The 72,089-nt window shown below is 38.2% G+C and overlaps 2 protein-coding genes and 2 long non-coding RNA genes across 6 annotated transcripts; 2 read left to right on the top strand and 2 right to left on the bottom strand.

Moving 5' to 3' along the window:
- Positions 1 to 42,769: 42,769 nt before the first annotated feature.
- Positions 42,770 to 43,729, bottom strand: LOC139197264 (uncharacterized). The gene is made up of 2 exons (XR_011582503.1): positions 43,551 to 43,729; positions 42,770 to 43,021 (listed from the first exon to the last, which is right to left on the bottom strand). It is a non-coding gene; the product is annotated as an uncharacterized lncRNA (long non-coding RNA).
- A 721-nt stretch (positions 43,730 to 44,450) lies between these two features.
- Positions 44,451 to 48,980, top strand: LOC139197005 (proline--tRNA ligase, chloroplastic/mitochondrial-like). The gene is made up of 11 exons (XM_070823456.1): positions 44,451 to 44,873; positions 44,956 to 45,012; positions 45,114 to 45,224; positions 45,343 to 45,429; positions 45,524 to 45,637; positions 45,721 to 45,927; positions 46,103 to 46,240; positions 47,372 to 47,533; positions 47,882 to 48,081; positions 48,468 to 48,551; positions 48,664 to 48,980. Exons 1-11 carry the CDS (start codon positions 44,532 to 44,534, stop codon positions 48,803 to 48,805), a joined length of 1,644 nt encoding a protein of 547 aa, XP_070679557.1. The 5' UTR covers positions 44,451 to 44,531; the 3' UTR covers positions 48,806 to 48,980.
- A 184-nt stretch (positions 48,981 to 49,164) lies between these two features.
- On the top strand, positions 49,165 to 49,476 carry LOC139197006 (uncharacterized). Its single transcript, XR_011581965.1, has 2 exons — positions 49,165 to 49,288; positions 49,406 to 49,476. It is a non-coding gene; the product is annotated as an uncharacterized lncRNA (long non-coding RNA).
- Positions 49,477 to 60,750: 11,274 nt separating this feature from the next.
- On the bottom strand, positions 60,751 to 63,567 carry LOC103437141 (thylakoid lumenal protein TL20.3, chloroplastic). 3 transcript variants are annotated; one of them, XM_008375592.3, is made up of 7 exons: positions 63,263 to 63,567; positions 62,826 to 63,027; positions 62,697 to 62,726; positions 62,462 to 62,568; positions 61,496 to 61,530; positions 61,226 to 61,354; positions 60,751 to 61,090 (listed from the first exon to the last, which is right to left on the bottom strand). In XM_008375592.3, exons 1-7 carry the CDS (start codon positions 63,414 to 63,416, stop codon positions 60,899 to 60,901), a joined length of 849 nt encoding a protein of 282 aa, XP_008373814.1. In that variant the 5' UTR covers positions 63,417 to 63,567; the 3' UTR covers positions 60,751 to 60,898. The 3 variants fall into 3 exon arrangements, with proteins under 3 accessions (XP_008373814.1, XP_008373815.1, XP_028960417.2); XM_008375593.3 differs by having other exon boundaries at positions 62,826 to 63,031; positions 63,263 to 63,559; XM_029104584.2 differs by having other exon boundaries at positions 62,826 to 63,147; positions 63,263 to 63,547.
- Positions 63,568 to 72,089: the final 8,522 nt, after the last annotated feature.

The following is a 72,089-nucleotide window of genomic DNA, read 5'->3' as shown; positions in this document are numbered from 1 at the left end:
AAGGCCTAAAAACGCTAAAGGACAAATTGTTTTGCTCCTTTAATGAAGTTTTGAGTTTATTTAAATTTTGGGTTCTAGTTGTATTTACATGAAGTAGTGACTTTTGTGTTTTTACAAAGTGACCCCAAAAGTTTATGTTTTCGCAATATGGCCCAAAAAGTTGTGGTTATTGCATGATGGCCCAAATAGGATGAGAACAAAATTGTTTTGTCTCTTTAAATGAGAATTGGATTTTCATTTTGTTTAGCTCCACTTAAATCAATTTTATGGATACAAAATCCAAATGAAAATGTTGCATTCAATTTAATTAGTTAAAATGTTAATTAATTAAAGGATGATTATGAACCTAAGCCTATAATAATTGAGCTATGTGAAAGGCCGTTTCAAATTTGTTTGAACCATGGGAATGTGTAGATTAGATTTTGGTTGTAATTTGATTTGATCAAATGTTGTAAAAGGGCTTAAGCTCTTCTTTACTTTAAAGTAATTTGTTATATGCAAATGTTGTAATGAGCATAAGCTCACCTTTACTTTGAAGTACTTCTTTCTTGCTTTATATGATATGCATGAAAATGAAGTAATTGGGTCCAACGCCCCTATGACAACACGCCTTAATGTGATTAAACGCGTAATTAAAATCAATCTCCATCCCTAGACCGAGATTCAACACAAGGCTCGTGTTGAATCTAAACAAAGGTTCATAGTCATCCTAAGGCCCTAAGGCAACTATATAGTCCATCAAATGAATGCAAACCTTATGTTAGTAGTAACATATACTCTTGCTTTAAAAACCGTTTTAAAAGCATAGTGGGAGTATTATGTACAACTAAAACAATCATATGGACCAATAGTTGTAATAGGACCAAAATTGTTTTAATAGAGATTAAAATGTATATTGATATGTGATGAGACCTAAAACCCTCAACCAAACCATTATTAAGTTGATAAGCGTGAGAGTGCTTAGAACACTCTTTCGTGGCCTTCCACCGTGGTGGGCTTCAATCGTTTGTGACTCGTACAATGTATTCGTCCAGTTCTGGGGTTGCAAAGTATGTGCTTACATTCAGGAGAAGCCTATAAACATATGATGAAGTGAAAGGTAGGCAACGAGTGTGGCCAATATGGAGTTCTTCTGAAACCATTCTTGAACCCCTACTTGAACTAGCATGGTGGGAATGACTTAACTAAGTGCAATGGTGCCAATATGGAGTTCTTCTGAGGCATCATTCTCTAGAGGCCAAACGAGATGGGTACTTGCATTAGTTGCAAATGAGTAAGCGTACTCTCTCATTATTATTGTTGCTAGCCAATATGGAGTTCTTCTGAGGTGGGCTTGGTAATAGTGAGTCTCCCATAACCTACTAAGAGTTTCATCCAAAACTCTCGAATTCCGATGAGGGATATGGAATTTGCCAAAAATAGTGGGTGGTGCTATTTTGATTTAAAGACCCGAATCAAATGGCTTAAAATCAATCAATTTATATTCGTTATGTATTTGATTACCAATATATTTGCAAACGCTATCCAACACTTGACAAAACCGAACGTTTAGTTTACGGACTTGGTACTACAAAACCATAGATTGTCTTTAATGGCTTGTAAAAGTACCAAAGTAGTCTCATCCTCACAATCTTCCTATTGATAATGTATCATTAGAAGAATATGTTAGAAAAGGTCTATCATAAAGAGGACAACACTTTTAATGTCATAATTCTTCAATTACAAATTGTTGTATGAAGAAATAGGAGTTGCTTTGAACAACCCTTAGTCAATGCAAACACTTAGTGCTTGTTTCTTTGTTACATGAACAAGGAACTTGAGAAGAAAGCACAAAGGCATGGACACTTTATGTGCCATGATTCTTCACTTACAATTTGTTGTGTGAAGAAATAAGAGTTGCCTTGTACAACTCTTTAAAGTTTGTAATTATGTTTAGAACATAATGGTTGGTTGACAAAAATAGTCCATTAACATGGATTTATAATGATTTTGAATCATTAAGTGTTGAAGTGATAAAACCACTTAATGAGACGGAAACTAGGCAAGGACTTCACCTTTGTTTCCCTATCCTAATCGTTCACTAAGTTTATTGTAAACTATGTAGTGAAAAATAACCACATGCTCTCCAAAATGTTTGATGTGTATAACACAATTGAAAAAGGTTTCAAGAGAGATAGTGGGAGTTTAGGGACCATGACTATTGTAGTCAAAAGGAGACGTCAGATAAAGAAGATAAATAACTCCAAGGGAACAAACTTTCTTTATGAAAGGATGGATATTGGAAGGGGTATTTGCAAGAAATGTCTTGCAAGTGTCAAGGACACACCTTTCGAAGGTGTTGTAAATTGTTCTTGAATAGTTCAAAACAGTTGGTTCTTCTACTTGAATGCTTGATTCTGTATTAGTAACTATGTTTTACAAATCGTTGTAAAAGTGTGACTAATAAGAAGTAGAAGATATATGAGAGAAGAGAAAGTACTTCACATTCGGAAACGTGAATCAAATATAGATCTCTGCGAAAGCAGATGGTACTTACTTCCTCATATGAACTACCAAAGAAATTGGAAAAACATAGATTGTCTTTATATTCCAATTTTAAGGAACTAAATTCCGTCACTATGTGAAATGGATAAATGTTTTGTTTGACAAAACAATGTTCTTTATTAATCAATGATTGGATTATGGTAATCTAATTAATTGTCTCTATAGTAGAGATAATATGGTAGTGTTAACTGTTTAGAAAATAATGATGCTTAAAACCCAAAAGGTTGCAAGGTAGTGACTAATCTCAACTAAAGTTGTGATACCTCTAAAACATAAATTACGAGTTGGTCATAAATGGACGCTTTGGATCGTTAGATCCGGATCCAATACCTTCTTGTTAAAATTGTATAGAGGCGAAATGTTCAAATCTTTATTCTTTTGGAAAGAAGAAAGAATCACAAAGTTGTTGAGGTTAATTCACTTAAATGTTAGTGGCACTTGTCCGCAAACATAATATTACTCATGTTGAATAACATTCACCGAAGATCACTCTCGGTTGGACTATAGTTTATTTTGAATAAACACAAGTCCGAATACTTTGCAAACTGTTTCAAAGAATTCAAGTAATGTAAGTTGATGAGTAAGACATCTAAAGTATTTACCTCCTTAGATTTGATCCAAGAAAGGTAACACTTTAGATAAGTTTCCTTGAAAGATATCAAGGAAAATAGCATCATAAGATAATATATTTCTCCATTAGGAGAAGAACGAACTCGAATAAGATTTAGTTCGTTAGATGTTATCTATTATCCATATATAGGATATATACTTCTAAAACAATATGATTGTCAATGAGAAGATCTTCCAATATTTTCATGACTCCATAAGATGTAGTTGGAAAGAAAGACAAATCTTAAGCATGTTAAGATTTGGGGTTGTGTGCTAATAAGCAATATTTGTTAGATAACAATCTTGTAGGATATCCTTAAAATAACTTTTGGATATCGCTTCTATAAACCAACTAACAAATGTTGTTTTGTTGGGTAGTTCATTGTAATTCTACAATGTGATTTGCCTAAAAGCAAATGAACGAGAGATAGAACTCAAAGAATGGGTTCTTTGAGAGACAAGAAAGTAATCAACAAATATAACAACCTAGTTCCTATACCACAAGCTCCAAGGTAGTCGATAAGGATTTATAAACCGTCTCAGTTGAATGGTTTTGAACTTTATGACTACATTGAGTGCATATACGATATATACTCAAGAAAATGGTAAAGTACCATTTGACTCGAAATAATGAAACCTTCATAGCTAATTGGTAGCTTAAGGTGACTACAATCAAAGAGAATGGTTGACTTTAAAGGAACCATTTTTGACGTAGTCTTAGTTTCAATTAATTCGAAGATTGCTAGCTACAACTAAATGGTGATTCAATGTTTTGACATAATATGGGTTTCCGAAACCATTATTGAGATAGTCTTGATAATATATGTCTAAAACTATAAATCACAAGACATGTAAGTTGTAGAGATCCATCCATCATGGATCGTAGCAAGTTAGTGGGAGCTATTTGCATTTTATGAGAAAAATGATCAAATCGTTTGATTTCTCATAAAGATGTAAATGAATCTTTTGTTTACTAGTTTTACAAAAGATTAGTGGGAGTTAATCATGTTCCTAAAATTTAAATATATATGATATATTAATTTTGGAAATGAAAAGAATACTTCTTCGTTAAAGTTATGACTTTAATACATTATATGAAGATAGAATGTATATGGGAGATATAGTCTATATACATGGGATGGAAATCTATAATGATATATTTCATGATATAATTGGATTATATCAATCCCTAATAATAGACAATGGATGCTAGGAAGTTTCTCATATGATGATAAACTTCAATAAGAAGGACGATTCTAGTGAGACTAGCAAGTTGCCCTTCTCAAAGGGAATGTACCCTTTGACTCCCAAAGAAATAATGCGTAAATTGAATCCTTTATGCATACGCAGAAAGGTTATTTATGTATTTCATATTGTATGAAAAACATTGATATGAGTTGTACCTAGAACGGTACAAGACGATATCAGTGCAAGCCCAGGATCAGAACCATGGCAACTGTCAAGTGAGTCCTTAAGTATTTAAGAAATACTAAAGGATAAATTCCTCAAAGATCGAGGAAGAATCAAAGTAATGTAATGGAAGCGTAAATGTATTAGATTATGAATCTAATCCATCATTGGATGTTTCTTCATTATGAATGAAGAGATAAACGAATATCTCTTTATTATGACTAAAGAGATATTTGGATGGAAACATTAAAGTAATGACTTTAGTGTGTTCCATTATGAATGCAAGATATATTGCCATATAGAAGTTTACAACAATGTTGTTTGGATGGGAAAGTTCATTTATGAACTCTCTATTCGATTCCAACCAGAAAGTGTATGACACTAATGGGGCGATAGCTCAAGCCTGGGAATCAAGGTCTCATCAAGATCCGAACTCAAATGAGAGACTGAACCACATGATTGAGAATCATGTATAATGGTGAAGTCGTTATACTCAAGGTTGCTTCTATGGATAACACATATAGATATCCACTGTCTAGGCCTACTACTCAGCCATTTATGAAATGACTACAGAAGAGGTATCATACTGATGACCAAGCTGATTGGCTCTAGTGCAAGTGGGAGATTGTTGGAAATGTGCCCTAAAGCCAATCATGTGATGATACTTTACGGACATTTCACATGTTAAACTAATCTAGTTTTACATATAAAGGGCAAAGATTATTGTTTGAGCCGTCTCATATAAATGTTATATGCTTAAACGATAAAGTCCAAGGAATATGTGATTGGGAGAATGTAATATAATGAAGTTAGATTCATGAGACCATTCTTTCGTAGACACATCCTAAATGTTCCTGATCATAGGATTGTCAATTGGGCATTGACAGTCCGTTAAGATCGGTACGTACTATGTCTTCTCTCAGGGAGAGTGATTAGTCTCGAGTCATTGGTGTGTGTGACATCAAGACAAGTACGTAGGTGCTCAATAGAGAATGAGTACACTGAACGTGATCAACGAAGAGTTCTCACATTCCATGTCACATAAGAACTCATGGTTGGGATAATGCAAAGTAGTCATTTGACCTGAGGCATCACAGTTGTCTTGTGGTTAAGTCCTTGATCTTTGATTATGTCAAAGTCACCCCATCGGGGTGTCCACGACATCGTTGGGGTCAAGTGACTTAGCTATGGAGACAAGTGAATGCGCAACAAGGGATCTCTAACCTTCAAACAGTTGAGGGAGAATACTCTATGATATGATTTAGAATCTCTGGCCAGAGTATGAATGAGATTAGGGAATGCGTTCCAAATCACATTCAAGTAAATCATATAAGCACAAGATTCACATTGGATAGTAGACATGAACAAATAAACTATCAAACCAAACAATGTGGTCAAGAGTATTAGATTAGAGAAAGACCGTATTGCATTTGTAATCCCGAACTGAATAGGTTCTCTAACCTCTTCTGATTAGCTTGGGTAACCATGACATGCTGCTAGGCGTCAACCATGGTTTGTGGAAGCCCTAAACGTGTGTAATCACTAAAGGGAGAATTGAAAATAGTTTCAATTCACAATCGATGTAAAATGGTTTTAATCGCCCACTACCTCGCTAAAAGGAACCTAATGGATCGCACACCATAAAAGGTAGAGATTGGAGATTAAACGGAAATGAGTAAGAATGATTAAATGGTTTAATCATTTATTTATGGCAAGGATTAATTAATATGTTAATTAATCAAACGAATAAGTTCGTTAAAGACTTCGGGATAGTTTTGGACCTTAAGGCCCAATGGGCTTCGAATGTCAAGCCCATTAACTTAAGTTGTATGACAATTTAATGAATAAAGATTCATTAAAGCCCAAAAGCCCAAAATCCCCTAAATGGCCGGCCATGATGAAATGAATTAGGGTTTTGGTTGTTTAGGTCACTTAAAGAAGTGACTATAAAAATGACTTTATAGCCAAATATTCATTAAGGATTAAAAGGATTTTTTTTTGGGGAAAATTGGTGAGAATTGTCTCTCCATTTTCTCTCTAAAGAGGCCAACACCTTGGAGGGTACATCTAGCAATCCTACTACTCCAAGGTCACTCATTTCTTCTACAATCTAACCTTGGTGAAGAGACTTAGAGGTTCTCAATTTTGGGAACTTGGAGAACCTATTCTTCCATCCAAATCCATGGATCTAAGAAGCAAGGAATGAATGCCCTATCTCTTTGGGTGATTAGCCTTTGCTTATGCAAAGAGGAATCCACAAAGGTAAAAATTTCAACTCACTTTGTTTTGAGTTGATTATTGGTTCACCAATCTACTAGGCTTTGAATTTCATGGTAATGTTTTGTTTTTGGGTGCATACAAGCATGATTCCGCCTTTAATTGTTAATTGCATGCTATATGATGTTGCTCAAATGAACATGTTTTTCAAAATAATTCCTTCACCTTGTACATCAAGGCACTGAGACATGTATTTTGATTATGTCTCTATATGTGTATGACATCATCTATATTGAAAGCTCAAGTGAGTTAATGTATGAATTTAAAACTGAGATGATGAAGCAATATGAGATGACAGACATGGGGTTGTTACATCATTTCCTTGGGTTTAGGTGTGATTCAAACTGAAGCAAAGACCTTACTTGAACATTTTGGGCTCAGAGATTGCAAGTCTGTTGCAACTTCTCTTTCATTGAATGAGAAGTAAACTGAAATTGATGGAAGTGAGACCGCTGATGAGTATCTTTATCGAAAGATAGTTGGAAGCTTATTATATTTAACTGCTACTAGGCCAAATATCATGTTTGCAGCAAGCCTGCTTACTAGATTCATGCACAATCTTACTAAAAAGCACATGGGAACTGCCAAAAGGATGTTGAGATATATACAAGGCACATTAAAGTATGAGATTACTTGTAAGAAAGGAAAAGAAGCTATGACAATTGGTTATTATGGCAATGACTGGGTAAGTAGCGAGGATGATATGAAAAACACTTATGGATATGCTTTTAGCCTTGGTTTTGGAGTGTTTTCTTGGGCATCTATAAAGTCTAGTCTTAAGTGTTTAGCTTTCCTTACCAAATATTGTGTTTGTGTACCACTTACTCAATTTAGCTTTAGACTACATTCTTTGGTTATAGGCTACTGCTCTTGGGATTAAACGTTCAAGTATGTGGCTCACTTCACTTCAAAAAGTTTGGTCATGCATATGCATTTTGCATCTACATTCTTGGTGCATTCTGTTTAGTGTTGTTGTCTAGTCAGAATTGCTCGTTGATTTCCAGCTGGCTGGGCACACAAATTAAGAGTTGCCTACATGGGCTTCCTGACAGCTTTCTACTGATGGTCAGATCTCATCCCTTAATCTTTTCTAATCATTTTGTAGTACGACAAGTGTCCTTAGCTGGTGAGAAAAACTAACTGATGCTTTTGGGGTTAAATCCCTAGCTAGGGTTTCTTTTCATTTAGGGGTTTCCAGGTACATTTCTGTTTAGAGAGAAGTTAGAGAGAGAAAGAGCATTTATGCTTTTACCTTCTTCCTCTTCCTCATTTATGAAACCCTAGTTGCAAAACTAAGTTCATGCATTAAACACCCAATGATTGTATATTAGGATTGCATTGTTTTAAGGTTTTGCATTAAGTTCTTCATCTGGTTTTATACTTTAAATCCATTTTTGAACCAAGTTTTTGGATTCAAGTTAGATTATTCCTTCAATTGTTTGACTGGAGAATCAGACTGGTTGTTTGAATCTAGATTTTACATGCATATCATAACATCATATCATTTTGTGAATTGAGTTCTCGATGCCACAAGGTGAAGAGCTCAAAAAGAGCCGTCACTTCTTGAAGACCGAAGGAATTGATCTCATGTAAGACAAGGTTGCACAAAGGTAAAGTTGCTCCATAGATAGGGATCTAGGAATTGAGCTTGTGTGGTCTTTGTATGAATCTTGTTTAGACTAGTGGATTGGACTCAGTGGATAGTCATCAGTTTTTTAACCCAGAGGTGGGTTTTTCAGGCCAAAAACATCTTGTGTTCAAGGTTATTTAGATTGTGTCACACAACTCACATACACATACATGGTACATATATCTCTTGCACATTTAAATGGTATGTGCTCACAGTCACACTCACTCGACACATTAATAACTTGCAATGAACTGAGGCCTTGCTGACTAGGATAGTTTTTAAGAATTGAAATTGGTGATTAAATCTTTGATTTATTGACTAACAAATCTATCTTAGTTAACTAGAGGGCTTGAGTAGTCAGTGCAACGGATTATAATTTTTTATACAGGATATTCAGGGTGGTACCAATTTCAATTGGTATCAGAGCCTTGCTCTAGATATACATAGAGTGATCTTAGGGATTTGTTGGTATTGGGTTGAATCTCACTATGGACTGTGATTGTGTTGGTGGCTCGTGTAATACACCTTAATTCTTTGACGGTACAAATTATGCTGCTTGGAACAAGAAGTTTCAAATCTTTCTTGAGGCTCAAGATCTTATAGTTGTTGATTATCTCACCCTTGAGTGGAAAGCTTCATCGAGGCTAGTCAATGAAGAGTCTGTGGTCAAGCCAAAAGGTTAATGGACTCAAGGAGAAATTGCTTCGGCTATGGCTAATAGGAAAGCAAAGAATGCTATTGTTTTTGCTATTTCGTCTAATTAATTTGCTTTTGTTTCATAGTGCACAACTGCCAAGCAAGCTTAGGACAAACTCTAAATTCTTCATAAGGGTGATAAACAAGTGAGAGATCTACAACTCCAAATGCCCCTTTCAAAATTTGAGGATTTAAGAATGCTCGAGTCTGAGACGTTCTCAGCTTTCTATGAGAAAGTTGAAATGTTGACAAATGAAGCCTTAAGGCTAGGAAAGCCTATTGATGAAACAACCGTTGTTCAAAAGATTTTGAGATCCTTACCCAAGATATTTCATGCAAAAAAGGTTCAAGAGTTTCAGGACTTAAATGAACTCAAGTCTGGGAAATTGGTTGGGAAACTCATCACCTATGAGATAGAGCTTGAAATGGATGAAAATGACTCCAAAAAGAGAAAGGAAGTGGCCCTTCAAAGTGTTAAGAATAGTGAAATTGTAAGTGAATTATGTGGACAATCCTCTTGAAGGAAATATTTGTGAAAACAAGTTCATTTGAGCAACATCTATGCATGCAATTAACAATTAAAAGGTGGAATCATGCTTATATGCACTCAAAAACAAAACTTTACCCATGATATTCAAGGCCTAGTAATTTTGGTGAACCAAGACTCAACTCAAATCTTAAAGAAAAGAGTTGAGAAACTTTTATACCTTTGAAGCACATCTTTGCTTAGCAAAGGATATTCACCCATGTGAGGGCCTTCTTTCCTTAGTCTCCTTGCTCCTTGACTCCATGGATATGAATGGAGGAACTTTGATTCTTGGCTCCATGACTGCTTAGATGGATGAAGGAATGGATTCTCCAAATTCCCAAAATAGGGAACCTCTGAGTCTCCACACCAAGGAGAGCATTAGGGAAGAGATGAGTGACCAAGAGGAAGAAAGATTGCTAGCTATTTTCCTGTAGGGTGGCCGGCCTCCTAAGAGAATAGAGAGCTTTGTATTCTCATCTTTTCTCTCTAGAAAATCCTTATGAACTTTTGGCTATAAAGTCCTCTATATAGTCACTTCACTTAAGTGACAACAAGAACCAAAACCCATTCATTTACAATAGGGCCGGCTTTCTAAAGGCTTTGGGCTATTTGGGCCCTTTTGAGTCTTTAGTCATTAAGTTGGCATACAACTTAAGTTAATGGGCTTGATGGTTCTAAGCCCAATGGGCCTTGAGGTCGAATAATTACTCAAAAGCTAAAATGAACTTATTCGTTCGATTAATTAACATATTAATTAATCCTAGCCATAAATAATTAAACCATTTAATTATCTTTACTCATCTCCGTTGTTTCCTCAATCTCTACCTTACACGGTGTACGATCCATTAGGTTCCTTTTAGCGAGGCAGTGGGCGATTAGAACTTTTCAAATGGATTGTGGATTGAAACATACTTTCAATTCTCCCTTTAGTGATTATACACCTTTAGGGCTTCCACAAACCATGAGTGACACCTAGCAGTATATCATGGCTACCTAAGTTAATCAGAAGAGGTGGAGAACCTATTTAGTTTAGGATTACAATGTAATACGGTCTTTCTCTAATACAATACTCTTGACCACATTGTTTGGTTTGATAGTTTATTCATGTCTACTATCCAATGTGATTCTTTTACTTATATGATTACCTTAAATGTGATTTGGAACGACTTCCTAAATCCTAAATCCCTTGTTATGCATTCAGTTGCCTCCATGGCTAAGTGGCTTAACCCCAACTATGTCGTGGACACCCTTTGACGGAGTGACTTTGACATAGTCAAAGATTAATGACCTAACCACAAGACAACTATGATGCCTCAAGTCAAATGACTACTTTGCATTAGCCCAACCATGAGTTCTCATGTGACATGAGTATGAGAACTCCTTGTTGATCAGGTTTAGTGGACTCATTCTTTATTAAGCACCAACATGCTTGTCTTGGTGTCAGTCACACCAATGACTTGAGACCAGTCACTCTCCCTAAGAGAAGACATAGCATGTACTGATCTTAACGGACTGTCAATGCCTAATTGGCAATCCTATGATCAGGAACGTTTAGGATATGTATACAAAAGAGAATGGTATCATGCATCTTGTTGATGCACAAAATCAGTGAGGACTTTGGTACAACAGAAAGTTTTAAGTTTGTGACCTTCTCTAGATTGCTCCGGTCACTAGTGTGGTTATGTAAATGGATAGGGACAGGTAAGCAAACACAAGATGTACGTGGTTCACCCAGATTGGCTACGTCCACGGAGTAGAGGAGTTATCTTTAATTGTGAAGGGTTTACACAAGTATATAGGTTCAAGCTCTCCTTTAGTGAGTACTAGTGAATGATTTAGTACAAATGACATTAGGAAATATTGTGAGAGAATGATCTCTATTTATAAAAGAGATTTTCTAGTTTCATTCTGACATTGACACGTGTCGTGTTGTGATTGGCTTCTGATGTTGACACGTGTCGCGCTATGATTGGCTTCTGATGTTGACACGTGTCGCGCTGTGATTGGCCTCCTAGTTTGAGGGAAACTCTTCTGGGTCCTTGACGGTATAACGTTGACTAGATGTCGTCTAGAACTGGTACTCAACACAAGGTAATACTCAACATAAAGCAATACTCGGTTAGAGGTATCACACGTTACGAGACTGCTCGGCTGGAGGCGATACTCGTTGTGAGGTTGCTCGGCTAGAGGCTATGCTCGCGGCGAGGCGGTTGCTCAGCTGGAGGCGATGCTCGTTGTGAGGCTGCTCGGCTCGATGCTATGCTCGTTGCAAGGCGGCTCGGCTTGTGGTATTCCTCATTGCAAGTATCTACTTTATGTCGATATGCACTCAGTATGAGTTGATTCTTAACATGACTCGGGTCCGCTTGTCAGGTTAGACAAGAGATCATTGTTCGGACTGAATCTTTGTCACCATGAGCACGTGGCTCATCAGTCTATAAGTTGGTAGACTTCTTTAATCAGCAACAATGTTGATCAGTGGATCTAGTTGCTCAATAACTCCTGACAATAAATGACAGTATAAGTATCACCATATAATGAATAAATCAAATTGACAAAGTTTGTCAAGGCAGAATATTGTACCACGTGCCTCCTATAAATAAATAATTTATTCAGTTGTGTGGTAAATCACATGTTGTATAAGTGACATAGTTTAATGGCAATCACAATATTCTAGGCCATGAATAAATATTGCACATGTACTTGGGTTAAATATATGTCACTAGGTAATAATATATATATTATTTTCATTCAAGTTGTTGATATTAAATTTGGTCAGATAAGGTGATAAAATAATTATGTAATGTAAATGGTGTAGTGGGTGTACAGACTTTGCCACGTTTTATGGTAGTGGTCTTATAGTGATCAAAGTAATGATAAACATCACAAACAATAATAATAACAACATAGTAAAAGTAAGAATCTAAGGCAATGAGACCCAACATAATAAGCACATAAAAGTAATCATGTAACCTTATTATAATGACAATGGGGCACACAACCAATATATATACATATTTATATATATATTAGTGAAAGTTTTTTTAGTGCTGCACTCATGTGACAAACATAATAATAAAATATTAAATAATAATAATAATTGTAAGGAAGATTGCAGACAAGTGTTTGTAAAGCATATGCCCATTGTAAAGCAAACCAAACCGGGAACGTACTATATAGGTGTGATAGAAATGATGTGGCCTCATTATGCATATTGTAAAGCATCCACCAACACAAAATAATAATAAACTATTAAATAAACAAATGATAATTTTAAACAAATCAGCCTAAAGATAAAGTGTTTATGTTTTTCCACGTTGGTGGTCGACAGTTGCAGATTGTTAGTGCACACTACGCTTACTTGAGAGTTTTACTTTTTCCTTTCTCTTTATTTTTCTTTCTTTTGGCAGATGGCAGACAATAATAATATAATTAATAATAAAAGACTTATCTTCTTCGTTGCAACCCAATCAGGTTGAAAAGAGGACCACTGCAGATCCAGACATCATTGTCGTGGGTATCCCTGCGCAACAATGTCGAACTGCAATCCACTAAGCACCCCTGCTCATCATCACATGCTCATAATATCATCTATTATTACACAGCTCAAAGCAGGAGGACGACTGACAGTAATAAAGTTACACGACTCGCCATCGTCCTTCTTATTTTTGGTTAAGGAGATGAGCATGTCACACAAAAGCGACTTCGTTATAAATCTGAGGGTGGGCCCGACGATGATTATGGGGTTACCATTGTGAGGATGATCGAGTGGGAGGCTATCAGGGATAGACTCAAAACAGAGAGATGGGAATCGAGCTGAGAGAGCCTGACGTTGGCTGAGGCAGAAGTGAGTGTATGAAGGAAATTTTGTGAAAAACATGTTCATTTGAGCAACATCTATATAGCATGCAAGTAACAATTAAAGGCGGAATCATGCTTGTATGCACTCAAAAACAAAACATTACCCATGAAATTCAAAGCCTAGTAGTTAGGTGAACCAAGACTCAACTCAAAACAAAGTGAGTTGAGAAATTTATACCTTTGTTGATTCCTCTTTGCATAAGCAAAGGATAATCACCCAAGAGATAGGGCCTTCATTCCTTGCTTCTTAGCTCCATGGATTTGGATGGAAGAATTGGTTTCTCTAAGTTCTCAAAGTTGAGAACCTCTAAGTCTCCACACCAAGGAAAAATTGATGAAGAAATGAGTGACCTAGAGGAAGTAAGATTGCTAGCTATGTTGCTCTAGGGTGGCCGGCTTCTTAGAGAGAAAAGAGAGTTTGTGTTCTCATCTGTTCTCCAAAAGAAACCCTAATGAAGAAATAGCTATAAAGTCATATTTATATCTACCTTCATTGGAATGGCAAACTTGTAATAAGTCCAAAACCCACTCCTTTATCTATATGGCAGGCCATAGGGTTTTATTGGGCTATTTGGGCCTTTGTGAATTATTAGTCATTAAGTTGTCATACAACTTAAGTCAATGGGCTTGACGTTCGAAGCCCATTAGGCCTTGAGGCCCAAAACTAACCCGAGGTCTTTAACAAACTTTATTCGTTTGATTAATTAACATATTAATTAATCCTTGCCATAAATAATTAAACCATTTAACTATCCTTACTCATCTCCGTTGTTTCTTCAATCTCTGCCTTACACGGTGTACGATCCATTAGGTTCCTTTTAGCGAGGCAGTGGGCGATTAGAACTCTTTCAAATCGATTGTGAATTGAAACTTACTTTCAATTCTCCCTTTAGTGATTATACACGTTTAGGGCTTCCACAAACCATGAGTGACACCTAGCAGTATGTCATGGTTACCCAAGCTAATCAAAAGAGGTGGAGAACCTATTCAGTTTAGGATTACAATGCAATACGGTCTTTCTCTAATACAATACTCTTGACCACATTGTTTGGTTTGATAGTTTATTCATGTCTACTATCCAATGTGATTCATTTACTTATATGATTACCTTGAATGTGATTTGGAATGACTTCCTAAATCTCATTCATACTCTAGCCAGAGATTCTTAATCATATCATAGAGTATTCTCCCTCAAACGGTTTGAAGGTTAGAGATCCCTTGTTGCGCATTCACTTGCCTCCATGGCTAAATGGCTTAACCCCAACTATGTCGTGGACACCCACGAATGGAGTGACTTTGACATAATCAAAGATCAAGGACCTAACCACAAGACAACTATGATGCCTCAGGTCAAAGGACTACTTTGCATTATCCCAACCATGAGTTCTCATGTGACATGAGTATGAGAACTCTTCGTTGATCGTGTTCAGTGAACTCATTCCTTATTGAGCACCTACGTACTTGTCTTGGTGTCAGTCACACCAATGACTCGAGACCAGTCACTCTCACTAAGAGAAGACATAGCACATACTAATCTTAACGGACTGTCAATGCCCAATTGGCAATCCTATGATCAGGAATGTTTAGGATATGTATACGAAAGAGAATGGTCTCATGAATCTAACTTCTTTAAATTACATTCTCCTAATTACATATGTTGGAAATGTGCCCTAAAACCAATCATATGATGATACTTTACGGACATTTCACAAAGTTAAACTAATGTAGTTTAAATATAAAGGGCAAAGATTATTGTTTGAGCCGTCTCATATAAATGTTATATGCTTAAACGATAAGTCCAAGGAATATGTGATTGGGAGAATGCAATCTAAAGAAGTTAGATTCATGAGACCATTCTTTCGTAGACACATCCTAAACGTTCCTGATCATAGGATTGCCAATTGGGCATTGACAGTCCGTTAAGATCAGTACGTGTTGTGTCTTCTCTCAGAGAGAGTGACTAGTCTCGAGTTATTGGTGTGTGTGACATCAAGACAAGTACGTAGGTGCTCAATAGAGAATGAGTTCACTGAACACGATCAACGAAGAGTTCTCATATTCATGTCACATGAGAACTCATGGTTGGGATAATGCAAAGTAGTCATTTGACCTGAGGCATCACAGTTGTCTTGTGGTTAAGTCCTTGATCTTTGATTATGTCAAAGTCACCCCATCCGCGGGTGTCCACGGCATCTTTGGGGTTAAGCCACTTAGCCATGGAGGCAATTGAATGCGCAACAAGGGATCTCTAACCTTCAAACCGTTTGGGGGAGAATACTCTATGATATGATTAAAAATCTCTGATCAGAGTATGAATGAGATTTAGGAAGGCGTTCCAAATCACATTCAAGGTAATCATATAAGTAAATGAATCACATTGGATAGTAGACATGAATAAACTATCAAACCAAACAGTGTGGTCAAGAGTATTGTATTAGAGAAATACCGTATTGCATTTGTAATCCTAAACTGAATAGGTTCTCCACCTCTTCTGATTAGCTTGGGTAACCATGATATGCTGCTAGGTGTCAATCATGGTTTGTGGAAGCCCTAAACGTGTATAATCACTAAAGGAAGAATTTAAAGTAAGTTTCAATTCACAATCGGTTTGAAAGAGTTCTAATCGCCCACTACCTCGCTAAAAGGAACCTAATGGATCGTACACCGTGTAAGGTAAAGATTGAAGAAACAACAGAGATGAGTAAGAATAATTAAATGGTTTAATTATTTATGGCAATGATTAATTAATATGTTAATTAATCAAACGAATAAGTTCGTTAAAAGACCACGGGTTAGTTTTGGGCCTCAAGGCCCAATGGGCTTCGAACGTCAAGCCCATTGACTTAAGTTGTATGACAACTTAATGACTATTAATTCACAAAGGCCCAAAAGCCCAATAAAACCCTTGTGGCCGGCCATGTTAGAAGAATGGCTTTTTGGTTCTTTAGGTCACTTATTTGAAGGGACTATATAAAGGACTTTATAGCCTAAATTCATTAAGGGTTTCTTTTTAGGAAATTGGAGAGAACACAAAGCTCTCCTTTCTCTCTAAAGAGGCCGGCCACCCTAGAGGAAATTAACTAGCAATCTTGCTTCCTCTAGGTCACTTATTTCTTCATCAATCCATCCTTGGTGTGGAGACTTAGAGGTTCTCAATTTTGGGAACTTGGAGAATCTATTCTTCCATCCAAATCCATGGATCTAAGAAGCAAGGAATGAAGGCCCTCTCCTTGGGTGATTAGCCTTTGCTTATGCAAAGAGGAATCTACAAAGGTATAAATTTCTCAACTCACTTTGTTTTGAGTTGAGTCTTGGTTCACCAATCTACTAGGCTTTGAATTTCATGTGTAATGTTTTGTTTTTGAGTGCATGCTAGCATGATTCCGCCTTTAATTGTTAATTGCATGCTTATAGATGTTGCTCAAATGAACATGTTTTCACAAAATCATCTTTCAACATATTCCTTGGACTCATCATTTAAGCATATAACATTTATATGAGACGGCTTAAAACAATAATCTATGCCCTTGATATTAAACTAGATTAGTTTAACATGTGAAATGTCCGTAAAGTATCATCATATGATTGGTTTTAGGGCACATTTCCAACAGTGTAGTCGGTGAGTGGGGTCCAAGCAGATACCGAGAAGTATAGTGCCTTCTCTTTTTGGTATGGGTGAGGTTTTTGCAGTCGTTCAGAAGGCTGTTGTCGGTTTGCCTCCAGTCCATAGAGTGGCAATTAGTCAGACAGTTAATCCGAGGTAATGGAAGGCTTGGATCGTCGTACAGAAGGTAGGGGTGGAGACTGGAGTGGACACAAAGGCTCCAAGGTCGGAGCTTTTTTCAGCTGAAAACTTCCATGGAGCAAACACACCTATCCGTAGCTGAATCCACTTGGAATCTGGCACGAATCTCGACGATAATTTGATGGGCTTCGTTTATTTGCACAGTGAAATAGCTCGGAAGAACAAATCCCTGGAAATGAAGGACGTAAAGGGGATTAGATTATGAGGCATTTGATTTGATGTAACTCCCTTGTTTCAATTGAAAGGAAGACGAGAATCGTGGCTTTTAGAGAGAGAGAGGGGTGGTTGGAGGTCTGCGAAGGTTTTCTGGAAAAGCCCAAAGATGGAGGTTTTGGGTTCTTGGGTTGTGCAGATTCACGGTGGAAGTTGTGGTGAGGTTTCACAGTGGTGAGATAAAAAAATGAAAGAGAACCGACATATCTTTTTGTGTCGTTTCCCACAGACGGCGCCAAATGTTGATGCACAAAATCTGAAGGATCTTGGACCAACGTAAATCGGGCCGTGAATCACACAAACTCACAAGAACACAAAGAGGTATCGTGGTTCACCCCCAATGTTTGGGCTACATCCACACTGATGTTGATTATGTATGTACGTATAAATTACAATAGATCAGCAAGGAAGCTCTCTGTGGATACAGCCCTTGCCATTTTGCTCTCTGTTTGGCTGAGAGGGTACTGCCCTCTATTATTGTGAGGATTGAGTGTGAGATTGTTTCCTCTCTAGTGAAGGTGAGGCTGAAGGTGAGTCATTCAATGAGGGTGAGGGAAAGTCCCTTTTATAGAATAAGGGCTCCATCCCCTTTTACATTTGTCATGGGCTTAGGGATGAGGCCCAAAGACGAGGCCCAAAGATGAGGCCCAATATATGGTACCAACAAATCTAACTTCTTTAGATCACATTCTCCCAATTACATATTCCTTGGACTTATCGTTTAAGCATATAACATTTATATGAGACGGCTTTAAACAATAATCTTTGCCCTTTATATTAAATTAGGTTAGTTAACATGTGAAATGTCTGTAAAGTATCATCATATGATTAGCTTTAGGGCACATTTCCAACACCTTTGTTGATGATCTCTCCCTGTTTGTCAAGCATTTCAAAAGAATTCTCAAAAACAAAGGGAAAAATTCTAATTGGTCAAAGATATCTAGTCCCTACTTTGCTTATGGAGGAAGTAGGCATCGTGCTACTGATTATGCTAACATTGGTCAAAAACACAAAAAGGCAATGATGGTTACTTGGAGTGATAACAATGATCAAAGTTCTGTGCATTCTGATAAGTCGTCAGATGATGAAGAAAAAGTTATTGCTTTTGTTGCTCTAGTTGAGGAAGTGTCTCTAAGTGATGATGATTCTGTCCTGAATGACAATGAGGAGATGACTTATGATGAATTGTGCATTAAGTAGGATACTCTCTTTGATGAGATTTGTACTACAAAAGTGGAAATGATTGAGCTGACTAAGAAGGTTGCTGAGTTACATAAAGAAAACAAGTTTATTCGCCTTGTTAGAACTGAACTGGACAAAAAGATTGGTTATCTTGAGGCCCATATTGAGGAGTTAAATGAGAAGGATTCTAATTACAATGACAAAGTTGAAAAAGATGATGTTATTGCTACTTTTGAAGCTTAGGTTCAAAACTTGCTAGAACCTCAAGAAAACTTAATGAATCAAATTCATGTGTTGAAGGTAAATAATGTGATGTATCATGAGGCTAATAGGTGACACCTACTTGAGCTGAATGAGGCAAATGATAAAGTTATTCATCTTACTATTGGGATTGAAAAATTTGACAAGATGCAGAGTATTGGGAAACCACAAGGTGACTAAAGTGGTCATGGGTATGTAGAAAATGCAAGTTCTATCCCCACCAAAACAAAATTTGTGAGAGAATCTAGGCCTATATCACATAAAGTTAAACCATGTCCAAAGACAAGATCTGTTCCCATGGGTCATCACTGTGGTGAAGTGGGGCACATTCGTCCAAAATGTAGAAAATTGTACTCTGAAAAAACCTATTTACTAAAGGGTCAGGTGGATCATCTGGTCATCGAAGTCAACAAAATTGCTCAGCTTGTTCATTCTTCTTCATCTAGAAATATTAAGCAAAGTTCAAAGTGGGTTCAGAAGGTCTCAAACAGGTGTCTTGTTGTTCTAAACGCTTTATCTGTTACCAAACCAAATGTGTGGTATCTTGATAGTGGGTTATCTCGTCACATGACTAGAGACAATGAGGCTTTCTCATCTCTTGCTCCTTTTATTGGCGATGATGTTGTGTTTGGTAGTGGGGAAAAATCTCAGATCACTAGGAAATGTGATGTCAAGATTCCTAGATTACCTAACCTTGAAAATGTTAGCTATGTTAATGGGTTGAAGTCAAATATCATTAACATTAGCCAGTTATGTTATGCTATGGCTAATGTAGTGTGCTTCTCAAAAAGAAGTTGCCGGATTATGGATGAACATGGGAAGAACTTGCTTGTACTCCCGAGATATGGAGACAATTGTTACATTCTTGTTTTCTCTAAAGCTGCTAAATACTCCAAGTGCAACAAAGCTATTAATGAAACTAGTGTATTATGGCATAAGAGACTTGGGTATGTGAACTTTAAATACCTCAATAAATTGTCAAAACATGATGTTGTGAGGGGCTTGCCATCTCTTTCTGTTTCTGACTTCTATGTTTGCGGATCATGTCAATTGGGAAAGCAATCTAGGGTGGCTCACAAGAAAGTGACTGACATTAGAATAACTAAGCCTTTTCAATTGATTCATATATATCTTGTTGGACCAATTCAGACCTTATCTATTGGTAGCAAGAAGTACATCTTGGCAATTATGGATGCCTACTCTAGATTCACTTGTGTATGCTTTTTAAGGGAAAAATCTGATACCTTTCAATAGTCCCTCATTGTGTACAAAGTAATGTTGAATGAATCTCTGTCTAACAATCCTACTCTAGTCAGAATCAGAACTGATCGTGAAACCGAATTTAAGAATGCTCACTTTGATGATTTCTGTTCAACAAATGGCATCAAGCATGAATTTTCTACTCCAATCACCCCTCAACGAAATGGTGTAGTGGAAAGGAAAATTCATGTTTTGATAGAGCTGACTAAGGTGCTACTTAACAACAAAAACTTGGCAAACCACTTTTAAGCCAAGGCCATGAACATCGCTTGCTACATCTCAAATCAAGTGTTTCTCAGATCTGGCACTAATGTGACATCTTATGAACTCTAGAGGGGTAAGAAGCCAATGGTAAAGTATTTCAAAGTCTTTGGGAGTGTTTGCTATATTCTACTTGATTGAGAACATCTAGCAAAGTTTGATACTAAAAGTGATGAAGGAATCTTCTTGGGGTACTCCAACACATGTCAGCCTTATAGGGTTTAAAATCTGAGAACAAAAACCATCATGGAGTCCATAAATGTCGAGATTAATGACACTGATGTCCCTCCCTCTTTGGCAGTTAAAAATGATGATGTGTTATTTCCCTCTACTAAAGATAATGTTGATGCTTCTGTTAAGTCAAGTGTGGTGTTAGAAAGTGACAATGAGAGTGAATCAAACACTGATCAAGATTCTAGTGTCATATTCAAGGATAAACTGAAGTGGGCCAGAGCTGAATCAATTTGAGAGGAATAAAGTCTGGTTCCTTGTTGATTGTCCATCAAATGCAAATGTTAGTAGCACTAAATAAATCTTCAAGAACAAGTCTGATAAGTCAGGAAATGTGATCAGAAATAAGGCCAGACTTGTTGCTCAGGGATTCTCACAACTTGAAGGTGTTAACTTTGATGAAACCTTGGCCCCAGTTGCTCGTATGGAATTTTTAAGACTTCTGTGTGCTATTGCTTATCATTTGAAGTTCAAGTTATTTCAAATGGATGTGAAAACCACATTTCGTAATGGGTATCTCAAGGAAGAAGTCTTTGTAGAACAACCAAAAGGTTTTGAAGATCTTCATAATCCTAATAGTGTTTACAAACTGAGGAAGACTCTTTATAGTCTTAAGCAAGCTTTATGTGCTTGGTATGACATGTTGTCTTCTCATCTTCTTACTCATGGTTATACTCGTGGCTCTGTTGAAAAAACTTTGTTTGTTACAAAGGTTAGATCTCATGTTGTGATTGCTCAAATGTATGTGAATGACATAGTTGTTAAGTCTACTTCTGATTCTCTTCATTGGACCTCAAGTGAAATAAGAAAAGGATGACATATTCCTCTCTCAAACAAAGTATGCCAAGAACTTGGTGAAAAAGTTTGGCCTCGAGGATTCAAAAGCTACTAGATCTCACATGAGCACATGTGCTAAAATTCACAAGGACTTAAGTGGTAAGGATGATGATCAAACTTTGTATAAAAGCATGATTGGAAGCTTACTCTATTTAGCTGCCAGTAGACTAAACATCACATTTGATGTTGGAGTATGTGCACGGTTTCAAAGTTATCTCAATGAGCCTCACTTACAACCAGTCAAGAAGGTTATCAAGTATATATGTGGCACCACTGATTTTGGACTTCAATATACTCATGACACCAACACAAACCTGGTTAGGTATAGTGATGCTGATTGGGCTAGTTGCATTGATGATTGAAAAAGTACCTCAGGGGGAGCTTTCTATGTTGGGAACAATTTGGTTGCTTGGCATAACAAGAAGCAAAATTGTGTCTCTTTGTCTACTATTGAGGCAGAATATGTGGTTGTCGGGAGTTGTTGCACTCAACTGATGTGGATGAAAAATATGCTCAGTGACTACGGTATATCTCAATCCACTTTTCTTGTTTATTGGGATAACATTAGTGCAATTGATATTTTTAAGAACCCTGTCCAACATTTGAGAACTAAACGTATTGACATTAGGCATCACTTCATTAGAGATCTAGTGGAAGGTAAGATACTTACCCTAAACTTTGTGCCAACTGAAAAACAGCTAGCTAATATATTCACTAAAGCCCTAGATAATCGAAGGTACGAAGATCTTCGACGGTCTATTGGTCTTTTTACCATGAACTAAATAGTTTGAATAGCTACGCTTCCAAGTTATGTCTATCTTGTGAGCATGCTCATCAGATACCTACGTTTTGTCTTTCTATATGCTTATCTTAATTGTCATACATTCATGATATTTTTTGGATTATCCTTGGATAATTATTCATTGTGATGTCAAAGGTTCTCCCTATTGTCTTGATAGCCTCTAAAAAATCATGTTTCCATCATCCAAACCTTGAGGTGATTTTGGTGTTAGACTTGCTTTGGTTCTATGTGATTGGTAGTGACTCTACTTACTCTGTAATCTAAACCAAGTGTCATTTCTTTTGTTCCTTTTTGTGTCTCCCCAAAAAAAATATTAAAAAAAAAGTATAGGAACATTGAAAACAACAAAGGGGGGTTTACTTCAAGAAATATGCTATCATTGATCAAGGGAAAATCTCTTCAAAAGTATCCTTTCATGCAATGTCATGGGGTGTTTCAATGTCTAAATTCCCTTCCTCAGGTCATACATCAATATTTTCATAGTTTAGAATGGTGGTTCATGAATTATACACCTTCCTTCAAATGACCTTGACATCTCTCAATTGGTGTCTCACTCAAAGTTTCACAAAATGTGCTCCTTTCATTCATGATCTTTGCCTTGTTTTGCGCATCTTGTCCTTTGTTTATATTATGTAGGAAGTGTTGTCTTTTAAGGTCAATGAATTTTTATAAACTTGGTTAAAATTCGCATGACCTTTTTGGTTAAGTGCTTGGATCTATGATTTTAAGATGGCTATCACAAATCCTTTCTCCCATACCTTGACACATCAATGCAGGATTATGCTCTTGTGTTAATCTCAGTAGTAATGTTTTTGTATGCCTTTAAAGATTTGTCCTTTGAGAACTACATTGCACGTCTACTTTTTGTGTTCTTCAAATTACATATCTCTTGAAAGCATGGATTTCAAGCTACATCTTAGTTCATTCTCTTACTGGTTGTTATGTTGTTGGTTGTCTATTGGTGCAAATCTCTAATTATGTACGGTAATCTTGTTCAAGAGTTTGTTCATATTGCAAACAGCATTTCTGGGGGAGTTTCCACTATGGGGGAGTTCAATCACAATGCATACATCTTTTTGTTCTTACTTGTTGCTAGTATAATTGTTGCTACACTTTGCTTGGGCATATCCAAATGATCTATTGCAATTTCTTTATATGTTGTGCTCTTGTTGTTCTTGTCCTATGTGTTTGCAGTAAATTTGACTATTTTGTGCGGTTTTCCACCTTGTCTTTGTCTTACCATGACAAAATATGAGGGAAAAAATTTTGTTATGTTTCATACCTTGCAAGCCTTTTTTACCCATGATAATTTTCACTTGTTCTTGTCATGAGTTGTTCATTTGTGGGTTCATATGCAGGATTCATTCCTTGGCTCTTCTCTTGAGTGTAGGTAAGTGAAATTAGTTCTAGGCTTGGGGTATTTTGTCAAGGAAAGCCAAGGGGGAGATTGTAAGGTCTAGTCTTAAGTGTTTGGCTTTCCTTGTCAAATATTGTATTGGTGTACCACATGCTTAATTTAGTTTTAGACTACATTCTCAAGTTACAGGCTACTGCTGCTGGGATTAAACGTTCAAGGATGTGGCTCACTTCACTTCAAAAGATTTGGTCATGCACGTGCATTTCACATTTATATTCTTGGTGCATTCTATTTAGTGTTGTTGTCTGGTCAGGCACGCAAATTAAGAGCTGCTTACATGGGCCTCCTAACAACTTTCTGCTGATGATCAAATCTCAGCCCTTAATCTTTTCTAATCAATTTGTAGTATGACAAGTATCTTTAGTTGGTGAGAAAAACAAACTGATGCTTTTAGGGTTAAGATCCCTAGCTAGGGTTTCTTTTAATTTGGGGGTTTCCAGGTACATTTATGTCTAGAGAGAAGATAGAGAGAGAAAGAGCATTTATGCTTTGGCCTTCTACCTCCTTCTCATTTATGAAACCCTAGTTGCAAAACCAAGTTCATTCATTAAACAGGCCTTCTACCTCCTTCTCATTTATGAAACCCTAGTTGCAAAACCAAGTTCATTCATTAAACACCCAATCATTGTATATTAGGGTTGCATTGTTTTAGGGTTTTGCATTAAGTTTTTAGCCTGGTTTTAAGCTTTAAATCCTTTTTAGACCAAGCTTTTGGATTCAAGTTAGATTCTTCCTTCGGCTGTTTGACTGGAAAATCTGACTAGTCGTTTGAATCTAGATTTTATATGCATACATAACATCATATCATTTCGTGATTTGAGTTGATATTGGTGCCACAAAGTGAAGAGCTCAGGAGGAGCTGCCACTTCATGAAGACCGAAGGAATTCATCTTGTATAAGGCAAGGTTGCACAAAGGTATGCTCCGTAGATAGGGATCTAGGAATTGAGCTTATATGGTCTTTGTATGAACCTTGTTTACATTAGTGGATTGGACTCAATGGAGAGTCCCCGGTTTTTAACCAAGAGGTGGGTTTTTTTGGCCAAAAATATCTTGTGTTCAAAGTTATTTATATTGTGTCATGCATCTCACATACACATACATGGTACATATATCTCTTGATCATTTAAATGGTATGTGATGGCAATCACGCTCAGTTAACAAATTAATAACTTGCAATGAACTAAGCCTTGCTGACTAGGATAGTTTTTGGGAATTGAAATTGGTGATTGAATCTTTGATTTATTAACTAACAAATCTATCTTAGTTAACTAGCGAGCTTGACTAGTCAGTCCAATGGATTATTATTATTTTATATAGGATATTCCGCTTGGTACCAATTTCAGCATCAATCAAGCAAAATAGTGTAGTGGTCCACTACAGAGGCTAAATATGTCAGTGTTGCAGAAGCCATTGCACATGCCATTTGGTTGAGATTTGTGTTGTCTGATTTTGGGAAAGAACAAGTTGAAGCTACTCCAATCTTGTGTGATAACACATATGCAATAGCAATGTCCAAAAATCATGTGTTTCATCACAAGACTAGACACATCAACAAAAGATTTCATTTTATAAAGGATGCTCTGCAAGAAGGAGAAATTGATTTGCTCTACTGTAATGTTGAAGAACAGGTTGTAGACATCTTTACTAAGGCACTGGCAAAGGATCGGTTTGATTAACTTCTCTTAAGAATATTTTCTATAAAACTTAAATCTTGCTTGGTATTTAACTCATAGTAAATTGGAGCAATGATCCTTCAGCTTTAACTCAATTATAGTAATGGTCATTCCAACATAACTCATTTGGACAAAATTCTAACGAAGTTGACGAAATGACCATAGCTTCATGTTTTGACGAGTTGAGGGACCCCAATTGTAGCAATGTGATGCGAAAATTAACTTAACACACAAATTAAACCCTCTTGTTGTCAATTGTAGTAAAGAATGTAAGTACGGATCTTTCTAGACCGGGGATTAGAAGGGTTTGCTAATAACCTCTAAACTGACTTAAAAACATAAAATTAAGTTTAAAACACCAAACTAGACTCAAAAGATGCAATACAAACTAAAAAGACTCAAAACTAGTTTAAAAGACTCAAAGCAGCTTAAAACAATGAATTAGACTCTAAACTGACTCTAGAAATGGTTTTGGACGAAATTAGGATCTAACTTGACTCAAGACACTTAAAAACACAAATCAAAACAGATTTTGACTAATAAAACACCTTAAAGTAAAGGGGGATTTGATTTTGACGAATTTGAAAACAAAACAAACAGATTTTGGACGAATTTGGTAAACTATGGATGATGGGCTAGCTAGAGGGTTCTTCTCCACACATGACACACTTGTACATAAACCAATTTTCAGTTGTTCTTTCGATAAATCATGAAACTCAACACCCCAGGTTAATTAAGTCCGCTTAAATTAACCTTCAAGTTCTCCTTAAGTTATTGAATTAGATGGGAAAGCGCATACAACAATTCAAGCATTCTTCAAAAGTCCTTTTCATGAACAGCACAATAAAGATACAATCAAAAATCATTAAGCATTATGAAAACTATAAGTATTGACGAGGCATTCGTTACTATGATGAGCATGCAACTCCTGCCAAGAATTCATTTAACGCGATCGTTTATAAGCGACCTCCACTACTTGTGAATATAAGTTTGTAACTATTAGGTGAAACTCCCTTATACTCTAGCATCATATTCATGCATGCAAACTAAGTGTGCACTCTTAATAAACATACACGAATAAGTTATCAATCAAGCAGTTAAACAAATTGAATTCACAACTTATGAAATCACAACTGAAGGTAATCAATTCATATTGCAAGTATTTTCATGGCTTTGAATTCCCCCCTAGCTAAGTAGGGGTTTAGCCACTCATAATTGCAACAAAATTAGAAAATAACAAAGTAGACATTGAAAGCAAGAACGAAGTACACCTAAAACGCTCCAAAGTTCCAAGCTTGAAACACCAAGGACCTTTGTTTTCACCACCTTATTGTAGCACAAGTGTCTAGGATGTGTATGGATATATGGATGGAATGGATTTGCACAGCTAAGAGATGAAAGTATATGGATTGGTGAGATGTAGTATGGCTAGATGAATGGATGGAGGTCACGGCAAGGAAATTGTGTTTGTGAATGAAGCACTTTTGATGGATCCAGATTTTTCTTAGGAAGGGGAATGGTGGATGTATTTATAGGCTAAGGAGAGGACCACTTCAATTCCTTGCATATGTAGTTTGTATGGGTGTGTGATGTCCATGTTTCCCTTTACATTTGCACACACATGACCTCCATCATTTCAGCCACAAAACAAACACATTTTCTGCCATGCTTCTCCTTTACATTTACACACATGTTCTTCATCATTTCAGCCACAAATCAACCCATTTTCTGCCCATGTGTGTGTCTTTCCTTTGCCCATGTGTGTGTGTTTCCTTTGCCCATGTGTGTGTGTTTTTCCTTTGCATTTGCACACACATGTTCTTCATTATTTCAGCCAACAATCCACCCATTTTCTGCCCATGCCGTGCCTTTCTTGTTGTGTGTGTGTTATCCATGTAGAGTGTGTGTATGCCCTCCAACCTGTGCAGTTTGCATGTGTGTAGCTGTCCATGTTTCTCTTTTGCATGTGTCGTGCCTTCTCTTTCTAGCTGTGCATTTCCACTTGCTGGTGTGAGAATTTCTTGACACACAAATTAAACCCTCTTTTTGACAATTGTAGTATAGATGTAAGTAGGGTATCGTTCTAGGCCGGGGATTAGGAGGGATTGCTAATCTATTCTAAATTAATTTAAAAATATTAAATAAGACTCAAGGACACAAAATTAGGCTAAAAACTCTAATAACTCGAAACACACTTAAAATGACTCAAAATAATGAAAACAATTAAATTAAACACTAGGAACTGAAATGGACGGAAATTAAATTAAAAGACTAACAATAAAGAAAACTAACTAAATAATATAATTTAATAATGGATGGGTGTTTGGTTTTGATGAAAAGTAAATTAAACTTAATTAAATTACAGAATTGATAAAAACATAAAATTAAGGTAAAATGATAAATGACGGACTAGCTAGAGGGTTATTCTCCACACATGACACATATGCAACTTAAATTGATTTTCAGTTGTTCTTTCAATAAATTGTGAATCTCAATACTCCAGATTAACCGTGAACAGCACTTTTTTAATCTTCAAGTTTTCCTTAAGTTATTGAATTGGACGGAAAAACGCATACAACAATTCAAAACATTCTTCAAAAGTCCCCTACGTGAAAAGCACAATAGAGATACAATCAAAGATCATTAAACTTTGTGAAAACTATAAGCATTGACGAGGCATTCGTAACTATGAAAAACATGATACTCTTGCCAAGAATTTACTTAACGTGATTGTGACTAGCAACCTTTACTACTTGTGAAAATAAGTTCATAACGATTAGGTGAAATTCACTTATATTCCAGCATCAAATTCATGCATGTAAATTAAGCGTGCACTCTCAACCAACATACACAAATCAGTTTTTATACGAACGGATAAGTAAATTGAATTCACAACTTATGAAATCACAACCGAAGGTAATCAATTCATATTACAAATATATCCATGACTTTGAATTAACCTCTAGCCAAAATAAATTTAATTACACATTATTAAAAATAGAAATAAAATAGAAGTTTAGAGAGATTAAACCGAAAGAGAAAAAGATCTCTGTCTGCGTTTCCACTGAGCTGCCCTCTCGCTGCCCAAAGGCAGCGCCTATCTTTCTGCGTGCTGTCTCCTGCTCGTTTCTGGTTCTCTCCACCCCTCACGCTACTCAATGACTCCCTCTCTCACTCTTCCCCTGCACTCACGCTGACGCCCTCACTTGCGTCTCACTTTCTTTCCCCAGCTGCGCTGGCAGCTTCCCTCTGACCAGCTGCAAAGCAGCTGTCACCCCTGTAACCTGCGCCTACTGCCTTCTTTCTTTCCCGCTGCCCCCAAGGGCAGCTTCCCGTGTGGCCTCTCCGTCTATTCTCTTTCACCAACCCACGTATCTATTCTCACATTCTTTTTTCTATGTTTTTCATTTTCTGTCATGCTGACTTTTCAAAACTGCCTCCTGCTTTTTCCGTAGCTGTCCGCGTTGGATTCCTCTTCTCCCTACTTCTATTATTTTATTTCCCACTTTCTATCCCTTTCACTTATTCTATTCTTTTCTTTCCTTTCTTCCAATCCCACCCGTCAGTCCACTTCTCTCCCCATTCTATATTTTCCTCGTGTTCTCTTGATGTCCAATCCGTGAGTCTCCACTTGTTTTCTCCTTTTCGTTATTATAGGCCATATACTCACCAGATTCAATATAAGGGATTTTATCTACACAAAAGCCACAAACAATACCATGATTTTCATCTACTTCAAATACATGCACACATTTACACACCTACTCAATTATAAATGTGAAACAATAGACCAATAGAAATGCAACCATAGTAACTAAAGCCATTATTATATCAATTCAAATATAATTAGCAGATTCAAGTAACAAATCCAAAACCAATATTCTTTCTGTTTATTATTTAAAACTCATTTGTGCTATTTTTATTTTCTTTGCATAACAAATCCTATAAACACAAAAATAACGTAAATAGCTCAAAAATATAAGGAACTAACTAAGAAAAGACGAGTGAATTCGAAGTAAAAATATATATAAATATGATCCGATCAAATACCCCCACACTTAACTTTTGCTAGTCCTCGAGCAAAACAAAGAAATTATGAAAAAGTAATAACATGAAAAACATTAGCTTCCCTCTATGTGACCCTCATAGAATTTCATTCAAGAAAACAAATCATCAAGAACCATAGCTAGCATCAAGGAACTAATCCAAGTTCATCTTCCTTATTCAAATCTTAGCAGTAATCTTTGAATCATCCTTGAAGTGTAGTGTGTGAGATAGCCATGCTAATGCAATTTCAAGTTTTTATTTTTAAAATCATCATATGCAAACTAGCGACCTTCTCACTGAATATTCACTCAATCACACATGTGTTTAGTTTTAATGTGTTTCGCTCAAAGAATCAAATGTGAAATTTCTACCATAAGCTTGCATAAAGATCACTTCTCCAGTCATAATTGCAAAACTTAAATCAAGAGGACTTTTATTGGATGTAATGAGGCTTAGGGATAGGGTTATTGAAATGAAAGAATAGGAAAACACAAGTTCCAAGCTACATTGCAAGCAATTCTTTTGTCTAGATTTATAAGAACTTAAGCTCTCCAACGATTCTTCTGAAACCTCCAATCACACCCTTAAACTGAAACTTTAAAAACATTATTTTTTTTTTCTTTTCTTAGTATACAATCTTTCTTTTTCTTTTTCTCTCTCTTTTTTTTTTTTTTTTTTTTTTTTAATACAAACATGAAATACCCCCACACTTATTCTTTTGCCCAACACCCTCAAAGTACTTCACAAACATTTCTCATAAGATAATCTCACATTGCTCGCTTGGAAAGGGTAAGGAAAAATGTTTCAGGTATAAGGGTAGACATATCTGGTGATAAGAAATGAAAGGCTCAACATACACGGCTCAAATTGGCAATCTAATGATATCATTTTTCTTTGGGAAACATGGTTATTTGGGCCATAGTGGTAAACCTAATGCCTCTATCATTTCCAAATTCATGCAATCAATGACAAACATTTCGAAAGATCGTTACGCAAGTTCTAGAGATGTATCTCACATAAGTTCATCACACATAAAAAAATAGGAGTGTATGAAAAATGCACACACTTTCAATCGGCTCAAAAACTCACATAGGATGGTCACTAAATTCACATATGAAGCTTTAAGTTATGCTTTAGTTTCACATCAACAAGGCTATGTGCATTTGGTTTTTCAAAGATGATCAAACATGTACAAAACTAACAAAAGAATTAGGAATTTCACAAAACACATGTTAACTAAGTTCTTGATAATCATGATTCAAATTTGATCTAATTATATCATTGGGTCGGGAAACTAACAAAAAAAATCTGATTCAGAACAAAAAGGGAAACAAGACAATATTTTTGGATTTTTAAATTTTCCGATTTTTTTTTTATTTTTATTTTTATTATTATTATTATTATTATTATTATTATTTTTTTTTAAGAAAACAAAAACTAACAACACAGAAACAAATGAAATTCTAGAGATTTCTACCCCCACACTTAAACTTGACATTGTCCCCAATGTCAGAAAACACTATAATGCAAATAAAAAAAATAAAATAAAATAAATAAATAATAAGAAACAAAATAACGCAATTGGACTGAAAACTTCCCTAATTTGCAGTAAAATCAAGCGATGACCCCCAAGCTAAAATTCTGCAATCAACTTCAAGGGTGGAAATAACCAAAAGTTCCTGCCAAGAAAAGAAATAATTCAGTTAAGTACGCAAGAAAATTAATTAAAAAAAAATTGCAAACGAAAAATTGAAAATTACGATAAAAGATAATGAATAAAACTAATAAGTAATCATTGGTCGTGCTTGTTGACTTTCCACAGCTTTCCTCTTGAACAGGGTGACACTTAGCTTTTCACTTGCAAGTGATGATTTTATGATATTGTACGGCGAAGCTTTGCTCTTTGGTTATGTTGCAGTTCCTTATTTGTTCTCCAAGCAGATGTGGCAGCTTCTCTAGTTCCTCAGTTCGGACTCCTTCCGCTGGGATGATTGTGCAAGCTGCATTCTTCTCTGCTTGTTTCTTCTGCACAACGGGCAGACACGAGGGAAAGGTGTTGGTCATTATTTCTTTCTTCAATCTTTCCAAGTGCCCACCTCTTGCTTTCTTTCTCCTTGTCCCTAGCTGAATTGTCTCCACATGCTTCGAGGTATCATTTTCACTTCCCTTACTGTCCCCCAGGCAGATGTGGTAGACGAAGAGAAAGCATAAAATGATGAAGATGAGTACTCGAGAGCAAGGCTAGGTAAGCAATCAGGAAGGGGTTCCAGGCAGTTGGCTCCAGATTGGAAGATTGATACCAAATGCTGGCTGATTGCTCTTTTTCTCCTTGTCGGAAAACAAAGACAAGGAGAAGGACATGGAGAAAGCATGATATGAGATACTCTTGCTTTCAACCTTTATGATATGAAATACTTTTGCTTTGAATGGGTTATTCGCAGGAGTATCCCAAGGAATGAGGAACACAGAGTGACTCGAGAGGATTCTTTGGGAATGCATTTTCGGAGATGAAGAGGTGTTGAGAGGGTGTGCTGAGAGAGTGTGCTTTTGCTGTGGAAGGCGAAGGTAGAAACTTATAGGACTTGTCTTCACAACCGGAACTGTTCTCTCACTTAGTGTCGGCAGCCGGTGGATGGGTGAAGAATACAAATTACGCGCTTTCTGACAAAGCTGCCCGTAATTTCCGCAAAGCTGCTAGTTGCATGTGACAAGTGCTGACTAGGCTGAGAGAGACAGATGGTTGGAATCGGCACTTCGACAGACTGCCCGTGATTTTCGTAGAGCTGAGTTTGCGTGTGACGGGTGACAACACGTCTGGACGAATTGATCTTGCGAAATCCGGGGTTCGGCTCGTGGTTTCTGAGCAAGCCCAATTTTTAAGAAATGAAACGCCTCTTTTGAGAAAAGAATCCGACTTTTGAGAAAGGAGCCCCTCTTTTGAGAAAAAACTCCGGCTTTTGAGAAAGGAGCCCCGACTCTTCGATTTGCGAGAGGACGCCTCTCTGAGGAGCGCCTCTTTGATTTCTTCTTTTTATAGAGGCGTTAATTTTGTTCCACAACACACTTGAGTACCCTCCTGTAAACACTCCCTTCTTGCACTTGTTTAATCTTGATCATTCCGACTCCCTTCTTTCTTTACCACCTCTGAAAAATGTCTGGCCCTTCTGATCGTCGTTTTGACTTGAACATTGGTGAAGAGGCAGCTCCGCCTTCACCAGACAACATATGGCGGCCATCCTTCATATCCCCTACCGGTCCCCTTACCGTGGGGGATTCGATGATGAAAAATGACATGACCGCTGCGGTGGTGGCCCGAAACCTTGTCACTCCCAGAGATAACAGACTGCTCGCAAGGCGGTCTGATGAATTGGCGGTCAAGGAGTCTCTGGCTCTCAGTGTGCAGTGTGCGGGTTCCGTATCCAACATGGCCCAACGCCTATATGCCCGAACCCGTCACGTTGAATCCTTGGTGGCTGAAATACAGAGTCTCAAACAAGAGATTAAAGGGCTCAAGCATGAGAATAAGGAATTGCACAAGCTCGCACACAGCTATGCCACCAGCATGAAGAGGAAGATTGACCAGATGCAGGACACCGATGGTCAAATTTTACTTGATCATCGGAGGTTTGTGGGTTTGTTCCAACCGCATCTGCCTTCGTCTTCTGGAGCGGCACCGCGTAGTGAAGCTCCAACTGATCAACCTCTGCCGCCTCCTCCTTCTGTGGCCCCGCCGACTGCTGAAGCCCCGCCTACTACTGAAGCACCACCCGACCAATGAATACTATTAGTTTACATCATTGTAAAATATTTGTACTTTTTTTTTTTTTTTTTTTTTAATTTTTTTAATTTTTTTTTTTTTTAATGTAATTTTTTTTTTTTTTATCATTAATTTTAAATTTTATCTTTTTTTTTTATTTTTTTTTATTATATCATTTTTTTTTTAATTTTTTTTTTTTTATGTAAATTAAAGTAGAAAGACTTTGGTTAACCTTCCCCCATACTTAAACTAAATAACACAAACTCACAGAAATCAAACAAATAACACAACTAACTAAACAAAACAAAATGAAAGCAGTAAAGATAAGGGTGTAAAAATGCAAATCTGATTGGGTTAGCGATTCCAAAGTCTCCCTTCGTTGAATGCTTGGGTTGCCTCCCAAGAAGCGCTTGATTTAACGTCTTTAGCCGGACGCATCTTTCCTTTAAATTTCCCTCAGCTCCATTTGTGCCTAAAATCAAAGAAAGAAAAATAAATCAAATATCAAAAGTAAAATACACAAACACCAATATAAACATAAACAAAAACAAAAATAAAAGGATTAGCAAAGTTACTAATCCCCGGCAACGGCGCCAAAATTTGGTGTGAGAATTTCTTGACACACAAATTAAACCCTCTTTTTGACAATTGTAGTATAGATGTAAGTAGGGTATCGTTCTAGGCCGGGGATTAGGAGGGATTGCTAATCTATTCTAAATTAATTTAAAAATATTAAATAAGACTCAAGGACACAAAATTAGGCTAAAAACTCTAATAACTCGAAACACACTTAAAATGACTCAAAATAATGAAAACAATTAAATTAAACACTAGGAACTGAAATGGACGGAAATTAAATTAAAAGACTAACAATAAAGAAAACTAACTAAATAATATAATTTAATAATGGATGGGTGTTTGGTTTTGATGAAAAGTAAATTAAACTTAATTAAATTACAGAATTGATAAAAACATAAAATTAAGGTAAAATGATAAATGACGGACTAGCTAGAGGGTTATTCTCCACACATGACACATATGCAACTTAAATTGATTTTCAGTTGTTCTTTCAATAAATTGTGAATCTCAATACTCCAGATTAACCGTGAACAGCACTTTTTTAATCTTCAAGTTTTCCTTAAGTTATTGAATTGGACGGAAAAACGCATACAACAATTCAAAACATTCTTCAAAAGTCCCCTACGTGAAAAGCACAATAGAGATACAATCAAAGATCATTAAACTTTGTGAAAACTATAAGCATTGACGAGGCATTCGTAACTATGAAAAACATGATACTCTTGCCAAGAATTTACTTAACGTGATTGTGACTAGCAACCTTTACTACTTGTGAAAATAAGTTCATAACGATTAGGTGAAATTCACTTATATTCCAGCATCAAATTCATGCATGTAAATTAAGCGTGCACTCTCAACCAACATACACAAATCAGTTTTTATACGAACGGATAAGTAAATTGAATTCACAACTTATGAAATCACAACCGAAGGTAATCAATTCATATTACAAATATATCCATGACTTTGAATTAACCTCTAGCCAAAATAAATTTAATTACACATTATTAAAAATAGAAATAAAATAGAAGTTTAGAGAGATTAAACCGAAAGAGAAAAAGATCTCTGTCTGCGTTTCCACTGAGCTGCCCTCTCGCTGCCCAAAGGCAGCGCCTATCTTTCTGCGTGCTGTCTCCTGCTCGTTTCTGGTTCTCTCCACCCCTCACGCTACTCAATGACTCCCTCTCTCACTCTTCCCCTGCACTCACGCTGACGCCCTCACTTGCGTCTCACTTTCTTTCCCCAGCTGCGCTGGCAGCTTCCCTCTGACCAGCTGCAAAGCAGCTGTCACCCCTGTAACCTGCGCCTACTGCCTTCTTTCTTTCCCGCTGCCCCCAAGGGCAGCTTCCCGTGTGGCCTCTCCGTCTATTCTCTTTCACCAACCCACGTATCTATTCTCACATTCTTTTTTCTATGTTTTTCATTTTCTGTCATGCTGACTTTTCAAAACTGCCTCCTGCTTTTTCCGTAGCTGTCCGCGTTGGATTCCTCTTCTCCCTACTTCTATTATTTTATTTCCCACTTTCTATCCCTTTCACTTATTCTATTCTTTTCTTTCCTTTCTTCCAATCCCACCCGTCAGTCCACTTCTCTCCCCATTCTATATTTTCCTCGTGTTCTCTTGATGTCCAATCCGTGAGTCTCCACTTGTTTTCTCCTTTTCGTTATTATAGGCCATATACTCACCAGATTCAATATAAGGGATTTTATCTACACAAAAGCCACAAACAATACCATGATTTTCATCTACTTCAAATACATGCACACATTTACACACCTACTCAATTATAAATGTGAAACAATAGACCAATAGAAATGCAACCATAGTAACTAAAGCCATTATTATATCAATTCAAATATAATTAGTAGATTCAAGTAACAAATCCAAAACCAATATTCTTTCTGTTTATTATTTAAAACTCATTTGTGCTATTTTTATTTTCTTTGCATAACAAATCCTATAAACACAAAAATAACGTAAATAGCTCAAAAATATAAGGAACTAACTAAGAAAAGACGAGTGAATTCGAAGTAAAAATATATATAAATATGATCCGATCACTTGCTCCAAAGCCAAATGAGTGCAATCATAACCCCATTTGCTGCTAAGTGTTGATGACAAAGCAAAACACAAAACAAGTGTCTTTACTTTCTCATTTTATTAGCCAAATCTGCTTAGCCCTTTTCTGAACCTTTCAGTGTTACAATGCCCATAACTTCTTCTAGAAAAACGATATTAACAATCCGTAAATTGCTCCAGAAAATAGACATCCGTAGCTTTCCAAGAATATAAGGCTCATTCTCTCATTCATTCTGAGTTGTTCGTAATATGCTTCCAAACTCAGCTAATCTGCACAGGCAGTTTTGACGAATTTGTTACTCAATATCTCACTTGTGCTACTTTTCTTTTCTTTGCTTGATAAATCACACAAAACACAAAAACATAGTAAATAGCTCAAAAATATAAGGAACTAACTAAGAAAAGACAAGTGAATTTTATGTAAAATATATATAAATATGAGCTTATCACAATGGTCCTTCCAACATAACTTATTTTGACAAAATTCTGACGAAGTTGACGAAAATGACTATAGCTACACATTTTGATAAGTTAAATGACCAATGATAATAGATTTTTAGTTCAGAGATCATTGCTCTAATTTGATAAAAGTTGAGGGACCATTATTACAATTTACTCTTTAACTTAAAAAATATTTTCAATATTAAACCTTCTCTGTTTCCCAAACATAACTGACCCAGCATTCCCAACTTAAAGTGTTCACTCCCCTAGTCTGCACCGACGATAAACGCATCACTCCCCACCGTCGTCACTGCTTTTTCTTCCTCTCCCAATCTATCACCTTTCCCAATTTGGCTAAAATGTAGAAATCAAATTTATTAGGCGGTGGTGGTTGAGAGAGGAGATTGGGATCATGGTCGATGTCGAAGAAACGACCCAGAAGATACTCCACTAAGGCCCAAACTTTTGAATACTTTGATTTGAAAGGTGCCTGTTTTAACAGATAGTGGTGAATTTAGTTGCTAATTTTCAAATATTCCATAGAAACTGAGCAATTAAGCTTGAACATAAACTTTGTCCTTGGTGGGGAAGAGGTGAGGCTAGGGGTTTGAATGATTAGAGTGAAAAGTTGGTGGCCGTGAATTGGGAGGGATCTGTGGAAACATTTCTTAATCGCCGACATCTCTGAGTCAAATGCTCCGTGCCTATGGACTTGACGCCAATGTCATGCATATATCTCGTAAAGAATAGCTCACGATTGAAGGAAAAAGAAGTAAAAACTGAATTGTCTTGTTCTTAAATATTGGACTAGTTTTTGAGTTATTCTTAAGTCCAAGTTTTGAGAACGGACTTACCAAACAAGTTCTTAGACTAAAAATTGAAAAACAGTTTTTGAATTAATAAATTTGAACTTGATCGGAGCATATTTATACGGCTTTGTTAGCTTGTTTCTTGCATTTAGTGAGTTAGTTTCTGTTTATTATAGTGATTTAAGCTATTTTCGTCTGTTTGTAGGTCCAATCAGCAAAGATGACAATAAATGGCTAAATGGAGCAATTTGGAGTAGGTTTGGACTTGGATTGGATAGCATGCGTGGGGAGCACTTTGGATGGACGTTTTTGGTGTTTAAATAATGCTAGAAATGTGCTACAATCTGGAGGAATTAAGAGTGAGGCTTGGGAGACAAGGAATCAGAAATTAAAGGGAAACCTTATCCTTAACAAATCTTATCTAATCCTATCTTATCCTTATCCAAACTTACCTTATCTTATCCAGTCCTGTTTTATCTCAGCCCTATCTTATCTTATCTTATCCTAATCCTACCTTACCTTATCTCCAACTGCAAGGGGGATTCCTTATCACATTCAACCACTTCTAATCTAATTTAAGAAGTCCTAAAACACTGCAAACAACTCAATCATTTTCCACCACAAAGTAGGCCGTGCCCTAGCCCTATAAATACAAGTTATTGTCGTAGCTTTCAAAGGGAGTTTTAGAGAGAAAGTTGGGAGAGTGTCGCAAGTTTCTAAAGGAGAGAAGGAGATTTTGAGCCATGCTTGCAAGGAGAAGAGGAACCAATTCTGCCATCTAGAGGAGGAGTCGAATCTGCCATTGCTGGAGTGTCTCGAAGTTCTTTTTATCCTTATTTGATTTCAATGTTTAATTTAGATTGTTTTTATTTAGTTATGACGAACATGCGTAACTAAATTTATTTTTAGCTAGAGGTGAATTCAAAGCCATGATCATCTGTTTCGTATGAATTGATTATATCTAGTTCTTGTTACATAAACCGTGAATGCAATTTACTTATCTGTTTTATTAAGAACTTGTTCTTGTGTGTTAATTAAGGGTGCACACTTAGTTTGCATGTAGGGATTTCATGCTAGAATATAAGGGAATTTCACCTAATCATTATGAACTTATATTTACAAGTAGTAAAAGTCACTAGTCATGATTGTGTTAAGTAAATTCCTGACAGAAGTATCATGCAGTTCATAGTTACGAATGTCTTGTCAAGCTTATGATTTTCAAAGAACTTAATGATCTTTGATATGCATCTCTATCATGCTGTTCATAGTTAGGGAACTTGAGAAGAATAATTTGGTTGCGTTGCTAAGTCCAATTCAATGAAATTAGGAAAATCTGAGAGTTAATTAGTGCAGTTCACAATTAATTTGGGGCATTGTCATTCATGGTTTATATAAATAATAACTGGAAATCGATTTGTATGCATATGTTTCATATGTGGAGAAGAACCCTCTAGCTAGCCTTTCACCCAATTTTCGTACCAAACTTAATTTGTTTCTTCAATTTACTTGTTTTAAGTTAGAATTCGTCCAAAAACCTCCCCCCTTATGTTTAGTGTCGGTTTAGCTTAGTTTTCAGTTTTTAAGTCTAATTAGTGTTGATTAGCATCCCTCCTAATCCCCGACCTAGAATGATCCTTACTTGCTCATACTACAACTGTCTTAATAGGGTTAATTTGTGTGTTAGTTTATACCACATCAGAACTCAAATGGAGTATCGAACGAGCTCTTAGATCCTTAAGATTGAGGAGAAGTTCTTCCTCAGAATATTTTATTACCGATTCATAAAACATTTTGTTTATTATTAGAACCGTCCATACTATAAATATCTCTACAAAAAATTAATTAAAAATATAGTCATTTAGTTAATCAACTTTTAGCAAATAGACAGAGAATTCGTAATATTTTTATCGTATTCGACCATTTGTCTCTATCTAGTTCGATGATTAAAAGATCACATATTTTATTAATTTTTTTACAAAAATAATATTTACAGAGTAATTTATAATATGAATAATTTCAATCATAAGACAAACTTCGTTAATCGATAACAAAATATCTTATGGAAGAACTCTTTCTTATATAAATTGAGGAGCCAAACTAGAATAAAAAAGTGGCCCAAACCCCAATATATTAGGCCATCTCCAACCAAAGGGTCAGAGGGCCAGAGGGCCGAAAATAGCCCGAAAACCATCTCCAACCGAGGGCTAAGGCAGAGGGCTCTGGAATCTGGGAGGGCCCTATAGAATTGGAAAGGGTTGGAGGGTTGGAGGGCTGGCTGTACACAGCCAGCCAGCCAGCCAGCCCGGGGCTGGCCTTTTTTTTTTAATGTTTTGTTATTTCTGTCAGTTATAGCCGACAGAAATAATATATACTATATTATTAGTGTCGGTTATAACCGACACTAATAGAAATGTTAATATAATAGTAGTTTGAACAGTGTCGGTTAAAACCGTCACTAATTCTAATTTGAATTCCAATTGTGTCGGTTATAATTGATACTAATTTGAATTCCAACGGCTAGCTAGTCACTAGCCGTTGTATTCAATTTTTTTTTTTTGTTTTTATGAATTTAAACCTTCTTTTTTTCTATAACTTATATTTTACAAAATTTGGTTCATATTTTTTTTCGTATAACTTTCACAAAATTTGTTTCATATTTTTTTTAAATTCCATTTTTTCCTATAACTTCTATTTCAAAAAAATTGTTTCATATTTTTTTTAAATTCCATTTTTATCCTATAACTTCTATTTCATAGTTCTTTTTAAATTCTATTTTTTTCCTATAACTTCCTAAACCATTATACAACATTAAATTAAATTAAGTAACATGAAACAACATTAAACAATATGAAACAACATTAAATAACATTAACCAACATAAAAATTATACAACATGAAACTTAAACAACATTTTTAAAAACATTAAAAAACATAAAACGTAAATGCCTACTCCATGCTTCTTTGGGCCCAAAGATGTGCAACAGGATCTTGTTGTAGGTACTTGTTTGTGGCATGAGAACGTATTATTCTATAGCGCCTCATGTACTCATCTATAGAGATATTACCAGTTCTTGGATTGAAAGGCAAATTAGGCTCATCATATATTTTTGCACGAGCCCTTCTTGACCTATTTGGATCTTCTTGGTCATCATCGGACTCTCCATCAATATACCCATCTCGCTCATCCTCCACTATCATATTATGTAATATGATGCAAGACATCATGATGGAGTCCAAATTTTCTCGACTCCACCCTCTTAACGGTTCGCTGATGATCATACACCTCTTGGTGTAAGGTAAACAACTTTTCTGTGTCATTCCTAGGGTGTGGAATTGCTTGGACAAGTGTTGCTTACTTTGGGTAGATGCCATCTACCAAGTAATACCCCATATTGTATTGACGACCGTTGATGTATTTTTGGGATCCAGGGACTCCAAAGAAAGCATGCCAGATCCATGTGTCATATGAGGCAACCGCCTCTAACACAACATTTAGCTTTCTCGACCTTCCGTTAAAGCCTCATTGCCATCCGGTGGGATAGTTCTTCCAATCCCAATGCATGCAGTCTAATGATCCCATCATGCTTGGAAACCCACGATCTTAAGCTTTGCGAATGAGCCGATTCAGATCTTCTTGATTTGGCTCGCGGAGGTACTCGTCTTTGTAAACCTGAACAATTATGTCACAAAATTCTTCAAGAGTATCAAGGCATGTAGAATTAGACATACCATGGGTTTCATCCATCGAATCAGCTGAGGAGCCATAGGCCATCATTCGGAGTGCAACAGTAACCTTCTGATGAGGTGAAAAACTAGGGCGGCTTGCTCTATCCCGCTTCTGTCAAAAGTACGGATTGACCTGCTGGACATCACAAAGTAAATGCTTGAAGACATAACGCCTCATCCGGAAGCGACGTCTGAAATCCTCTTCTGTGTACACCGAGTTGGGGTCGAAGTAATTGTTCATCAGATTGGCATGCGTCATCGCTCTGTTTCGTAGTTTGTAAGAGCGACCAGCAATAGAGCCACCCCATTGAGGTTGTTCCTTAGTTGGCTACACACCATGGCTGCTACTCTAATTTGTTTGTTGCGCCTTACTTGAACTTCTTCATTAGACTCCTCATCTTCTCATCTCATTTGCGCCCATTTTGTTTATCTTTTGGAATTAGAAGCGGATCCAAAGTTGGAATTCGAAGCAGATCCAAAGTTGGAATTCATTTCAAACTTGAATTGAAAGAGATTGAATTGAAATAGATTGAATTCAAAGTTGTGTGAATTATATCCCAATATCCACCCTATTTATAGCAAAAAAAAATTCAAATCCAACGGCTAGCTGATGTCACTTAGCCGTTGGATTTGAATTTAAGTTGTAGTTTTTAAATAATAAATTATGTTTGGCCCTATAGCCCTTTGGCCCTTGATTGGAGACGATTTTTTGTGACAGGGCTAAAACAAGTCATCTGGCCCTCTGGCCCTCGATTGGAGACGGAGGCAAATATGACCTTATACTGTTCATTAAAATATTAATATTTTGGAGGACAAAGGACTAAAACGAGCCCTCAGACCAGCCATCGGTTGAAGATGGCCTTACCAAACCCAGTCTGAACTAGGGTTGGGCACGGGCCGGGCCGGGCCCATTTTTGAAGGAACCGGACCGGACCCGGAATTAAAGGAGACGGGGCGGGCCGGGCCGGGTATTCCAATTTTGAAAATAGGAACCGGACCTTACCCGGCCCGGTTGAAACGGGCCGGTTCGGTCCGGGTACACGGGTCCTTTTTTTTTCTTGTTTAAAAAATGTTTCCTGCACACAAATTGCAGTTTGAAAAAACTGCACAGATTGCAGTTTCTCACAAACTGCACAGATTGCACTTTTTTGCAGTTTCTCACAAACTGCACAGATTGCAGTTTTTTTACTGCACAGATTGACCAATAAGGTAGTTTTAGCAACAAATCATTGAAACAGCAGTTTGCAAACAGCAAGGAAAATCATACAAGTTTGAAGAAAACAGGGAAAAAGTTTTTATTATAACAAGAGATAACATTTCTTTTTCGGTCAAGGAAACATAGACATAACATAGTATGAAGCAAGACAAAACCAGCATAACCAAGGAAGAAACATAGTGATTACATTTCTTTTTCCGTCAAGGAAACATAGAGATAACATAATATGCAGCAAGACAAAACCGGTATAACTTGAAACACAAGTGATGCTTTTACTAGATTCAACAGGTACAGAAAAAGGGAAACGAATGACTAGAGGCATTCGCTCCATAAATTTCTTAAGCCAATCAATCTGAGCATCAGGATCATTAAAGGCCACGAATAACGCTATCTTATTCTTGCATGCTACCTCTTTTGATATATAAACTACCCTAAGAATTATTTACTGAACACAAGAAAATTGCGTGTAAGAAAAAAAAATTTAGTTAAAACTAATATAACACCTGCAAACTATCTTAAACTGGGTATACCATAGTTAGCCTATATAATTTTCTTTAATTTAACTCCTCAATAACGCCCGCACGCATGACACACACACAGAGTACGAGACAAGAGGCAGAAGAAGCACACTGCAAAATATTGGAGTAGTCAAGAAATAACAAGCAATGAGGTACTCATCATAAGAAAACAAGAAGATTACTGACTGTAATCTTTCTCAATCTAAAAACTATTAGCTTAGCATACTTTTACTGAGAAAAAAGTGCTATCAGATGTCCACCACCCAAATCAAAAGCCTTAAACTTGATTTTACCAATGCTCCACTCCTCGGATGTCGGATACTGTGTCGGCTGGTGTTGAACTAACCTCTGCAAGACTGCAACAATGCATCATCAATAAATCCCAAAAGCAAAAAACTAAATTCTATGCTAATCAAGTAATTATCAAACAGAATCAAAACAATTACAAGAGCAGATTGCTTTATTCATTTCTTCTTCTTCTTCCAGATATTAAAACTTGAGTGATTCAATAGCATCTTTAAACTCAATAATACTTATATTGGATTGGGAGCAGAAAATCTAATGAAAAAAAAAAACCCATAGGAATTACACAAAAGAAAAGAAAAAAGATTTTCAATTGCACAATTAAAAACTACACTCTCAAAAAAACTATTCCTTCAGCCCATATTTTCTTTTTCTTCACTTTCTCATCAACCAAACAGACCCCGGATTGATTAAACGTAAAACAAAAACGAAAATTTCAGCATAAACCAAATACCAATTAAAAACACCATTGAAGCATTGAAAATTCCCAAATTTCACCGAATTCGAAAGGACCAAAAACCCACCAACAAATTTAGAAAAAGTCCGATTAAAAGGATGAGATTCAAAGAAAAACCTCATCTTTGAGCATATGAAGCAACGTCGTTTTTCCGGCATTGTCGAGACCCAAAAACAAGATCTTTGAGAATATTTTTTATAGCTCAATCATCGATCTACAAATTCTACAAATTCTAACTTAAAACCCCTAAAAATCCCTACACCAGAAATTCACATTAATAGTAAAACCTAATTCAAAATTACCTAAATTTTAGAGGGATGATGGTTGGTACTTGCCTTGGTACTGGTAGTAGCAGTGTCCTCGACGGTGGTGATGGGGAGATGATGGTGGTTGCGACTGCGGAGGTGGTGATGGGGGGTGATGATGTTGGTCGCGACTCGCGACAGTGCTGTGAGAGTGGTGGGGTGAGCAGCACTGTGTGTGAGTCGGAGTCGAGAGAAGGGATAGGGAGAGGGATTCGAGGGAGAGGGATAGGGAGAGGAACTCAGGGAGAGGGAGTCGAGGAGGGAGAGTTTGAGGCTGCTGAGGCTGAATGCTTCTGGAACTCAGGAGTCAGGACTCGGGGTCGGGGAGGTTGGCTAGGGTTGAAAAATGAAAACTTAAACCGACGGTTGAGATTGGATGGAGAGATGATATTAAATCTCGTCCGTCCAATCTAACATACGGGCCGATCCGGGTACCCGCGGATCCTATAATTTTGGAACCGGCCCGCCCCTAAAACTTGAATTACCCGCCCCGCCCCGCCCCTTTCTATTTTTACAAAACTAAGAACCGCCCCGTACCCGCCCCGTACCCGTATTACCCGCCCCTACCCGCGGGTCCAGGACCCGTTTGCCCAGCCCTAGTCTGAACAAGGAGAATGACCAGAATCCACTACCTCAATGTCTTCAGCCACAAAACCATCAGAAACGGTTAGATATTTAATCAACGGTCCAAAACCGGAATCACCATTACAGACAATGTACTCTCTCACACGCAACAACCACGTCATAAACCTCATCTTCCCCTCCTCCAGCCCTTCCCCGCGAGCCTCCGAAAATGGTCGTGTCACTGAGAATCCCTTCTCTGAGCTCACTCTTCTCCCCCTCCATCTCCCGCCGTCCTCCGGCACTTCTCCGCCGTCGCCACCACCACATCCGAACACCCGTATGCTCCGCCTCTTTCTCCGGTCAGAGCACGGTGTACAAAACCAATGACCGAGTCGACACTCCGACTCAGAAGAACAACCGAGTCGTGGACCGAGCCGTCACTCCTCGGTCGCAGGACTTCAATGCTTGGTACCTCGATGTCATTGAGCAAGCCGAGCTCGCCGATTACGGTCCGGTTCGCGGTACCATGGTCATTCGTCCGTACGGTTACGCCATATGGGAAGCCATTCAGGTAATTCCAGCTCCGCCGCCTCTGTTGTTGTTGTAAATTTGTTGGATTCAGGGGTTTGAAAGTAATTTTATCTATTCTGTAGGATTATCTGAATGTGAAATTCAAAGAGACTGGCCACAGTAACATGTATTTCCCACAGGTATTACAAATTTACAGTGATTTTTCAATGTTATTGTAACCTTGATTAGTTAATGCATAAGAGTTAAACTTTGATTTTTTGGATAATGTGGAATGCTGCAGTTTATACCGTATTCGTTTATAGAGAAAGAAGCTAGCCATGTTGAAGGGTTTAGTCCTGAATTAGCAGTGGTGACAATAGGAGGAGGGAAGGAGCTTGAAGAAAAACTTGTGGTATGTATCCTCTATCAAGGAATCTTGTCGGCTTTCTGGTTTTGATTGTAAACTGTAAAGCAAACTTTTGTGTTAGAACAAGTAAAGTTACTGAATAACTGTGACCGAAGGTGTGCAGGTTCGACCCACAAGTGAAACCATAGTAAATCACATGTTCACTCAGTGGATTCATAGTTACCGTGATCTTCCCCTTATGGTTAACCAAGTAAGATTGTTTCTCACGTCCATTACAGCACACTTCAACTTTCGACAAAATTTTGGATTAAACTTCGGTCTTATTTCATTTCTAATTAATCCAGTGGGCAAATGTGACAAGATGGGAGATGCGGACGAAACCTTTTGTGAGGACACTTGAATTTCTCTGGCAGGAGGGACATACTGCTCATGCTACTTCGGAGGAGGCAGAGAAAGAGGTTTGCTTCTGACATAACGACTGCCTCTAAACTAGTTGTGAAATCAGTAACATTTTTTTTAATGCATTAGTGCTGAACTGCAGGCTATACAGATGATTGACGTGTATACAAAGTTTGCTTATGAGGAAACTGCAATACCTGTTATTGCAGGTCGAAAGTCAAAAATTGAAACATTTGCTGGTGCTGTTAGGACCTATACAATAGAGGCTATGATGGGTGATAGGAAGGCGCTACAGGCTGGCACCAGCCACAATCTTGGGCAGAACTTCTCTCGTGCCTTTGGAACACAGGTATTTAAATATGCTAGTGCGGTTCTTTGTTTTATTCCTAATGCTTCAACAAATCAAAGCCTCATTTATATGATCTTAATTCTCCTTTTTATAGTCTTCAATTTGTATAATTTTTTTGTGGTGATTGGCTAGTGGTCTTGCATGACCCATTTGACCAAAATGCGTGCTTGCACAGTTTACTGATGAAAGTGGACAGAGGCAACATGTGTGGCAGACTTCTTGGGCAGTTAGTACCCGTTTTGTTGGTGGTATTATCATGACCCATGGAGATGATACAGGTTTAATGCTTCCCCCAAAGATTGCACCGATACAGGTAAGCTAAAGTTGGAGACCTTTATGCATTTTATGTTGCTATTGCATATTCCTAAAGTTGGTGCTTTGCTTATATGGATATGTATCAAAAGCTGCAGTAAGACTGTCTATAGTTCAAGACTCTTTTTTCTTTTGAAGTATATCTATTATACATAAATGTCATTATAATTTCTGCTTTCTGGGAATAATGTGCTGTTGTAGACTGAGGATAGCTGGAAACTTTTCTGTACTTTGGTTAAACTTAAAACTACTATTTATAGACATTTCATCATTGCTACTTTATATTCTGCAAATGCAATGGATGGGAACTGACTAAATGCGAATATGAGCAAAAAGAACGTTGATGTTATCTAAGTTATCTAACTATAGAATATGTTCTTGATAAGCAATTTTGTCTATTCTTCGTCTCGCTACTATATAGTGAATTTCAAAGGTGTATCTCACAGCTTGGAAAGATCTGAGTATGGAGAGAAAAAGTACACTCCATTCATGACGTTGCAATGCAACAAACTCTGTTTTGACAACTGAGAACTCCACTGACTGGGTTCTTTTTGTTATAGAATATATCCTAGATAAGCAATGTTGTCTATTCTTTGCCCCCTGCTATTGTATAGCAAATTTCAAAGATGTATCTCACATATTGGAAAGTTCTGAGTATGGAGAGAAAAAGTACATTCCATTTTTATTCGTTGCAATTCAAGAAACTCTGGTTTGACATGTGAAAAATTCACGGACTTGGTTCTTTTTGTTATTACTTAATAAAAATAGCAAATGGATGATGGCTCATCTATGGATGTGGCCATCTAATCCATCAGTGTATGGCTCCTTCTGTTTGAGAGTCTTTATCCAGATTCTGTATTTGTCCACTTTGTAATGTATAGTTTGTTGTTTGGCTGAGAAATTTTTGGGACAAATTAATCTTTCTTTTGGTCTTCTGATGTATAGTAGTTGGATTGCTATTTCTCCCGCTCTACAAAATCATGTAGTTGTAGTATTCTTTTTTCTGTTAAGAATGGATGCCTTGTTAAAGTTCAATTTTACTGTCATTGTTTTGAGTGTTTCAAATTTTCATGTGCCCCGTTTGTTGGCATGCATGCCCTTTCTTCTCAAAAACATCATTGGTTGTTTCTAGGTGGTGATCACACCAATTTGGAAGAAGGATGATGATAGAGAAGGAGTTCTGAATGCTGCATCATCCGTAAAAGAAGCATTGCAGACTGCAGACATTAGAGTTAAACTCGATGACTCTGATCAGAGAACCCCAGGATGGAAATTCAATTTCTGGGAGATGAAGGTTTGTTTCATTCTTATGACTCAAGAGCATCTTTTATATTTACAAGCTTTCGGAGGGATGGGTTGAAATGCTATCATCTATTAGCCATCTCTTCATTCTTGTTGCTTGACTTGACTTGCCTGAGATAACACTGGGATGTTCGCCGGACACTTCTATGAATAAAATGTACCTTTCCTCATTCTTAAACTGGCATTGGTCAAGATTGAATGTATATTTCCGGTGAGTTAAGGTGCTTATTCTGGTGCAGGTAAAAATAATATATTGGATCTATTCTTGTAAGATAAAAATGGTTGCCTGACAATGTTCTCTTACTGTCAATTATCTCGTCAACACCCCTTGATTTTGTAGGGAGTCCCTTTAAGAATTGAATTGGGTCCTCGTGATGTTTCAAGCCAGACTGTGGTTATATGTAAAAGAGATGTTCCTGGAAAACAAGGGAAAGTCTTCGGAATATCAATGGAGCCCTCAGTTTTGAAGGCTTATGTCAAGGACAAGTTGGATGAGATCCAGTCATCACTTTTGGAAAAAGCAAAATCATTCCGAGATAGGTGTGTTCTGGCTCCATTGTCAGTTACTCTTTATAGTCTTAAGATGCTACTTGCATAGAATATTATGAAACATTAGTAGTAAAAAGGGAAGTGATTTTTCACACCCCAGTTTCTTCTTCTGCACACCCCTGCTTATTTTTCTGTCTCTTGATTTATTCAATCCAATGGCCAGAAATAAACAGGTGTGTGTAGGAGAGAAAAAGGGTGCGTGAAAGTCATTTCCCTAAAAAGAATTGATAGTAACACGCATTATTTCTCCTTATAGTCGTAAGATGTTTTCTCCCTTGTATGACCTTAACACGTATTACTTTTGCACTTCGTTGGAAAAACTATGTAGGCATTGACAAGAAGACTTTTTTTTTCTTTTTTGTTTTTTCTTTTTGCAGTAATATTGTGGATGTCAGCTCATATGACGAACTCAAAGTTGCAATCTCCCAGGGAAAATGGGCAAGAGGTCCTTGGTCAGCTAGGTATTTTTATCCCTGGCTTTTTTTAATAATTGACTGATTCGCTTTATTATGTATGCTAGCTGGGGTGAATTGTGTTTCTGTTGTTAATATGTATCTCCAATAATTGGTGCAGTGACAAAGATGAGTTAAAAGTAAAAGAAGAAACAGGGGCAACCATTAGGTGTTTTCCTTTCGAACAGCCGCAAGGGATTAAAACATGTTTGATGACTGGTAACCGTGCGGAGGAAGTAGCTATTTTTGCAAAGTCCTACTAAAAGAGTTCCCACTCTTACTTGAAACTGATATTGTCTGCTGTGCAGATGATCTTTGTTCTCTGTTTTGTCATACTTCAGATACTGTCTTCTGAATTGTAGTTTACGGTAAGTGACGTGGTTTTTTAATTGTGTGACATATCATTTGCTATGAAATGCCAAAGTGGTTCAGTTGCTAGTTTCCTTGGTTCTCATCTTTGGATTTGTTTAGTTTGTTGTGTTGTGGTAAGGAACTCGTAGCTGCCACGATATAAATTGATGTGATATCGAACTTTCTGATAGATTGGTTGCCTTAATTAGCTGGAGTTTTTCAATATACGTGCTTGCGTGAACAAGAGAACGTAAACTTTTTCCTCATCGATATATTTCTTTTTACGATATGATCATAGCCATCCACTGATGCCTGCTGTTTCAAATGTGCTGCATAGTTACGGTTCTGTGATGTTTGGATGTACCGGTGTTTCGGATGCAAATATATACTGGATGGTAAGTAGCTAAAGCTATTTAAACTTGTAGTCATTCACTTGTTCATAGTGGGATTTCGATTAATTCTTACAACGCAATGTTCTTTCCTTGCAATGTTTCCTCGTATGTATGCGACAGCTTTCTCCATGTATGCACCATCGGGAGTTGAACCACTGAAATCAGATTTTCTTATGTTCGCCCATCTGAAATTGAGTTGGCCTCCAATGATGTCATCACACTTACTTTAATTTTTAGAATATTTGTTAGTTTGGGTGTTAACCCGAATATGCACTCGACTTGGGCTCGCGGAGCCATTGGGTGTTAACCCAAATCGAGTTCGGGGTTTGATTTTGGGCTTCCATCTCGTTGTGCAGACCAGCCCAAGAAACTTTGTCCAGAGAGAGGACGGGCTTTGATTTGGGGCTTTCATCTTAAAAGTGATTTTCTAACAAACATGATACTTTCACTCAAAATCCAAGTTATATTCTAGAAAAGCATTGGAGAGCTTAAACAATCTACTTCTTGAATTAGTACTTCTTAAGCTTTTCTATTAAAAGGTGTTAGAAGACTTTAAATCATTCAAAACTACTTTCAAACATTAAATAAATCATTAAATGGATATTCCACCCACATGAGGAAATCAAGAGTAATTCATATTGGAATTGTTAGAAATGTACCCTAAAACCAATCATATGATGATACTTTACAGACATTTTACATGTTAAACTAATCTAGTTTAATATAAAGGGCAAAATTTATTGTTTTAAGCCGTCTCATATAAATGTTATATGCTTAAACGATAAGTCCAAGAAATATGTAATTGGGAGAATGTGATCTAAAGAAGTTGGATTGAAGAGACCATTCTCTTTCTTATACATATCATAAACATTCCTGATCATAGGATTGCTAATTCGAAATTGACAGTCTGTTAAGATCAGTATGTGCTATATCTTCTCTTAAGGAGAGTAACTAGTCTCGAGTCATTGGTATGACCGACACCAAGACAAGCATGTAGGTGTTCAATAAAGAATGAGTCCAATGAACACGATTAACAAGGAGTTCTCATACTCATGTCTTTTGAGAACTCATGGTTGGGATAATGCAAAGTAGTCCTTTGACCTGAGGCATTATAGTTATCTTGTGGTTAGGTCTTTGATCTTTGACTATGTCAAAGTCACTCCGTCAGAGGGTGTCCACACATGGTTGGGGTTAAGCCACTTAGCCACGGAGGCAAGTGAATGCACAACAAGAGATCTCTAGTCTTCAAACCGTTTGAGGGAGAATACTCTATGATATGATTAAGAATCTCTGGGTTGAGTATGAATGAGATTTAGGAAGTCGTTCCAAGTCATGCTCAAGGTAATCATATAAGTAAGAGAATTACATTGGATCGTAGACATGAATAAACTATCAAACCAAACAATGTGGTCAAGAATATTGTATTAGAGAAAGACTGTATTGCATTGTAATCCTAAACTGAATAGGTTCTCCACCTCTTTTGATTAGCTTGGGTAGCCATGATATATTACTAGGTGTCACTCATGGTTTGTGGAAGCCCTAAAGGTGAGTAATCACTAAAGGGAGAATTGAAAGTAAGTTTCAATTCACAATCGATTTAAAGAGTTCTAATTTCCCACTGCCTTGCTAAAAGGAACCTAATGGATCATACATCGTGTATGGTAAAGATTGAAGAAATAATGGAGATGAGTAAGAATAATTAAATGGTTTAATTATTTAAGGCTACGATTAATTAATACGGTAATTAATCAAACGAATAAGTTCGTTATAGACCTCGGGATAGTTTTGGGCCACAAGGCCCAATGAGATTTGAATGTCAAGCCCATTAACTCAAGTTATATGACAACTTGAAAACACAAAGGGTTTGAAAGCCCAATGAACCCTTAATGGGCGGGCATATGGAGAGGGATAGTGAACTTACCTTAATTGCAAGTTTGCCACTCCATTGTGAGGTGGTATAAAGGTAACTTTATAGCCATTTCATCTTTAGAGTCTTCTAAGGGAAGAAAAGAGAACACAAAGCTCTCTCTTCTCTAATGAAGGCCGGCCACCCTAGAGGAACTTAGCTAGCAATCTTCCTTCCTCTAGGTCACTTATCTCTTCATCAATGCTCTCCTTAGTGTGGAGACTTAGATTTTCTCTATTTTGGGAACTTGGAGAATCCATTCTACCATCCTCATCCAAGAAATCCATGGAGCTAAGAAGTAAGGAATGAAGGCCTATCTCTTGGGTGATTAGCCTTTGCTTATGCAAAGAGAAATCAACAAAGGTATAATATTTCTCAACTCACTTTGTTCTTGAGTTGAGTCTTGGTTCACCATACTCACTAGGTCTTGAATTTCATGGGTAAAGTTTTATTTTTAGTGCATACAAGCATGATTCCTCCTTTTAATTGTTAATTGCATGCATAGATGTTGCTCAAATGAACTAGTTTTCACAAATATATCCTTCAGGAATATGCTTGGAATTTTTTATGGGCATTTTCAATCGTTGAATCCTCTTTCCATCCACTATATAAGAAGACTTGGGAAAAGAGAGAAACAACGCAAGAAACACAAGCTTTTCCAAAGTTCAAATATTCTAGTTAGGTCTCTAGGGCTACCACTTTCAACCCTAGGTCTTGGGAGGCGAAAACCAAGGGGCTACTCGATATACTGTAGACAACCCACTGACCTTCGAGGTTCTAGACGTACACAGAAGGTCAAAGCAATTGTTTGTGCTTGTAGGAGTGTGTCGAGATTCAAACTTTTGCATAAAAGGTACACACGTCATTTCGAATTCATTTATAGTCTTCCACAGTTCACATAAAGGACGGGCTTGATTTTGGGTTTTTATCTTAAGAGTGCTTTAACTCCGCCCATGTCTTACATGGCCGGTCCCAAGCCCGGATAAAGGAGGAGGGGGAGGGCGTCAGGTAGTCGACAGCCGGCACTCCATGATCACGTCGAATCCTTATGAAAATGAATCCAGAAAAAAATCGCGCTAAAGCTAGGGCGTCACCCGTAAGTGGCGCGTTGTGTGGCCCGAGCACAGTGATAAGTGAGCAAGGGTCGCTGTATCTCCATCAGCACCCGGATGCAGTGTTAAATGAGCAAGGGGGCCATAGAAACTTCTTTTCGAACGACTCCACTCAAAGTTGTTTGGGAGCATATGCTCCTATCAACTTTACCCGGGACACACAAAAGAAGTACTTTGATCCTATTAGACGGGGGAGGGTGAAGAAGCTAGGACAGAAGGGTAGAGTTCAAGAGAGCAAAATGCGTTTAGGAACGTGGAATATAGGAACCTTAAAGGGAAAATCTATGGAAGTAGTGGAAGTTATGGTGAGGAGAAGGATAAATATTATGTGCCTACAAGAAACTAAGTGGGTTGGTAGTAAGGCAAAGGATCTAGAAAACTCAGGGTTTAAACTTTGGTATTCGGGCACAAATAGAACGAGAAACGGTGTTGGCATCATCGTGGACAAGACCTTGGGATAAGATGTTGTAGATGTCAAGAGGGTAGGAGATAGAATCATGGCAATCAAGATTGTAATAGGACAAGAACTTATCAATGTGATTAGTGCGTACGCACCTCAAGTAGGGGTGGATACGAGTTCGAAAGAGAAATTTTGGGAAGATCTTGGAGACTTGGTGCAAGGAATTGCTCAGATGGAGAAGTTATTTATAGGAGGAGATTTAAATGGACACGTGGGCAGGGAGACAGGCAACTATGGAGGTTTTCATGGTGGCCATGGTTTTGGGGAGAGAAACGAGGATGGGGAAGCTATCTTGGATTTTGCAATGGCATATGATCTCTTCTTAACACCTTCTTTAAGAAGAGAGAAGAACATGTGATCACCTACAAGAGTGGGTCGTCAAAAACACAAATAGATTTTCTTCTAATGAGGAAAGGGGATCGTATAACTTGTAAGGATTGCAAAGTTATACCAGGAGAGAGCGTGGCTAATCAACATCGCTTGTTGGTGATGGATGTACATATCAAAAGAGTAAGACAAAAGAACAAGACTTGGAAGTGCCCAAGGACTAGATGGTGGAATCTAAAAGAAGAAAAACAAGTCATTTTCAAAGAGAAGGTAATCACCCAATGTGTGTGGGATAGAGAGGGGGAAGCTAGCCAAATGTGGGATTCCATGGCTAGTTGTATCCGAAAAGTAGCAAAAGAGGTATTAGGAGAGTCCAAGGGCTTTGCCCCACACCAAAAGGAATCTTGGTGGTGGAATGAGGAGGTACAAACAAAGGTGAAGGCTAAGAAGGAATGTTGTAAAGCCTTATACAAGGAGAGGACCGATGAAAATGGTGAAAGGTATAGAAAAGCGAAGCAAGAGGCGAAGAAAGCTGTCAGAGAAGCTAAGTTAGCGGCTTACGACGATATGTATAAACGACTAGATACCAAAGAAGGAGAGTTGGATATCTATAAACTATCTAGAGCAAGGGAAAAGAAGACAAGGGACCTAAACCAAGTGAGGTGCATCAAGGATGAGGATGGAAAGGTTCTTGCTACAGAGAACGCGGTTAAAGACAGATGGAGAGGTTATTTTCATAATCTTTTCAATGAAGGACATGAAATGAGTGCTTCTTTAGGGGAGTTGAGTAACTCAGAAGAGTGTAGAAACTACTCTTTTTATCGTCGAATCCGGAAGGAAGAAGTGGTTGTAGCTTTGAAGAAGATGAAGCATAAAAAAGCAATAGGCCCAGACAATATACCAATCGAAGTGTGGAAACTTTTGGGAGAGACAGGTATAACATGGCTCACTGACCTTTTCAATAGGATTTTGAAAACGAAGAAGATGCCAAATGAGTGGCGAACGAGCACTTTGGTGCCTATCTACAAGAATAAGGGCGACGTACAAAATTGCATGAACTATAGGGGTATTAAGCTAATGAGTCATACAATGAAGCTCTGGGAGAGAGTCATTGAGCATAGATTGAGGCAAGAGACACGGGTTTCGGACAACCAATTCGGGTTCATGCCAGGGCGCTCAACCATGGAGGCAATCTATCTCTTACGAAGATTGATGGAAAGATATAGAGATGGGAAAAAGGATTTACACATGGTCTTTATAGATTTGGAAAAAGCGTATGATAGGGTCCCAAGAGACATTCTTTGGAGGATTTTAGAGAAGAAAGGAGTACGAGTAGCATATATCCAAGCTATAAAGGATATGTATGAAGGAGCAAAGACTGCCGTAAGAACTCATGAAGGACAAACCGAAAGCTTTCCCATAACTGTAGGATTACATCAAGGCTCATCCTTAAGTCCTTACCTTTTTGCGTTGGTAATGGATGAGTTAACAGGACATATTCAAGATGATATTCCTTGGTGTATGCTTTTCGCAGACGATATAGTGTTGATAGATGAAACTCAGGAAGGGGTAAATGCAAAGCTTAACCTTTGGAGAGAAGTGTTGGAATCTAAAGGTCTTCGCCTAAGCCGATCAAAGACAGAATATATGGAGTGCAAGTTCAGTGCAAATGGAGGCCAAAACGAGTTAGGGGTGAGGATCGGAGATCAAGAAATACCAAAGAGCGACCGTTTTCGTTACCTAGGATCTATCTTGCAAAAGAACGGAGAATTAGATGGAGATCTCAACCATAGAATACAAGCTGGATGGATGAAGTGGAAGAGTGCATCCGGCGTGTTGTGTGACCGCCGTATGCCACTGAAGCTCAAGGGAAAATTTTATAGGACGGCAATAAGGCCGGCGATGCTGTATGGCACAGAATGTTGGGCGGTGAAACATCAACACGTACACAAAATGGTTGTAGCGGAGATGAGGATGCTTCGTTGGATGTGTGGGCACACGAGAAAGGATAAGATTAGGAATGAGGATATCCGGGGTAAAGTAGGAGTAGCCGAAATTGAAGGAAAGATGAGAGAAAATCGGTTACGGTGGTTTGGACATGTGCAAAGAAGGCCTACTGACGCTCCGATTAGAAGATGCGACTATGGGACAGAGGTTCAGGGCCGAAGGGGTAGAGGAAGACCTAGGAAAACTTTGGAAGAGACTCTAAGAAAAGACTTAGAGTACTTGGATCTAACGAAGGACATGACACAGGATCGAGCACAATGGCGTTCTAAGATTCATATAGCCGATCCCACTCAGTGACTTGGATTTTCCAAGTCTCCAACCGAGAAGTTTTCCTCACTCGGGAAATTAAGGGAACACTACCCCAACCTACATGTTCCACTCAGAAAGCTTCAACATACAAGCTTCAACAAAAGAAAATTCAAAGAACTTAGCGAAGAAGGCTTTGGTGTATTTAACACAATACGTTGAAATGAAGGAAAGCTTATTTATTGATATCCCCGATAAGCTACAAATATGTACATATACATGAGTCAAAATAAACACACAAGAGGGAGCCTTCACAAAGGTTGCTTAGGAGAAGTCTCAGCAGTCGGTAGAGCCCCAGAAAGAGAAGGCACCGGAGGGGGATCATTTGGAGCCTCAGTACTGGACAGAACCCTAGAAGGAGGAGGCATCAGAGGTTGATCATTCGGAGCTTCATTACGCGGTACAGCCCCAGAAGACGAAGGCAATAAATGCCTTTGGAACAAACCCACAAATCTCTGATGATCAAGTAAAACCTGACCATCAGTTTCCTTCATCTGGTCAAGCTTCCTCTTCATGTTTGTAGCATAGTCATGTGCGAGCCGGTGCAACTGTTTATTCTCATGCTTGAGCCCCCTAATCTCCTGTTTGAGACTCATCACTTCAGCCGCCAATGATTCAACTTGGCAGGTTCGAGCAAATAGGCGTTGGGCCATATTAGACACAGAACCTGCACACTGAACACTGAGAGCCAGCGAATCCTTAACAGCTAACTCATCAGACCGTTTGGAAAGTAGTCTGTTATCTTTGGGAGTGAGAAGGTTCCTGGCCACCACCGCAGCGGTCATATCATTCTTCATCACGGAATCCCCAACGGTAAGAGGACCAGTAGGGGAGACGAATGATGGGCGCCATATGTTGTCTGGAGAAGGCGGGGCTGCCTCTTCAACAAGGTTCAAGTCAAAACGACGGTCGGAGGGGCCAGACATTTTCAAAGGTGTTGAAGAGAGAAGAGGTCGGACAAATCAAGATCTTAGAAGTGCAAGAATGAAGCTTCTACTGGTGGAGATTCAAGTGTGCTTTGGAACTTAATGCCAGCCCCTATAAAAATCTGCACTCGACGGAGCTTCAGAAATCGAAGAGGCGCCTGCTCAGAAATCGAAGAGGCGTTTGCTTTCTCAAAAGCTGGGCTGCTTAGAGATCACAAGGGTTGATCTCAGAAATCGAAGAGGCGTTTGCTTTCTCAAAAGTTGGGCTGCTCAAAGACCACGAAGGCCGATCTCAGAAATCGAAGAGGCGCTCGCTTTCTCAAAAGCTGGGCTCCCCAGAGACCACGAGGGCCGATCTCAGAAATCGAAGAGGCACCTACTTTTCCAGCCTTGTCAGCACCTGTCACACGCACACTCAGCTTTGCGGAAATTATGGGCATTCTATCGAAGACTTCTGGGGAAGTAGAAAACACATGAATCTTACTGTTCAATCACCCACTTCCCACACGCAACAATAGCTCATGGGTACCACAGATAACTTTGCCAAAGTTCTCTGCCAAAGTTGAGCACGTGAAGCTTGCAGCTCCCACTACATCGCTCTGACCAAGAAGGGTAAAAGAATAGCAAAGAAACAGCACTAACAAAGTTTAGACCCATAAATTTTGAAGGTCTAGCTACCATATTATTACCCACAAGGGTAAAGGAACAGTACCACTGCTGGATAATTGGAAAGTCCCTGTGTGTCAACCTCTGTGCTTCGTGGCAAGGTAGACTAGCAAACATGCCCAACCTTTACTCACATTCGAGAAAACACTCCCAATAAGATTGCTTGCTCCAAAATCGAAGAGGCACCGTCCTCCAAATCTCGAGAGCCAGACTCCCAACATGACTACTTTCTTAAAAATCGAAGAGAGGGTAAAGGAACAGTACCATTGCTGGATAATTGGAAAGTCCCTGTGTGTCAACCTCTGTGCTTCGTGGCAAGGTAGACTAGCAAACATGCCCAACCTTTACTCACATTCGAGAAAACACTCCCAACAAGATTGCTTGCTCCAAAATCGAAGAGGCACCGCCCTCCGAATCTCGAGAGCCAGACTCCCAACATGATTACTTTCTCAAAAATCGAAGAGACACTGCTCCCCGAATCTTCGAGAGCCAGACCCCCAGCATGATTGCTTTCTCAAAAATCGATGAGGCATCGTTCTCCAAATCAATCGAAGAGGCGCTCGCTTTCTCAAAAGCTGGGCTGCTCAGAGACCACGAGGGCCGATCTCAGAAATCGAAGAGGCACCTACTTTTCTAGCCTTGTCAGCACCTGTCACACGCAACAATAGCTCATGGGTACCACAGATAACTTTGCCAAAGTTCTCTGCCAAAGTTGAGCACGTGAAGCTTGCAGCTCCCACTACATCGCTCTGACCAAGAAAGGTAAAAGAATAGCAAAGAAACAGCACTAACAAAGTTTAGACACATAAATTTTGAAGGTCTAGCTACCATATTATTACCCATAAGGGTAAAGGAACAGTACCACTGCTGGATAATTGGAAAGTCCCTGTGTGTCAACCTCTGTGCTTCGTGGCAAGGTAGACTAGCAAACATGCCCAACCTTTACTCACATTCGAGAAAACACTCCCAACAAGATTGCTTGCTCCAAAATCGAAGAGGCACCGTCCTCCGAATCTCGAGAGCCAGACTCCCAACATGACTACTTTCTCAAAAGCGAAGAGAGGGTAAAGGAACAGTACCATTGCTGGATAATTGGAAAGTCCCTGTGTGTCAACCTTTGTGCTTCGTGGCAAGGTAGACTAGCAAACATGCCCAACCTTTACTCACATTCGAGACAACACTCCCAACAGGATTGCTTGCTCCAAAATCGAAGAGGCACCGCCCTCCGAATCGCAAGAGCCAGACTCCCAACATGATTACTTCCTCAAAAATCGAAGAGACACTGCTCTCCGAATCTCGAGAGCCAGACCCCCAGCATGATTGCTTTCTCAAAAATCGAAAAGGCATCGTTTTCCGAATCTCGAGAGCCAGATACCACAGACCACTTTTTCAAAGTGCTTTGACAGAGTTAAAACATGTGAAACTGGCAGCTCCCACTACCGTGCTATGACCAAGCAGGGTAAAGGAATAGCATTACTACTTGTTGTTAGGGAGACTCCTATATATGTCGACCTCCATCCCCAACGGACAGGCAGACCTGCAAAAATGCTCAACCCTTCATCATATCTGAGAGGGCACTCCCAACGAAGCCTTTCGAAATATTCAGCTTTCTTTCCCCCCGATAATACCTCTGCAAACAAGCTATACTAGAGCAAGAATATCTCATATCATCAGGGTTAAAAGCAAGAGTATCCCATATCATGCTTTTTCCCTGTCTTTTCCTTTGGCCTTGTTTTTACCTGCAAGACAAGGAGAAAGAGAGCAATCAGTCAGCACTTGGAATCAAGCTTCCAGCCAGGAACTGACTGCCTGGAACCCCTTACCTGATTACTTACCTGGCATTGCTCTCGAGTACTCATCTTCAACATGTTATGTTTCCAGGGAAGATTCCGCATCTGCTTGAGGAACAGATAGGGCAAGTGCGAAAGATACAAGGAAGCATGTGGAGACAAGCGTAACAGCACACGTGCCGATACATCCATTACTCTGTCAAAAGCAAAAGTATCCCATATCAGCAGGGTGGAACGTACTCTAGATTTGATGGACTTGTTTTGACCCTCAAATTCTTCAGTCGGCCTTATACTCTGGAGGAAACCAGAAAACCCTCCAGCTCAGTTCAAGAATAAGCCTGTGGAAAGTTACTTCTTCAAAAGCAAAAGTATCTCATATCATCTCTTCTCATTTTTCTTCTCTTTATCCTTCATGCTGCTGCAAGATGGGGAGAAGGTGAACAATCAGTCGGAGCTCTGATTGCTTACCTTGTCTGTCACCTCTTTCAGCAGACCCCCTAGCTCGGCGACTTGGGGGACTCCTACTACATGGTTTGTATCGCGCTTGACCAAGCCTGAAACTACAAGTAAGCTTCAAGTGAAATTGATACATTACCTTGTGCATCTCCACCAGTTAAAGATACCACCCCTGGATGGAGGAAGAGTACTTCCAGAGAAGATGCCACATCTACCTATGAGACAGATAAGGCAAGTCAAGACGACACCACACTCCGATACTTAGAAGTTTCGTGATTACGAGATCATTCTCCCACAATATTTCCTAATGTCATTTGTACTAAATCATTCACTTGTACTCACTAAAGGAGAGCTTGAACCTATGTACTTGTGTAAACCCTTCACAATTAATGAGAACTCTTCTATTCCGTGGACGTAGCCAATCTGGGTGAACCACGTACATCTTGTGTTTGCTTTCCTATCTCTATCCATTTATATACTTATCCACACTAATGACCGGAGCAATCTAGCGAAGATCACAAAAAGCGACCGTTTTCGCTACCTAGGATCTATCTTGCAAGAGAACGGAGAATTAGATGAAGATCTCAACCATAGAATACGAGCTGGATGGATGAAGTGTAAGAGTGCATCCGGCGTGTTGTGTGACCGTCGTAGGCCACTGAAGCTCAAGAGAAAATTTTATAGGACGGCAATAAGGCCAGCGATGTTGTATGGCACAGAATGTTGGGCGGTGAAGCATCAACACGTACACAAAATGGGTGTAGCGGAGATGAGGATGCTTCGTGGGATGTGTGGGCACACGAGAAAGGATAAGATTGGGAATGAGGATATCCGAGGTAAAGTAGGAGTAGCCGAAATTGTAGGAAAGATGAGAGAAAATCGGCTCCGGTGATTTGGACATGTGCAAAGAAGGCCGACTGACGCTCCGGTTCGAAGATGTGACTACGGGACAGAGGTTCAGGGCCGAAGGGGTAGAGGAAGACCTAGGAAAACTTTGGAAGAGACTCTAAGAAAAGACTTAGAGTACTTGGATCTAACGGAGGACATGACACAAAACCGAGCGCAATGGCGTTCTAGGATTCATATAGCCGACCCCACTTAGTGGGAAAAGGCTTTGTTGTTGTTGTTGTTGTTGTAGGTGTATGATGCCGCTCGACACGCAGCAATACATGACACTATCTTAAGAGTGCTTTTGTAAGAAGCATGATACTTTTTCACCCAAAATCCACGTTATATTGTAGAAAAACATTAGAGAACTTAATCATTGTACTTCTTGAAAGTTGTTAGAAGACTTTAAACCATTCAAAACAACTTTCAAATATGTTTATGGTGTTTCGTTCGGGTGAGATTTCCTCTTTTTGGGATTCTGAAGTTGCGACTCTTGTACTACAGATACTATGTTCTGAATTGTAGTATACAGTAGTGATGTGGTACATACAGTTTGCGCGTATGTGATCAATGGCATTTGTAGGACCGATTAACATGGATATTCGGGTTAGCACATGGATGTACAATTCAGTTCCGCGTGGTATACAGTAATTGTGATGTTTGGACGTACAGTTTTGGTTCTGCTTTTTCATTTTCCTCACATGGACATCAATACAGGATATGGTATGTGATCAATGGCATTTATAGGACTGATTAACATGCCTTGCTATCATTTTACATCACAAAGACCAGTGCCTTGATCACAGAATCCATCCCGGTTAAGCAGCTTCTGAGGCGGAGCACTTAGCAGAGGGGAAGAGGGACTGCCATAAGCATTTCGGCGACTGTTCCCACAGCCTAGGCTTGCTCTTGTGCTCACCCCTGTCGTTGGGTTCGTCCCACTTGCATACTTGCAAAGAGCCTGTATGAACAAACCCTAGAATTAGTAGGAATATGCATGCTAAACAAGACAATGTTACTGCTGGAGAAAACTGAAGGATAAGGTTCTGATTTTGAAGAAAATATATTCTAATTGGACATAAGCAATATGCAGTGCCTGCTTCTGGAGCAGGTCCAAGACCGCGTCACTGAAGTCAGCTCCTTCAATGAGGGCACCCCCGAGATCACTGCGGGTGAGAACAGATCTAACTAGCACGGCGTCTTTGAGATTAGCTTCATTAAGGACCTGCGATCATTATAGTTCTTGAGCAATGGAATTGAAACAAGGTATTGGTTCAGCTAACTCGTAAGATTAATCTCAAAAGAATGCCTAAAAACATGGCAAAGTTAAATGCTTCAGAGTTTATGCTCGGCTTTCAGGCAATACCATACGATCCATCAACGTGTCGCTCAAATCCGCACCTGTGAAATGTTAAAAGAAATTGACAAATATAAGATTTCTAGTATGTACAGTTGTGAAAAATCTGTTTAGTTCTACGGCAATATGCAAAAGGATCATAGAAGCGATACCAATCCTGGATCACGATAAGCAAATATGCATTGTTAAGCGAGGTTCTTTTTTGTTGTCTTTATGCTTTGGTAACAAATTACAGGTCTTCCTGTTTACTCTGGGAAACAATTTGCCAAAGCAGCGAACAATCTACGTTCAGAAATCAATGGAGGCTCTCCAAAAACGAATTGAATAGAGTTCCAATGGCGAATGGCAAACGATTTCATATGCAAGAAATCAAGAAGGCTTTCAAGTAATGCTAATTTTAAAACTGAAAGGTTGGGAAACAAGATAACTGTTGTAGAAACAGAAGATGGTGTCTGAAGTACTAGGAAAAGTAATCTGATTCCCGTGATTGATATGCAGGACTAGACTAAAATAGATGAGATTGGCTAAATAACTAGATTTCATGTGAAATCGAGTACCATAGATGTTGTTTTTCTAACTTGGAGGATTAAAATGGAGTAATATAAAGTAAGAGGTTGATGTCTAAAACATATACCTAACCTCATTAGTCCTTCCAAGTCTAGTATGGTCATGCATATTATACATGGCCTAAATGGGGAACTTGACGAGTAGATTCGCCTACACGTCTTGCTTTTATTGCTCCCAAGTCTCGGGTTCGAGACTTGGGAGCAGCCTCTCCATAAATGGGGTAAGGCTAGCCGACATTCACCTCTCCCAGACCCTGCGTAAAGCGGGAGCCTTGTACACTGGGTACGACCTTTTTAACATTCCGGGAAGGACAGCTATAACTTCAATGGAAATGAACTAACTATGCTTCTAGTCATTCAATTGTTCATGTTGGGATTTCGATTCATTTGTATAACACGATGTTCTTACCTGCGAAATTTGCCTTATATGCAACAGCTTTCTCCATGTATGCACCATTGAAAGTTGAACCACTGAAATCAGATTCCCTCATATCCGCAGATGTGAAATTGGCTCTTCTGTATAGGTCAGTTTACATTGATGTGAAAATGCAGATACTAAATAATCTTACTTATTTCCCTTACATCCGTATCGGTACAAAACCAGTTTAAATTGTGGACTAAATCATTCAGAGATTAAAAATTACCTGAAATTTTCGTTCACATGCACAGCTTTCCTGCAAAACAAGAATATGGAAGAGAATTTTTCAATCCACTATTCAAAACCCAAAAATAGTTACAACAAACAGCTTTCGAAAACAGATAGGAGTGATCACCTGAGGTCTGCAGATCCAAATTGGGCTGCTGATCCAATTCCAAATTCACCAGGTGTCTCAGCTTCAAATTTATTGAGATCAGCAATGGCAGGCATATTGCCAGAGCTAAAGCTTATAACTGCTGCTGCCAATGCTGCTGAAACAATATTTTTCCAGTTCTTTGACTCTGCATTATTGGTCTTGTTTTGCTTGTTGGAACAACCTACCTTTTCAAGCCAATGCAGTAAGCTAGTATGCTTGGAACACAAGACATAATAAAATCGGGAAATGATTTCCACGCTCCCTATAACTCCCTTCGCACTCCCCCTCTCGTTTCTTGCCACTTGATTGAATAAATGAACAGCGAATCAAGAGACAGAAACAAGAAGGGGAGTGCAGCAGGCGAAAATGAGAGTGAAAATCATTTGGTTAGAGATTATAGAAAAGTAGTATATTACCATGAAAATGGTGTCTCTTTGCAGGGTCTATCTGACAGACTACAGAAAAGTGCTTGTTGGAGAGGGATGATAGCCGAACTGGAGGAGCTTTTGAACTGGAAGAACAACTTGTTAAGGATTTAATGGATAAAGGGGAGATAAAAGTGAGTGCCATTACAAATTGTTTATCCAAGGATGTAAAGGAATTGGATTAGAAAGGTTTAATTCGAACTTGGGATGAACCACATCTGTATCCTTTCTTTTTGTGGTTAGGACGAGCACACATACGTGTTTTTGTTCTTTGGTTGCTGCTATGCCACTTGTTGCCAAGTCAAATTACTTACATAAAGGGTTCTAAAACATGGATTTGGATTGTCTGCCCTCCTTATTCCATATTCTTCTCATGCCCTTTTATTTCTGTGGTCACGGTTAAACTACGTTAACATTTTATATTCCCATTGGTTTTTGTCTTATTATTTCTATAAAAAAATTAATATAAAATGTTGACGTGGTTTAACCGTGACCACATAATATAGGAGGGCGTGGGAAGGCTATGTAATAAGGAGGGCAGACAATCCAAGTCCCTAAAACATTCCGATAAAAATCATGTTTTGGGAATCACAACAAGTGATCCAGTAGAGGGTGCGGACTGCGACTCCTTAGTAAACAAAGAAAAATGTGAAAGGTTTTAGGTTCGATGTTTCAAGCTGATGAGTCTACTTGACTGTTCACGGGTAGGGTGAAATTCCTAATAGCCTCTTCGGACTCATAATGAATTGATAACTGTGACTTCCCACCAGTTGTCTTTTTTTTTAAATAAAAAAAAATCATGTTTTGGACAACGAAATGAAATGGAAAAATAATGTCCTTACTGTCACTACATTCTCATTTTTACAATTTCATCAAGTTAATTTGTTCAATGATAATGTCATTACTACTTATTAGATGTAGTATTTTTCTACATGACGTTCCAATTCAATAATACAACATGAAGTATCTAGTTTACCTCCTGTAAAAACGACCGTTTAAACTAGGAAGTATAATGCACGTAAGATAGGTCATTTATGTTGTGATTTGTGTAGGCGGGACAATAGCCTTTGGAAATGGGTCCGATCAACGTGTTTGTGTAGGGTTTTGAACCTTAAGCTAAATACCTGGTTGATCCCCATTTTATTAGATTGCAATTTGTTACCTATATAAGTGGTAGTCTGATTTTGTATAGGAGATTTATTTTCAGTTGAAACAAATTGGGACTTCACTTAGGGTGTGATTGAGGAGGAGATGAGACCGAGAAGGTTTCTAAATGATGCTGGTTTTGGTTGAATGCAAGGCGAGGATAAAGCGGGGGTGATAAGACCAAAACACTAATTAGAACTGGTAATTTCTTGCATGACTTGTTAATTCGATACAAAAAGATATAAAAATAACGGGTTTCGAGTCAACACGTTAACTAATTAGGGTCATTATCGGGTCACCCTTTAAGAATCCGTTAATAATGAAGTTTTAACAGATTTACTCGCCAGTAACCCGTTAAAAAAATGTTTTTTTTGGTAATTTTCAACTACTAAAAAAACCTTAGTACATTAATAGTCATAGAATTTAATCTCGCATAAGTGAGATTAAATCCTTATCGTTGGTCAACGCTAGTGAGCAATAGTCAACAACGATCAAAGGTTAAGGGTGGTCAATGTGGGACCATAATTTTTCAGGGCCAGAGTAAGGTTGATTTGAATATAGTTATGTCAGATGTCCGGTCATGGACTCATTAGCTCTGGGCAGAGCTGGATCAGACGAAGTAGCAGTGCCACCATCACCCTATTCTGGGGCAATAGGTGGGGTCCAAGCGATTTCGCCCGATGACTATGCTTATTCCCCAAGACACGCGATCTGATCTTGATACAGACCCAATCAGATCCTTATAAGTCTTGGAGTTCCTACAATTTAGGGATTGATGTGTGCCACAAGTAACCATAACTTACGAGGGTGCTATATCTACCCAAATATCCTCTAGGATTCTCTTGGCTTAGAACCAGGATTCTATCCTAAAAAGATCTCTCTCCCCAAGGTATAAGTACACCAATCTAGGGTTCATCTATGGTAATGCAATCTAAAAACTTCAATTCTCTTGCCCACTGCTTGAGTATAAAACTATTCGCTAACTTAACCATCGGATAGCTTTTGGCTGGAACACATACCCACCCCTGGCCTCAGGCTTGGTCATAGTTGTTTACTATTTTGCAGGTTGTGCGAGTTTGTGCACAACCACCATTCATGGTGATGCGCGAATTTGCTTGAGATCACTCTACGCTATGGAAGTTATATCTAGACGATCACCTTACTGTCAAGCCACCAACTCGAATAAAGAAGATGCCTCTTTTATGGATTAGGTTTGCAATGGTGTATTGAAGATACGCACATCAGTGAAGGATATCCTCATGGTTCTAAAAGATGCTAGGCACTAGTCGGGTGGTAGGCTGTGGCCTAACGCCTAGGCGGACTAGTTAGATTTAAGTAAATCTATTATATTTCGTGTAAATAAGTGTGTTTATACTTAAAATATATATAATTTCATCATAAACTACAAAATAGAATGACATATATATTATGATGTATTGTAACATAAAGAAAACATAGGGAACATGCATATAATGTGTGTTCATTTAAGTATTCAACAAGACTCTTCATTTAAGTATTCAACAAGACTCTTACAATTTATTGGAAAAAAAAAAGTGCAAGGCGGCTGCCTGGGCGAATTAGGATGGGCTAGGCGGGTGCCTTGGTGGTCTACGCGAGCAAGGTGGGCTAGGCGGGCTGGCCCAAGATCTAAGCAGGCTGGCCCAAGAACTCATTTCAAAGGTATGCCAGGAGAGGCCACAAAACCCCTAAGGCTTACCCCTTGCCTGGTATCCAGGAGGGAGGTTGTTCTCCGGCGTCAACGTGTAGAGGGAAAACATGAACACTTCCAAAAGGCACGGAAGGGAAGGAAGATAATGCGAGAAGGAAAACACCCCAAGACCTTCATGGTCTTCAGACTAGAAACTGCCCACTTTCTCCTCAATGGCTCTTTTGTTGTCAAGATGCAAATCTCTGACGCCAGGATATATTGAGTTTTAATGGACAATGGATTAGATCAAGGCCATCATAGAAATAAAGTGACCCAGAGCTATGAAAGAAATATAAAGCCTAACAGGACGAGCGGCAACCCCTCAACAGGTCTATTTCACGATCCACCGACAAGTGCAAGCAGTTTTTTATGGTGATAAAGAAAAGCAAGGGATTGCTTTAAACTGACGAATGCGAAAAAGCCTTTATGAAGCTCAAAGAATACCTCTCTAAACCCCAGTTGCTATCCAAACTAATCGATGGAGAAGACTTATACTTATACCTGGCTGTATCTGACTGTGCGATGGGTGCAGCTCTGATTCGAGAAGACACGAGGGAGCATAAACTGGTATGTTATATATCAAACATTATTCTAGAACTAGAGACAAGATATCAGAAAATTCAAAAGCTTATCTTGGCATTGGTAACAGCACCCAGGAAACTCCGACCATATTTATAGTCGTTTAGAGTGGTCTACATGACTAAGTACCCATTGTGATCTTACATAGCCCTGACACCTCGGTCAGAGTTACTAAATGGGCTATTGAACTAGGACAACATAAGATAGTTTACTGGCCCAGGACATCACTAAAACATTAAGCATTGGCGGACTTCATGGCTAAGTTCACACCGGCAGCCTAAGATACTACGAATGCAACAAGTACCCAAAGCTTTCCAAGAAAATCTCTTCCTTTGGAAACTTTTTGGTGATTAATCATTGAATATAAACGGAGCTGGCATAGGAATGGTTTGTAGATGCCAGATGACTCCATACTCGAATAGGCTCTAAAACTCAAGTTTAAAGACACAACGAAGCGAAGTACGAGGCACTTTTGGCAGAACCTAGAGTCGCAAACGAGCTCTAGGTACAATAACTACTGATTAATTATGACTCGATGCTCATAGGCTCATAGTTAATCAGGTTATAGAGGATTATGCCGGTGACCATTCTACAATGGGGCTCTACCTAAGCAAGGTTAAAACATTCCTCGAAAGATTAAAAAAATATGAAATTACACATATCCCTAAAGGAGAAAATAGCCACGTCGATGCACTCGTCGGGATAGCTTTAAATGTGGATTGCTTCCTCCAATGAACAATCATCTTTGAATATTTGGAAGTCCCGAGTGTCCACGACATGGAGTCGAAGGTGGCCATTCTCATCGACGCTAGAGAAAGCTGGATAGACGTAACCATCGACTACATATGAGATGGAAAACTACCGGAGGATCGCCACTTGGCCAGAACGTTGGTCTAAAAAGCCTCAAGATACACAATCATCCGTATAATGCTATATTGATGTTCATACTTAAGACCCCATAATTTGTGTGTCACACCAAAAGTTGGCCTGCAAGTATTAAGTGATATCCATTCCATAGTATGTGGAAACCATATAGGTGAAAGATCGCTGGCTCATAAAGTGATGACCGCAAGATACGATTGGCCCACTATGCGGCAGGATGTGACTAGCTGTACCCAAAGTTATGACAAATATCAAAGGTATGCCTCTATGAAGCATCAACATGCAGAAAAACTCAATACTCTGACAAGTTTATGATCATTCATGCAATGGAGCATTGACCTGTCGGACCCCTTAAGAAGGCTCAAAGAAACAGACAATGCTTGATAGTAGCAACAAATTACTTCTAGAAATAGATAAAAGCGGAGCCTTTAACAAGAATCAGTCCACAATCGTTAAATCCTTCGTTTGGAAGAACACCATTTGCTGATTCACAATACTCATAGACAACGGGCTATAATTTACCAGCTCCGAAGTCACAAATTGGTTTAAAGAGCTTGGGATCTATCATCTCACCTCTACTTTGAGGTACCCACAAGGCAAGGTGAGATAGATACCTTGAACAAGACCATTATGCAATGTTTAAAGAAAAGAATAGAAAAGAAAAGCTAATGCCTAGAAGACTTGCCTAGAGTTCTATAGGCGTATCGCACAATAGTACGGAAAGCCAAGGGGGAAATGTCATTCTCCATGGCCTACGAAGCGAAGGCCGTAATCTAAGTTCAAGTCATAATTATGCCGAATTTGCATACTGAAGAATAGACCATCCTAGAAAATGCAGGGATCCTGAAGACGGATCTCGACTTTGCGGAAGACAATCAAGAATGTGCTCAAGTCCGGCTAGTAACCTATTAGCAGGAAATCCGATCATATTACAATAAATGCGTCTAGCCCATGAGCTTGCAAGATGGGGATTTAGTCCTAAAAGAAGTTTTTGAGAATACCAAAATTCCAGGAGAAAGTAAACTCGGGGTAAACTGGGTATGACTGTACAATATTGCCAAAGTATGAGGCAAAAGAACCTATCATCTGGAACACATGGATGGAACTCCAATCACCAAAAAATATAGCATTGCCAAGCTAAAACAGTACTATCCATAAATGCACTATTTAAACTATGTGCGGTTTGATTCCCTTCCAGGGATATGTAGGCAGTCCGATTTGAATTCAGTCACAACACTACCATCTACACAAAGATAAGTCCACGAAGAACTTATCTCTTAATGCCCCACCATAAGCTTATCATCAAAAGTGATCCATGATGTAATTTTTATATTATATCATCTTTTTTTTAGAACTGCACCAATGATTTGATTCTCTGTCCTGGAGATACGTAGGCAATCATTTATGGATTCAATCACACCACCTTATCAATCAATTCAATTCAACAATGAAGTTATAAAGTTCACTTTCTTTATGATTCAACGTTATGCTCTATTTCCCTTTTTGGTGATGTAGGGAATATCTCACTCACCACAAACAAGGCATAAACTTTGAAAGCTTTGCATGAATGCAAGTCTAAAAAATTTCAAAGTAATACTGTCAGAGGAACCTATCTTAGCCCATCCTATCTTGAACGGTTAGTAACTTAGGAGACTCGAATCGTAATAAGCACAGTTACGATTGGCGAGGGCTACGGGCACATAACGCCCTGACCCAAAAGTCCAATGTATCATCCGGCATCCAGAAAGTTTATACAACTAGCAAGATTGTGGGTTATAACATTTAAACCTGGGCTTTACGCCATTCAAAGGAATAGTCAAAAGGGCCATTTGGAAATCATCTTAAGGTGGCTCTAAACTCCGACTCTAAGTATCATTACTTCTATCCCAGATCGACATACTTAGTCAAGTATGTTATGCAACATTGTATATTAGCATGTTTGAATGAGGCATCCACACTAGAAAATCCCTAAGAGGAATTTTATTCCAATGAACCTACGATACGCGGAAATGCTTTGGCTAAGCTAGCCAAGGTAGTTTGATTGAAAACACTCAGGTTCAATGCATAAGGTTTGACAAAAGGATTTTAGAAAGTGTTTCCGACCCACATGCCGATGACCAAGTCTTGAAGAACTTTTGTGTAAGGCTTATTGGAGACAGACGCACAATCCAGTCTAGGAAGAGAAATCCCTTCCTAGACTACATTGCAAGTATTGAAATCCTTGACCCAAGAATTGGGGTAAGGTAAAGAAAAATTGTTGTTATTAAGTTGCTCCTTGTAGACCGTTTCAAATATAAAATGAACTTCTTAAATCCGATAAATGCGTAGCTGAGCACAGAGAAAAGGATTCTTCATGGGTTTAATGTTTAATTTCTAGTACCAGAGTAACTTGGTACTTTGACTATCACAATGAAAATACATTACGTAAAAAAATGTTTGGGAGGTAATATTTTTCCGAATTAGCGTTATCGAGAGGGGCTTTTGAGCTTTGCCCTAGGCCCACAAACTTACTTGCATTCTATTCTACTGCTTATTTTATTCCTCAAAGTTCATTTACTTTAGAAAAGTTTATCGAATTAAGAATTTTTCATAGACTAGACAATTGCGTATTATGCCCATCTTGTTACGTTTCGAGCAAGATACTACATTTAGGGTGAGTATTTTGATGGAGATCAGCCATTGTTGTCGTCCACCAGCAGAGGATGGAGGAGAAAGTGGTGATGAAGAACCCACTAAGGAATGTCAACACCTCGCTAGGATACCACCCAATGGCAAAGACGGCAGGAGAGTGCTACGTGGGGAGAAACATTATGGAACAAATTGCAAAAAGTGAGGGACATTAGGATAAAATTATGGCTAAATTTGGTATTACTTAACTTTATTTGGCATAAATTGGTAAGTGCAAGGAAGGATTTTGGATTGAGGATTTTGGACGTCAAAAGATAAAGGAAGAAATTGGGCATGGAAAAAAAGATTTGGTTGAAACATGGAGGTTCCATGGTTTAGGAGTAACAATGACTATGAAAATCTCATAGGGTAATTAGTTAATTAAAGGCATATCACTAGACGATCTCACTGTTGAAAATGAAGAGTCTTTTGCCTAGAGATAGACGTGTGCAAGGATTGTAGCCATTCAATAAAACATGTGATTAATTCTTTGAAGGGCATGCATGCAAAATGGTGGTGTATCATCATTGCAGTTGACTAAAATGGTGCTAAGAGTTAGTTCAACGTATGAAGATTAAAGACTAAAATGATGCGTATTCCAGCTTACTCTGAAAGGCATGGTCTTTGGATAACAATCCATCATCGAGGGGAGCAGATTGGCTCTTAAATGCATAGTTAAGGGAAATTGTGGGGTTGTGATATTCCAGTGCTGAAGTAAGGCTGATTCGAATCAGTTACCTTAGACATCTGATTATGGACTCACTAGCTCTGGGCAAAGCTGGATCAGACGGAGTACTAGTTTCACCATCACCCTATTTTGGGGCAATAGATGGAGTCCAAGCTATTCCGCTGGATGACTATGCTTGTTCCGCAAGACACGCGATCTAATATTGATACGGAACTAAACAAATCCTCATAAGTCTTGTAGTTCTTACAATCTAGGGATTGGCATGTGTCGCAAGTAATCATAACTCCTAGGAGGGTACATTATCTACTTCCAAATATCCTCTAGGATTCTCATGGCTTAAAACGAGAATTATATCCTAAAAAGGTCTATCTCCCCATGGTATAAATACACTCATTTAAGGTTCGTTTATGGTAGCGCAATCTAAACACTTTAATTCTCTTGCTCATCGCTTGAGTCTAAAATATTCGCTAATTTGACCGTCGGAGAGCCTTTGGCCAGCACACACCCTTGGGCCCAGGCTTGCTCACGAGTGTTTACTATTTTGCAGGTTGCTCGAGTTTGTGCACAACCATTATTCATGGCGGTGCACGAATTTGGTTCCAACAGTCATCTTTGACCGCTCATTATGAATTTTTTAATGTAATCTAATTTTTCTTGAAAAATACCAAACCACATCAAAAACTTCATATAAATTAATTTACAAGTGTGAAAATGTAAAAGAATATGCAAATATTCGTGATCGCATCTGTATGCTTTGACAATGAGTACATCATCGTTTGGATTTTTAATACTTTCTAAACCCTCGTAAACAGTGCTTTCAGGGAGAGTTCAAAATAAATAACAATTCATAATAATTAATTCAAAATAAATAACAATTTGTAATAACTAATATACAAGTGTGAAAATGCGAAAAAGATACAAACGCTCGTTATTGCATCCTCTGCACATGAATGGTAGTTACATCGTCGTTTAAATTTTTAAAACCCTCCAAACCTTCATGAATAGTTTTTTTTGTTTCAGTGCAAAAGCAATAGATAAATTCATAATAATGTACAAATGTCAAAAATGTAAAAGAAAAAAAAATACAAACGTCTGTAATGACAAACTTTACAACTTTTGTGAAAGGGTCAACTTCGAAATTTGACACC

Source organism: Malus domestica, chromosome 06, assembly GCF_042453785.1.
Source record: "Malus domestica chromosome 06, GDT2T_hap1".
NCBI lineage: Eukaryota > Viridiplantae > Streptophyta > Magnoliopsida > Rosales > Rosaceae > Malus > Malus domestica.
Note: the sequence above shows the minus strand (reverse complement) of the source record. Positions and strands in the feature narration are given on the sequence as shown.

Excerpts from the sequence above, each read along its gene's own strand:
- LOC139197005 (XM_070823456.1), top strand. The coding sequence starts at position 44,532 with ATGGTCGTGTCACTGAGAATCCCTTCTCTGAGCTCACTCTTCTCCCCC. Across the intron at positions 45,225-45,342 it reads AGCTTGAAGAAAAACTTGTG|GTTCGACCCACAAGTGAAAC; the intron begins GTATGTATCCTC and ends GAAGGTGTGCAG. Across the intron at positions 48,082-48,467 it reads GCAAAATCATTCCGAGATAG|TAATATTGTGGATGTCAGCT; the intron begins GTGTGTTCTGGC and ends TTCTTTTTGCAG.
- LOC103437141 (XM_029104584.2), bottom strand. The coding sequence starts at position 63,416 with ATGGCACTCACTTTTATCTCCCCTTTATCCATTAAATCCTTAACAAGT. Across the intron at positions 62,569-62,696 it reads CATGTGAACGAAAATTTCAG|AAGAGCCAATTTCACATCTG; the intron begins GTAATTTTTAAT and ends TGACCTATACAG. Across the intron at positions 61,355-61,495 it reads ACACGTTGATGGATCGTATG|GTCCTTAATGAAGCTAATCT; the intron begins GTATTGCCTGAA and ends TAATGATCGCAG.